General features: G+C 38.7%; 2 protein-coding genes and 1 long non-coding RNA gene across 3 annotated transcripts in view; 1 reads left to right on the top strand and 2 right to left on the bottom strand.

The window, feature by feature from the left end:
• The window catches only part of LOC130470459 (uncharacterized), a 4,174-nt gene extending 2,948 nt beyond the window's left edge, over positions 1 to 1,226 (bottom strand). Inside the window, exons 1-2 of the long non-coding RNA XR_008930847.1 lie at positions 539 to 1,226; positions 1 to 52 (exon numbers count right to left, since the gene is read on the bottom strand). The exon at positions 1 to 52 is cut by the window's left edge and continues 155 nt beyond it. This is a non-coding gene — a long non-coding RNA (uncharacterized lncRNA). The remainder of the gene's footprint in view (positions 53 to 538) is intronic.
• An 853-nt stretch (positions 1,227 to 2,079) lies between these two features.
• Positions 2,080 to 3,033, top strand: LOC130469950 (uncharacterized). The gene is made up of 3 exons (XM_056839490.1): positions 2,080 to 2,180; positions 2,322 to 2,614; positions 2,699 to 3,033. Exons 1-3 carry the CDS (start codon positions 2,080 to 2,082, stop codon positions 3,031 to 3,033), a joined length of 729 nt encoding a protein of 242 aa, XP_056695468.1.
• A 29,542-nt stretch (positions 3,034 to 32,575) lies between these two features.
• On the bottom strand, positions 32,576 to 37,836 carry LOC110788426 (uncharacterized). Its single transcript, XM_021993065.2, has 10 exons — positions 37,243 to 37,836; positions 36,994 to 37,131; positions 36,031 to 36,219; positions 34,345 to 34,482; positions 34,101 to 34,222; positions 33,890 to 34,022; positions 33,682 to 33,811; positions 33,500 to 33,579; positions 33,282 to 33,416; positions 32,576 to 33,117 (listed from the first exon to the last, which is right to left on the bottom strand). The coding sequence occupies exons 1-10, from the start codon at positions 37,729 to 37,731 to the stop codon at positions 32,887 to 32,889; spliced, it is 1,785 nt and encodes a 594-aa protein (XP_021848757.2). The 5' UTR covers positions 37,732 to 37,836; the 3' UTR covers positions 32,576 to 32,886.
• Positions 37,837 to 72,089: the final 34,253 nt, after the last annotated feature.

Raw genomic sequence — 72,089 nt, 5'->3', positions numbered from 1 at the left:
CAGTACGGTTTTTTACTGGTATATGCGCCCTTCAAAAGGGTGGAGGAAGTCTCTGTGACTCCACCAAATGAACCAAGTAAGAAAACACCTCAAAATAAGCATATTAATTTCATCAGAATAATATATAGTTTGTCACATTTGGCTAATGAAAAGGCCTAAAACATGAAACATGAAATTACTTAAATTGGATTGCTTTAGATTCAAAAAAGGACTGACATTCAAGAATGGAGGGAGTAGTTTTTCACATTTGCCTAATGAAAGAGCCTAAAACATGATTTGAGGTACTAACCAAGATGAAACCACCAGAAACATTCGATTTTACATCACTTTTACGGTAGTCGGATGTTCAACATTTATCTTTGAGTGAATTTTTCTAGCATGAACAGAATTATATTCCCTTAATCAGGGATTATTACAATATTTTTCTCATCAAGAAAATCAAATTAATTGATATATCTCTGTTTAAATTACATACGAAGATCAAGATTCAAGAATTTGCAAAATTTCATCATTTAAAACAAAAGAAATCATAACCCACCCGAGATAAACGTATGTATTTTCTCCTAATCTTGTCAGCCAACAATTTCTTTGGCTTTCTCTGCAAAAATGAAAAATGAACAAACCCTAATTTTGAAAACGAAAATAAAAAGGGACAGGGGAGAAAGTTACTTGCCGCAGCGAGGATTGACGGAGAACAGGGTTCGCGAACCGGCCGAGCAAAGAAGCTTAGTTTTCCGAGCAGGGAATCACTTCGCCGGTTGTTTTTTCGAGCAGGGAATACCTTTTGCGGGGGTTTTTCGAGCAGGGAACCACCGGTGAGAGGTGAGGAAATTAAATAGACTCTTGCTAGAGTACCACCGGCGACGGGCGAGACCACGCGGCGACGACCACTGGTGAGAACCACCGGCGAGACGCAGGGTAAGCCGAGAGAAGAAGAAGGGAGTAATGAGAGTGGGATATTCGCTGCGAAATTGGTCATGAGGTTTGAGGTAGAAATGTTTGGTCTGAGTTAAAGTTGCAGCGAAAAAAATTACAAATATGTTATTGCAGGGGGCTTTTACCATGTACGCTGCAAAATAAAAGGTCTATTGCAGGGGGCTTTTACTATGTACGCTGCAAAAATCTCTTTTGCAGGGGGCAATTAATTTGTACGCTGCAACAACCCTTTAAAGGGTTTGACCCGCGTTGACCGACTGGTTGTTGAAGCGTATTAATACTTGTACGCTGCAACAAGGGGGTTGCAACAGGGGTTTTTTCTACTAGTGAGTATAATGATGGAGAGGAGAGACGGCCTTGCGAAAGGAGTCAGCGTCACATAGAAGAAGCCAATCGAGTCGCAAATGCCGGAAACACACCACGTCGGGTGCAGGAGGTTGAGGTAATCGTAAAAGAAGAACCAACCCTGGAAGTATCTCCACCGGGTGGCCACCTAAGCCCCAGCGTCCGAGATGCCGTGCTGGACTAGAATTTGGAATTGCCAGACCCAGTGGGTTCGCTGCGCGAGATTCTAGCAGGATTTCAACAGCAAATGAATCAAACCTTTCGACAACAGATGAGTACCACATTGCAGGACGAAATTCGAAAAAACATGTTGATCTACAGCACTGAAAGGACGGCCCCGCAGAGGCCCCTCAGTCTAGGCGTCAATCGGATAAACAGAATGCCTCTTAGATCCAATGTGTGGAGGGCCGGAAAAAGCTCCCGTCCTCAAGCCAGCCGTGGAATCAGTCCTGTGGCCGAGCGCTCAGAGATCGACCGCGGCTTCCAAATCTTTTTGCCTCGAATGGATCACTCACACGACCGCTGTCTAGGGGAAACCCACCGGCCGTCTTGCGACCCTCCTCGAGACGTCAAGAGCACTATGAAGCTGAATCTGAACTGTCAGACATTGGGTCCACCCCAGTGATGGAAGACCCTCCATTTTACCCCTCAGCTCGAGGACAGACCCAGATGACGCCTAACAGAGTAAGCCTGCGCCCCCGCATGTTTTCCAGCCGTCGTGAACCTACTTACCACATCCAACAAGGGCTTAATAGTCTAACGCCGAGGCCCATGAGTACTCCTTTTTCCGAGGACATAATGAACTCCCCGAAAGAACCCAAGGTCAAGATTCCTACCATTGAAGCCTATGACGGTACTACTGACCCAGATATGCACCTAGTTGCTTACCGTCACCACATGTATGTTCAAGGAACAAATGAAGCCACTTGGTGCAAATACTTCCCTGCCACCCTTAAAGGGGTGGCGTCCAAATGGTTTGAGCGACTACCCCCAGGATCAATTGCCTCCTTGAACAAACTGCAAACCCTGTTCTTGACTAGGTTCATGGCACACAAGGACGAAAGGAAAACGAGCATGCATTTAGGACGCATTCAACAGGGGAAAGATGAATCATTAAGAAGTTATGTGAAACGTTTCAACCTAGAGGCCAGGCAGATCCCAGACCTACCCGACGGCGTCTCTTTTGATAACTTTATCAGGGGACTAAAGAAAGGGTCCTTCAAGTTTGATTTAGTCAAGAAGAGTGTGCGGACTATGGCCGAAGTTCTAGATGAGGCTAAAGCATTCATTAACGCAACGGAAATATGCAGCGCGTCCAAGGATGGAAAGACAGGTGAAGCAACAGACTCCTCAGGAAAGAAGGATAAGATAGACTGAAAGGCTCCACGGGTAAATGGCACTTGGGCTCTGTCAAAAGAGCATGATAACTCTCCTGGGCACAAGAAAGAGCGTCCACAAGAAAGAGAATATTTCGAGTATAACACAGATCTCCTCACAATCCTAAAAGACGTTGGGACCCGGTTTGATCTTGAACGGCCTTTTCCTATGAAGTCACCTGATGAGAGTCGAGACCCTAAGCTGTATTGCCAGTTCCACGAGGATATAGGGCATGACACCAAGAACTGTAGAAGCTTAAAGAGAGCCCTAGACGGCCTCGCCTCTAAAGGACACCTCAAAATTACTTATAGAGAAATGCTCACGGCTCGGGAAAGAGCCAATACAAGAAGAACAAGTCACCTGTCTCACCTATAGAGGGAAACCACAGCGAAGGAGGATTTGTGGCCGTCATTTCTGGGGGGCCAGCTGCTGGAGGACCCACTATGAGGGGACAGAAAGACTACGCCCGCCGCCTAGGACAAGTGATGCTGTCAGGAAAGTCACATGTAGACCCGTTCCCTCGGATTGAGATATGTGAGTCGGATGGAGGACGAGTAGCCACCCCACATGATGATCCTCTAGTGGTCGAAATCAAAATCTCCAATATGAGAGTCAAGCGTATCCTGATAGATACAGGGAGTTCGTCCGACATAATGAGCATGGAGTGTCTCAGCCGTCTAGCTCACGATCTAAAGACCATTGAAAGCATACACTACCCCATCATCGGTTTTGGAGGAAGCATAATACATCCCGTGGGCGTCATCAACTTGCCGGTTCGGATTGGGGATCGAAAAGATGGACGAAAGATGGGAATAAACTTCTTAATTGCCAAGGACTTAACAGCATACAATGTCATCTTGGGAAGTCCCACCTTGAACAAGATTAAATCAGTAGTTGTCACCCATCTCATGCTCCTGAAGTTTGTATGTGATGGTGGGGCAATAGGAACTATACATGGAGACCAACAGCAAGCAAGAGACTGCTACCTCACAACCTGTAGACACCTACTTTTGTCCCCATTCCCAAAACGGAAGGTTCGATGATGAGAACATAAATCTCCACTTGGCAACGCAGCTCCTATAAAATAACGAATCTCAATCACCCTTTCATTTCAGCCAAAACTGCTATTTATAGAAACCTGCTAAGAATAGTAACTGCCGTAAAAGGTAGTTGTTAAAAGTGGCAAAGTCATAAAAGATAGAAACCTGTCAAAATTAGGTGTTTCACTCCAACATAAATCCTAAAAGAGATAGAATTTGCATTCCTGGTATAATTCGAAAATAAGAGTTACGTATTAATTAAATTCCTAACGAGCCCAGAGTTCGTAACGGGACCAGACGCATTCCGTCATAAGTTAATACGCACTAAAAGACTCGGATAAATCTCAAAAGCTCCGTGTTCTAAGAGTCCAAATCTGACAAAGAACTCGGCCCAGATCCCATTTTCAACGGCTGGATCTGGGCGCCGAAATCTTCAGCGCCCAGCCCTGGGCGCTGAAAGTGCCTGGGGCCGTTTTATCTCCGGATTCTTTTTGGATTCGTATCTTAAAATCTATCTTTCCACACCCCCTTTTCCTATAAATACAGCCTAAAACCGACGTGAAACACACAATTCCATAACCTGAGTATTGAATCTAGCCTTAAGCCTAAGCCTCACGCTGCGAAATTGATCCGGCGTTCTATCGCAATCGACCCAAAAGTCGACCAGAACGCGTCCTGCCCCTTGTAGCTTGATGAATTAAGCCTAAATACTGAAACATTGCTTAGCAACCCGAGATTCGTTAAATGAAAGGAGAAATAGCAAAGCCAAGTGGTTAGTTTTCTGAGAACCACAACGCACCTCTCAAGGGTGCGTTGTAATGTGTCCCTCATATGATTTAATCGCTTTCATCACCCTTTTATAAAATTGTCAAACTATTAATTTGATTGATCTATCACGCCTAATAAGATAATACCTTGGACAATTGAATTATCATGCTAGGTACCTTAAATCAATCTAAATAAGATAATCACGATCGATTTAGTGTTATGTGTTGCATATTGCTAAAATCAATTCAGAATAGTTTAATAGTTTAACGCATGTCCCTTCAATTATTTATGCTGAGCTAGTAAGGATAACCTGCATCTGGAGTATTATCAATGAGCACTCCTCTCGGTAGTTACAGTCCCCCGAACTCTCAATCTCTGCCCTGCGGGTGTACATTGAGCGATCCCCACACCAGGGATCACAAGGGAACCTATTGCCGTCGTGGTCGAACATAATTGCACTCCCTTTATGTCACGATAACCGGGTTTTGTCAGTTTTTCTCATTGTCGTTAAAAACTGAATGGCGACTCCTATATTACTAGTTGATTGGGTGTAAACTCACAGGAAATCCAATTACACTTGATCTGACAACGTCACGCCCACGAGGGACGAGGTCACGCATTAGCCTCGTGCTTTTTCGACCACCTCACAGTGGCGACTCCACTGGGGATGTTAATGAAATACTCGTGCTCGTAGGTAATCAAAATAGCCGAAGGGTGAAACGATCCTACCCCGCGTTTATTTACCTATCAAGTTGGGACGACCTGAAAATCAGCATATTAATGTGAACGGACAGAACCGCATAACGAATCTTGGCTCCCTTGGCATGTTTCATCTCGGGAGTTGGGAATAAGGATACCCATCGCCCCCCGGGGGATGCATACGCTTCAAATGTTGTCCACTCGGCACTTTCGCTAGTAGTACACCTATCCCAAACCCAATCGCTCGCCCACTAGGTCCCTCTCATTGGTGCATGCCCCCTTGGCTTACATCGTGATTGGCCTCTTGGGACGAAATTCACTTGTGAATGCACTTCCCCGACCGGGGCATGTGTTGGATCGACGATAGAAGAGGTACCAAGCCGGCGCAAATATTACCCATAGAAGCCTATCATAAACTACGTGACATATTATTTTCCTTCATGTTGTAATGTTAGTTGTGTGTAGCGAATTATGTGATTGTGTGTGACAAATAATACTAGGAAACCAACGACCCTAAAAGTTGCCCAAACATTCATAAACACCAATTGGCCAAAGAGTTATACCAAAATACGTGTTCCGCAACCCCGGGCGATCGCCACGAAAATAAGCGACGCCCAGGACAGCCTGTAACGGATCCCACAACGCTGCGCAACGAGTAAATGACGTTATTAGGCAAGCACGCAAAATTAAGTCGTATGTACGAAAAAAAAAGGATAGACGAACAGAATACGAGTACCAGTCAGGGACGCATTTTCAGCGCCCCTGGCTGGGCGCCTATCATTTTCTACGCCCCTGCTGGGCGCTGAAGTTGCTGCCTGGCCCTTTGGTCAGGCGCAGCAGCCTCGGTACCCGCGCATAAAGTATACGTAGCAAAAAAAAATTCGTAACAAATTTGCTACGAGGACGTATGAAAAAAGGCACTCGATTCTGAGAACGACTTATAAACTAAACAACTCATTGTGTCGTCACTAGGCCTCCTATGACGACTATGTTCGGCACTAAACCGAGCACGCTGATTAAATGACCTTGAATGTCACATGGGCAAAGTATTGTTCAAATAAAGTTTTCAAGGAAAAATAATGTTCGAATAAAAAATAAATAAATCCGAGTCTAGACTAGGCTATGCTAAAGTACAATCTAAATCCTAAGTCTTAGTTGTCTTATACATAGAATCGGTCCTAATGCTTGGTGTCGTTCTGCAAGTTAAAAGGTTAAACAATATTAAGTCTCCCTTCCTAACATTTAAAAGAAATCAATAAGCACCCATATGTAATTGTCATCCCTTGCTAAGAATCAACGGCCTCAATACTCTCTCTCACCAATAAAAAGAATATATTATGTAATTCAAGTATTTGCAAAATGGAAACAGTCACATTCTGAAAATCATTCCTCCATAGTCGCACAACCCCCAAAGTGAGCCTAAGGTGTCAATACCATTGGCAAAAAAAAAAATTAATTAATGGCCTCAAGGCTTATGATCACATTGGGTCACGACTATCATAGTCCTCTCGAGCCACTCGCTCCTTGAAGTACTCCTAAGTACGGACTAAAAAAATTTCCATGAATGCAACATGACGAACCATGAAAATACCCGAATCGGCATGCTATAAGGCTACAATTGGAGTAAAGCAATACACGCTAAGAGGGAAGCCGCACTAATGATTCTAGTCTTGCAAAAATGAAAATTCGAACTCCCCAACTAACTACCTTGCCAACATTAAGCAAAATGGCGCATGACAAATGAACACCCAAGGGTTAAAATCTAAAGTGTCAACCAACGAAAGTTATGGTCCAATTAGCCTAAGTCTGAAAGTCGCTTGGTCAAGTATTATAGGCTTACGCCACGTCATTATTTTGAGTCTAGGCCACCTCCTTGTATTCATACACGGGTTATAATCAGAAAAATTAATGAAAGTTCGAGTCTAAATCACAACTTCCAATTAAATCCCGGAATCTGGAATCTGAAAAGAAGCAAAAAGATTATTTTCGATGTAATTCTTTTGTTAAATTTCAATAAAGTAAAAACAACATTTTGAATCTACGCTATTTGCACATTTTGAGAAACGACTAATGTAAGACAATTTAAAGGTCCACCCTAGGCCTACTAAAATTAAAGGTCCACTATAGGCCTACCAAACGAGGCTCACTCAGTCTCGCCTCGTGACTCAAAGACCACAACCATCTACCTTTTAGCCCAAATAAAAAGGGGGAGAAATCCCAAGCAAAAAAAGAAAAAAGAGAAAGAGAAAAGGGAGAGCGAAAAGAGCGAGTCATGAAATACTTAGCCCGTACCTCCCAAAGTGCGAAATTTACCCAAGTAAACGAAGGAAAAGAATTGAGTCAACCAATCCAAATCATACCACAAAAACTACTTAAAGTTCTACGATCTTCTACCCTTTCCAATCTTCATGCTTGACTAATACCTATACAAATTATCCTATCTCATTCAACCCATCTTTCAAGCCGTCTTGAGTCACGAATAAAAAAAAGGACAAATGAAAAGTACATTCTACGCTTAACGTAAAAATAAAAAAATAAAAAAAAATAAAAAGAAAAAAAAAAGAAAAAGAAACTTTGCAAAGCGCCTTTAAAGTTCGTCTAAAAAGAAAAAGAAGCATTTAGCGTACAAAAAAGATTCGCAAATATTTGGCACAAAACGAAAAGGAGCAGCGCAAAAAGGCAGCCCAGAACACGTTTTCAACGCCCAGGCCTGGGCGCCAAAAATAATAACGCCCAGCCCTGGGCGCAGTTCTTGCTTATCACTTTTCAACTCCCAATTCCTAAAAGTGTTCGTATATTTTCCTATATACATGCGGAAGAATAACGAACACTTGGGGGTAGAAGACCATATAAAATACGCAAAATACGCGCGCTCCAAAATTTTCGTACACTTATTTCACCCTATTTCAAACATTACGATTCCACTCGAACGTACTTGTTTAAAATCGGCATTCTAAGAAACCATTTTCTGGCTAAGAACTACGCAAGACCTGATTCCAAATTAGATCTACTTAAGGCGGATACGTAGGCAATCCATGAATCGGTCCAACCAACTTGCAAAAATAAAGCCTATGGAATAACAAGAATAAAAAAGAGAGTCCCTTATTGAAATTTAATTACTTGCAATCCAAATCGAAAGAAAAATTTAAGTCAAAGGAAGAATCCAAGTCATCAAGATGCCAAAATGAGCACACATCGAAAAATAATAAGGGCACGTACCCTTGCCAGAAGGAGCACTCACACTCCTAGGCACTTAGCCAATACTCAAAAGATCGCTTTGCCTCAATTGAATGGGGGCTAGCGCGAGCGTCCATGACCTCTAAAGTACTCGACTTGACCCTCCCTAAAGCAAAGTAACTCACTTAAAGACCTTCTTTCACCACTAGACACAGTCATAATCGCCAACAAGTAGTAAAGGCAGTAAGCTTGCAATAAAGAAGATTGTTCTACGGCATCGCCCCATCGTTCCTCCGAACTCAGGGCACCCGTTCATGGTAATTCAAATGCTTGCGAATCCCCTTTGAAAAAATCAGACATTGTCAATAGGACTTGGCACTTAACCAAGGCTCACCCTACTCAGACATATGACACGGGAATCTAAAATCGAAATCTGAAAGCATCATTAATGAGAAGACATAATAGCAACTGGGGGCAAAAATTGAAATGAAAGAGCTAGGGAAAGAACTAAGTATACCTTGACCTTTTGTGCAGACATACACCAAGTAAATCTAAGTCAATTTGAAAGAGGTTTATATTCCCGCAATTCTGGAAAAGATGGCCCTAAAAGCCTAAAGCATGTGCCACATGGGCACAAGTAATATCTTGACGCCTGCACCCTGGCTTCCAGCAAATCCTTAGACAGCATTCCAAAAATCGTAACAATATTTTGATTCACTCATGTAATCCTGTACGAACCCTTCTATAAGTCAACTTACTTAGGACACCTCGGATTGTACACAGTAGGACTCGGATTTCAAATAATTTTCAAAGACTTCTTCGAACATAATAAAGTGGCATTGGTTTAAGCTAAGTATGCATTTATCTCGATGTTGCAAGTGAGTCAAAGAGATTTCTAAATATGATTATGGGTAAAGAAAGGCACCTAGCTTTTGGTCAAGGCACACTTCAACATGTGACTACCTTGACCATGGAAATGTCGCACAAAACGACATTTACAAGAGAAGTAGCAAATCACTACTCAAACGTACCTCGCACTAAACGAGTCTGGTTCAAACTATTCATGATCCATGTCACCATGAAAGCAAAAAAACGTATGCCAAGCATTATAGCACCAAGCCAATCCCGTAGCTACAATTGGGGGCTTGAGAAAAACACTCTAAAAATGCTCGAAATGACGATTTTATCGCAAATTCTCGACGCTAATGCTATACACACGTCATAGGGGCACAAACCTAAGGTTTGATCGTGTAAAACGAACCTTAGAATGGCTACAACCCCTTGCAAATTCTAAGCGCTACTTAGAATATATAAAGTCACCCCACTAACAAGGGTAACTGAAAATCGCGAGTCACCAAAACTCCGATCAAACTACTGCACATAACGCTCGCCCTACAAGCGCCCGTTACACAGTCTACGTCCTTCCAAAGCAAAAGCGAAAGAAAAATCAAGGATAAAAAAAGAAAAAAAAGAAAGAAACATCTATGAATCCTCGCATCGAACAAAATAATAAGCCGTGCACACCCACGCAGAAGGTGCTACACTTGTTCGAGCACCTGAACGAGGCGTGATGAAGTACTCCAATGCAAAAAATAAAATATGATATCCCAACACCTGGAAGAATGTTCTAAGACACGCTGTTAGGCCACACAAGCCTACGTCGCACCATAAGTTCAACCATCCCACGGTACAAGTCTAAAAAAAAAGAATAAGGCATATTGCACTAATGCGGGCACGACCAAGATTGTGAGGCAAAGACTACTTATCGCCCAAATTCAAAATGCAAGCCACACGACTTCTACATTAAGGATTAAAGGTAGAAAAATATTACCTACCGCGGAAGGGATAGCTCGCACCTACACGAGCAGGACCCCAAGGCATCTTTCTCGAAAGAACCTACAAAAATCGTACGCCAAAAGGAAGCATCCCAACATACATACTTGGGGGCTCCAAGCTACGAAACGACCGTAGCAAAATAAATATATATATACGCGATCAAAGTCTTACGCCTCAAGGTATGTACCTCGGGCCATATAGACTCGCCCAACTATTGCAATAAATGTACGCCTTAAGAGCGACAGTTCCTATAATCAATCGCCCCAAAGCGACAAACACCGTAGTCCACCAACTGGCTACAGCTTCTCGAGAAATCATCACGATCACTCAACTCATTGTGATCTCTAATAAAATTCTACGTTCCAAAAATAAAGAAAAACAAAAGAGAAGAGAATACGTAGAATTTCCAAGTGAAATAAACGAACGAACAAGAGGCCAACTGTGTCATCAAAAGACCAGCCTAAACAATATTTTCAACGCCCCACTTGGGCGTGAATTATTTCTAACGCACAGGCCTGGGCGCCGAAAATGAGCCCAGGCCCAAAAGAAGCCCTGACTTCTATAGGGTCCTGCCGTATCCATTCGACTCGAAAATTGCCGATTTCTTTACTGAAAGTCGCACCTCACAGCACACCACTACAAAGATCGCTCGCACTTACGAGCCCGATCCCAAACACGATCAAGGACATTACAAAACGCGTATCCCCAAGGAACCTCTTTGACAAGAAATGACCGTCAAGCACGAGTGCTTGGGGGCTCGAAAGAAAATATATATTTGAAAAGAGAGTATGCAAAGTTAAAACAATATTCCCAGACTACGCTGTATGAAGTCCCGTGTTTGGATAATCTCAAAAAGATAAAACCGGATTACAACCTCAAGACAAAGGTCGCCGTTGATACTTATACATAGTCCCCTAAACAAGGACCCAAGTAGTGGCAAAATTGAGCCGTAAAGACTAGCTAAAAACCATGAAAGATGATGACCACGAGACAATGGTCCGTCTAAGCACGTTGTCAACCCACATTCAGGTTGCAACTAAATCCTAGCATCCCTCGAAAGAATTCTCTCTTACAAGAATGAATAAAAAGAAATTCTCAAAAGAAATCACAAGAACAAATGACATAGGGACTTTCCCACCTCAATCGGGCAATATCGCGGCACGTACCACGCGAGTCCCAAATCGAAAAGACGAATTCAGGTTCGCTCACCTCTAGCGGGCGGGGCGTCCACCCTTAGCGGACAGGGCTTGCCCACCTTCAGCGGGCGGGGTCTGCGTCACTAACCGCGCAGGTCCTCAGTTTTCGAAAATGAAAAGAAAATAAATTCTTCAAAAACAAAAACAGGCTCGCCATCTTCAGCCGGCGGGGTCTACGTCACAAACCGCGTAGGTCCTTATTTTCAAAACATCAAAACAGATTCGTCCACTTCTATCGGACGAAGCGTCCACCCTCAGCGGACAGGCTCGCCCGCCTTCAGCGGGCGGGGTCTGCGCCACTAACCATGCAGGTCCTTAGTCGCTGCAGCGATAACTTTTCCTGGTTTCCCTTTTCCAAAAATCAAAGGATGGTTTCCCTTTTCCAAAAATCAAAGGATGGTTTCCCTTTTCCAAAAATCAAAGGATGGTTTCCCTTTTCCAAAAATCAAAGGATGGTTTCTCTTTTCCAAAAATCAAAGGATGGTTTCTCTTTTCCAAAAATCAAAGGATCGATTTTCCGTTTTTCCAAAAAAGAGCGATGTGCTGGATTTTCCTTCGTTTTACGTCCTATAAAAACAAGGGGGTTTTCTCGTTTAGCTAACCATAAAAAAGAGAATCTTTAAAAACGTTTTACCTCGTGATTGGGCTTGGCCAGGCCTAGTTACAGTTTATAGCTTTGATTTCGAAAACATCTTTAGATACTTCCAATGACAAAGTGAGGAAGTTTCTATACTATCAGTTAACAAATTCCAATGACGCGTGAGGAATGTGTTAACACTTCAAGTGATGACCCTTAAGTCAAATGTTCTCACTCGGGGGCTCGTGAGACCCTCGCAAAACAGGTCACATACACCATGTCTTGTATGACGCACTCCGTCTAGTACTTTGACCATCGTCTCATCTCGAGACTCAGTCAAAGTGGGGGCTAACTGTAGACACCTACTTTTGTCCCCATTCCCGAAAGGGAAGGTTCAATGATGAGAACATAAATCTCCACTTGGCAACGCATCTCCTATAAAATAGCGAATCTCAATCACCCTTTCATTTTAGCCAAAACTACTATTTATAGAAACCTGCTAAGAATAGTAACTGCCGCAAAAGGTAGTTGTTAAAAGTGGCAAAGTCATAAAAGATAGAAACCTGTCAAAATTAGGTGTTGCACTCCAACATAAATCCTAAAAGAGATAGAATTTTCATTCCTGGTATAATTCGAAAATAAGAGTTACGTATTAATTAAATTCCTAACGAACCTAGAGTTCGTAACGGGCCCAGACGCATTCCGTCATAAGTTAATACGCACTAAAATACTCGGATAAATCTCAAAATCTCCGTGTTCTAAGAGTCCAAATCTGACAAAGAACTCGGCCCAGATCCCATTTTCAACGCCTGGATCTGGGCGCCGAAATCTTCGGTGCCCAGCCCTGGGCGCTGAAAGTGCCTGGGGCCGTTTTATCTCCGGATTCTTTTTGGATTCGTATCTTAAAATCTATCTTTCCACACGCCCTTTTCCTATAAATACAGCCTAAAACCGACGTGAAACACACAATTCCATAACCTGAGTATTGATTCTAGCCTTAAGCCTAAGCCTCACGCTGCGAAATTGATCCGGCGTTCTGTCGCAATCGACCCAAAAGTCGAACAGAACGCATCCTGCCCCTTGTAGCTTGATGAATTAAGCCTAAATACTGGAACATTGCTTAGAAACCCGAGATTCGTTAAATAAAAGGAGAAATAGCAAAGCCAAGTGGTTAGTTTTCTGAGAACCACAACGCTCCTCTGAAGGGTGCGTTGTAATGTGTCCCCCATATGATTTAATCGCTTTCATCACCCTTTTATAAAATTGTCAAACTATTAATTTGATTGATCTATCACGCCTAATAAGATAAATACCTTGGAAAATTGAATTATCATGCTAGGTACCTTAAATCAATCTAAATAAGATAATCACGATCGATTTAGTGTTATGTGTTGCATATTGCTAAAATCAATTCAGAATAGTTTAATAGTTTAACGCATGTCCCTTCAATTATTTATGCTGAGCTAGTAAGGATAACCTGCCTCTGGAGTATTATCGATGAGCACTCCTCTCGGTAGTTACAGTCCCCCGAACTCTCAATCTCTGCCCTGCGGGTGTACGTTGAGCGATCCCCACACCAGGGATCACAAGGGAACCTATGGCCGTCGTGGTCGAACATAATTGCACTCCCTTTATGTCACGATAACCGGGTTTTGTCAGTTTTTCTCATTGTCGTTAAAAACTGAATGGCGATTCCTATATTACTAGTCGATTGGGTGTAAACTCACAGGAAATCCAATTACACTTGATCTGACAACGTCACGCCCACGAGGGACGAGGTCACGCATTAGCCTCGTGCTTTTTCGACCCCCTCACAGGGACACGTGTCCATAAATGGGGGTTTTGATTAGATCCTGATGGACCCTTTAGACTTGGGCTTTGTTCATGGGTAACTCGTGCTTTTGCCAAGGGAAGGGTCCTCCAGGGTTTAAGTGACAAAGGTTTGGGCCTATACATGAGCCCTGGGACCATATGAAGTTTGGGGGTAGGCTTGAGTTAGATCATTCTCGTCTTAGGGCCCATTGCGGATTTACTCCAAGCCCACATCAATAATGATCCCAACATATACAAAACACAAATCATAACTAATCATTGAGTTAAGTTGTTTTTCCTAGAAACGGATAGCTTTTTGCGGGGAGGTGCAGCGCTTGTGGAAGCTTGGCTCCATGAAGATATTGTTTCTTTTGTTGGTTTGGTTTGATTCCTTTATTGAGGAAATTTCCTATTTGCAATGCTATTAGGGCCTACCCTTGCTAAACCCTATCAAAAATGAAAGCAAGTAATCGGTTAAGGTGTAAAACAAAACAACAATGCACACAAAATATGATAGAATTGCACTAACCTTTCTCGCATTCCTCTCTTCCTTTTTCTTCCTCTGCGTATAAACCCATGGTGTTTGTAGTGGAGGTCTTCCAGAAAATTTTGTGGGAGCTACCCCCTTCGTAGTTGTTGGTTGGATCCCACAAGTTTTGGCATAATGCCCAAAGCCAGCACTTTGCATTGATTCTTCCTTTTTGGTTTCTTGGGTTGATGATCACCTCCGTGTGAAGTACCCTCTCCCTTTTCAAGCTTCCTCTTTGTGGATTTTGGTCTTCCGGGTTGTACTTTGTAGGCTGGCGGTTGTGTCCATCTCAAATTCATCTTTTCCCAGTGTTTAGGTCCAGGCATAGGCTTAATATGAGCTTCATAAGCTAACTGATAGGTGGAGGTGAAGTAATAAGGGTGAACAAACAACTCGGGGTAAACTCTTTTGTCTAAAATACATGCAAAGGCATGGACACAAGGTATTCCAGTTAGCTCCCATTGATAACAGCTACAAGTCTTTTCATCCAAGTCTACACCGGCCTGATCATCCTTCAACTTCACTTCATAAGTGTCCCCTCTTGATGCAACTACTTTACAAGACCTAGCCGTTTTTTTCCAATCCATCAAACATTGTGCTCACATAAGGGACTAGCTTCCCTTGCATTTTCTTGTCAGATTCCCATTTATCTTGGTTTCTTTTCATCATGGTATCTTCTCATCAACTCCATTTGGGTAATAATTAGGTTTATCCCTATCTTTTCTAATAACAGCGTTGAAAGTCTCACACACATTGTTCAACAACATGTTGAACTTGCAATTAGGGGTAAAAGCATGTCTAGACCAATGTTTCGGGGGGATATTGTCAAGGCAATAGTATGCATCTTCTGATAAGAATTTGATGCACTCCATTTCTACCTCAAAGTCAAACTGTTCATACAACATATATACTAAGTTAGACACGAAGACAAGAACAAAAACAAGGGTATTTGAAAGCAGTGGTTGATGTTACTAAAAATAAACTCTAGTTGGATATAAATACAGCAGAAAAACAGAAAAAAAGGAAGAAAAACGGAAGAAAAACTATAGAATGAAAACAAAAGAAAGTCAAAAGCAGTAGAATCAAACAAAAAAAACAGTAGAATAAAAGCAAAAGAAAAACAGAAGAAAACAGGAAAAATAACCAAAGTAGTAGCTCTAGCTGCACTCCAAAATAACTCCATGATAGTTAACCCACAATATTGAAGCTTAAAGTTAGCCCAAAATATGCCTCACACAATATCTTGCCACGGCCTTTGGGACCACTTCTTTGAAACCTTCCAACAAACCCTAAGACATTCACACAAAAATTACATATTCATCAATAAATTTGTAACATAAACGCACACATAACAGCAACAAAAAAAAGTCAAAAAAATACCTTATGAGTTCCTAATTCCATCATTAGCGTGTCCAAGAACCAAACCCAAGTCTCCTTGTTCTCAATCTCAATTGTGGCCCATGCACATGGAAACAAGTTGTTATTTCCGTCCTTGCCAACGGCCACAAGGATTTGACCCGGGTGTACCCCTTTAAGGTGGCATCCGTCCACACCTATGAGAGGCCTACAACCTCTTATAAAGCCATCTCTGAGAGGACCAAGGACGACGAACATCCTCATAAATAATGGTGGTTCTAGTTGTTCAACACCATCAACTAAAACGATACATGGACTACCAGGGATGTATTTCCAAATGGCCTTATCATAATCCCACACCTTAGCCTATTTCTCGGTTGCACTCTCATAAATCGTGAGCTTTGACTGTCCTCTAGCTAGCCATGCTAGAGTGTAGCTAATATGAGTCCCGATATCTTTCAAAACCTTCTCCTGAAAGTCAAAGATTTTCATTCCAAGATGGCTTCTCCAATCCTCCAAATACCTTTCAGATAGGTATTCTGCCGTCACCATTAAATTAATCTTGGACCTCATACAACGATGTTGTAGAATAAGAGACTTAATCTATCATGTTGGTTGATTCCATAACCTCTTAGCATGAACCTTAAATTTGCACTTCATATATCCTTCATCACAAGTACACTTAGGCATTTTACTTCTCTTATGATCCCACACACCCTCTATTCTTGCAGAAAGTTGTTATCCTATCACCGTCATTTTGTAAAAAATAAGACTCGTACCTATTCTATATTGCATGATTTCTTAGAGCCTTCCTAACAACACTAACAAATGTCAATTTCATAAACTCTACTAACTTCACGGGCTTTGTAAAATCGGCACCTAAATTAAACCATGGACACTTGTCCTTGTCTTCCTCAGATCCATCCAAACTCTTAAGCTCATCAAAATCTCCTTCGATTTCTTCTTGAATCTATGCTTCCTTGCAGCCTAGGTCTTCATCAAGTTTCTGATTTTATTTTTCTGGTTTTTGTTACCCTCGTCATCAATAACAAGGCTATTTTTCACCTCATTCAGAATGTCTTGCTTTGACTGCATAAAACGTTGTTCTTCATCTTCATAATAACCCTCTTCTTTACCTACTTCCCAATCTATTTCAAGATTGCTAAACTTCGTACTTGAGGAACCAAAACCACTTTCCTCATCCCTAAATAACACCTTTTTTGCTTTACATTTCCCTTCTCCCTCACTCACCTCACTCACCTCACTCACCTCCTTCACCTTTTCTTTTCCCTTCCCCTTTAAACTTCCTTTTCTATCAACTGATTTCACCCGATGAGTTTTCAGTGGTGTATCAAAGTTGTCATTCTACCTAGGGCTCCTTCTGTATGGTGGACTAATGGATTGAATCAACCTAGGGCTTGTTCTATGTTCTGGGGGGCTATTTACGCTTTTTGGGTAGGGGTTTTCTGTTTTGTTTGGGTATGTGATGGTAGTACTTTTAATGGTTAAGGGTCGGTCTCACTAGTGCAGTGCATTTCAAGATGTCCCTCTGACAAGTAGTAAAAGTCTTCCCCTTACCAAAGGTTAAACTTCCTAGCTAGGCAGAGACACATTATACTTCACAAACCCGTGAATAATTGCTTCCTTAAGATATTGAACACACATTTCTGAAATTTTAGCTTTCTTTTTCTAATAATACAACCCACCATCATACAGAATTAACTTCCTATTCTTGAATATTTTATTTTTAGGTTTAAATCCACCCCCTAACCTAACCAGAATATCATAACCATGTTCTTCACCCTCCATCTTGTTGAAAAACGTAAATAAAGCAAGAAAAGGTTCAAAGTAAAAGCACTCAAATAAATCATTCAATAACTAGACCTATGTCAGACGGTGTAAAACATCTCCAGTTTAACAATAACCATGAATAATCAAAAATAAATTAAGAGATTAATTAATTAATTAATTAATTGTTGATTATCCCAATCATTGCTAACCTAATTTATTATTAAGTGTACAATCACAGACATGTTCCCCCAATTATCAGATCATAGGGTTTAAAGGTTCTCCATAAAACTGACAAAAATTAACATCAACACAACAACTATTTTTTAACAATTATGGACCAAAAAGATGCAAAAGTTCATTAAAATACCTTATATAGGGCTTGTTTGGCCAAGCTTCTTGAGAACGAATTTTGTTTCGTAGAAGTAGTTTTTGAGAAGCTAATTCTGTAGAAATACTTGTGAGAAATAAAAATGTTTTGCCATCAAAATTCAGGAATACATTTGAGAAATAGAAACAAGTTTACATGATATGTTTGGCCCATTATTTAACACTTCCATCTTTTTGTTTTCGGTTTATGCAATTGTTTAAACCCATAACTAATAACTTGTCAGCAACGTTGTTAACATCATTTTCAATTCTACACTCATCTACACCACGTAAGGATTCACCAACACGAGCCAAACAACAACACCAATAGTCCCACACCTTTTCTGTAACACCCCGACAATTCTCCCTTTTCTAGAATAACCCTTTTATAAATATGAATATAGAGGATTATCAAAGTATTATCGCCCGTGTGGAAACGTAATGGCTTATTCATAATTTTGCAGCGAAAAATATAAAACTAACTCTGAATTTATAAATAGTCAACTACGGGATGAACTCCAAAACCAACCAATGAAAATAAAGTCAATGTAACTAATTCAACAAGTTTAAAGTCCAATTAAACAAACCAAAGTCAACTTAACAAATCAAAACTAAACCTCCTTAATCCCGAACCCAATGATGCATCATCTTCAAACCTGTAGATGGACAATGATTTTTTATCCTTAAAGACTGCTCACCAAAATGGGTCATTACAGGATCAATAAGGCATAGCCATGATCAACACACACAAACAAAGCACGTAATCAGCAATGCTGAGTACTACTTACTAAATCAGTGAATAAATATTCCTAACATAATGCTAATAAAACATAAGTATGGACAACCAAAATATATGAACTTGAAGACCACGTTTGACTAAACTAGACTAGACTTTTATAACATTAATATTATTTTAATTGAAATAGTCAATGGACCGAGTTGTCTAACCAGAAGTATTCACTAAGGAAGACGAGGTACGGGCGCGACTCCGTAACCTCAGTGACCTGCGATATCGAGGAACTTTTGAAGAAAACAGAACACGGTGATCAATCCGGTCCCAGAAAAAGCCATGGGCTACCACCATGAACCCCAACTCCTGATTGTTCGTCACTTCAGACGTGCACAGTCTAAAGCTATTGCTATTCAGTTTCACTTTACATGATTTACCAATTAATACTTTGTTATGACTCGTCAATCACATAAATCATATAGTCCACAAATATTCACAACTGTTTTTATCTTGGAATTAAGTAAGCGATCACAAAGTTATCAATCAAGAACTAATTCCAATTAATTCAACCTTTCCTTTAACAATGGTTAACCACCTTTATATAGGTGTAAAGTATCAACTTACTAAACCAGGTCCTCGGCCCTCATAAAGTAGTGAAATGCTAAAAGAGAACAATGATCAATCGATCAAAAATAATATATATCAAATAATATAAAGTTCCCAACTGACATTCTCGCACCAATCATCCATGCTAACATGTTATAATTCTAATAATAAAGTTCTATGCTCAACGCATTCATTCAACGACATTGAACATGAAATTTCAACATAAACCAGTTCATAATTACAGTCAACATAGTTTCCACACTAGCACACATCCACAAACACACTGGTATATACATACCTTATGTAAACGAATTAATAGGCTACTTTAACTATTTCAAAAGTCGCCTACAGAGAATTCTCCTCCAAAAGTGAGGGAGAAGAGGGATGGCTTGTGGCGGACAACACACGACAGCGGGCCAGGCGGTGGCAGAGCTGGGTGACATGGCTGGTGCCCGCAGGTGGTCGCGGAGGTGGCTGCGCTTGCAGGGCAGGGAGCAAGATACAACGAAGAGGAAGAACAAAGGGTGCTGCTGTGCGTGGAGGAGATAGACGGCGGCGTGGAAGCAGCAGGGCATCGTGGTGGTTGCGCGACTAGTGGTGGTGGCGACATGCGTAGGAGGATCGGTGGCACATGCAAGGTGGTCCGGCGGTGGTTGGCGCAGTGGCTGAAGAAGGTGGAGGTTTGAGGGTTTGCAGATTCACGTGGAGGAGCATTTAAGAATGGTTTGAGAGTTTTTGTGTTTCACGTGAAAAGCAAGGGGAGGGTTGAGATTTCACGTGAAGTTGAAACATGGGTATGGAATTATGGGTTTATTTATTTTGGGCTTTGCCAATTTGGGCTAGGATTAGAATTGAGTTTTAATGTTTGAATCCAAAACTGATTAGGATTGTTTTCCGAATTCAAGCGTGTTTTCGTAATTCAAATTATTTTCAAAATAAAATTCTATTTTTGATTACATAAATCGTTAAAATATTTAGAATGTAATTAAATAAAATAAATACACGTTAATTATTTATTACTAAAATTCGTAAATTCAATTTAAATATAAATAACTATACGTCAAAATATATTAATAAAATTTATAAATTTACGGGAGATTACAATCTACCCCTCTTAAAAGAAGTTTCGTCCCGAAACTTGACACGAAAGTTCACACATTTTCAAAAGTTTGCAACTTATTCTTACTGGAGAAGTGCTTGTGCCACTCATGTGCACTCTTTTGTCAACTTAAAGTTGCTTGTGTTACTCATGAACACATTTTCCTTATGAGGACAATCTATTTACTTGCATCAACATGTATAATTTTCTAAAATAAGCATAAAAATGCGTAAAAATGCCATAAAAATAGGTAAAAGCGCGAAATTCTATCGCTTTCTTCCCTTCTTAAAGAAAACGAGTTACGCCCTCGTAACTCATCTCATGGAATAACTGTGGATATTTTTCCTTCAACGAATTATGTCCCCAATACTATATTTTCGCTAAAATCATTTTAGCAAGTGGGGCTTCTACACTTTCTTTTATACAATGCCTCAAACGTGTCATCTTAATGCTCGCATGATGACTATTGTTGCACGCAAATTCAATCACATCTAGATGGTCTTCCCAACTACCCTTAAAGTCAATAGCACATGCTCTCAATATATCTACCATTGCTTGGTTAGTCCTCTCAGTACGACTATTAGTTGCAGGGTGGAAAGCAGTACTCATTTTCAATGTTGTCCCCAACATTCAATTGGACCTTTTTGCCAAAATTTCAGACTATTATGGCCGGTAAGGATCTTACATGTTGCCTCATAAAGGTAATTTCTCCAAATCTTCAAAGCGAATACAATAGCAGCTAGCTCTAGGTCATGGGTAGGGTAATTAGTCTCATAAGGTTTCAACTGACACGACATAGGTGCGGAGGTCAGTCGCCCTTTTAAAATTTGGAAAGCTTCCTCACATTTCTCACTCTACTCGAATTTTGACTCCTTTTTCATCAAGATTGGTCATTGGTCTTTCTATTTTCGAGAAATCCCAAACAAACCTCCTATAATAGCCAGTTAGACCTAGGAAACTTTCGGATATCAGACACATTCTTTGGCGTAGTCCACTCACTCACAGCATGGATCTTAGCAGGATCTACATAGACTCCTTTCTTCGATACATGGTGACCAAAAATGTTACCTTCTCCAAACGAAACTGACACTTTGAGGACTTTGCACACAATTGATTCTTCCTAAGCGTCTCCAATATATCCCTCATGTGTTCATTATGCTCTTTTCATTCTTTGAATAAATCGGGATATCATCAATAAATACAACAACGAACTTATTTAAGAATTCATGGAAAATCCCATTCATCAAATCCATAACTATGGCAGGTGCATTGATTAACCCAAAACGCATTACTTTAAACTCATAATGACCATAACGAGTCCTAAATGCAGTCTTAGGTATGTCTTTCTCAGCTACCCTCAACTAGTGATACCCCGAACGCAAATAGATCTCCAAGAATTGAACACGCCTTTCCCACTCAATTGATCAAATAGGCCATCTATCCTAGGCAACATATACTTGTTCTTGATAGTTACATTGTTTAGCTCCCAAAAATCGATGTACAATCTCATAATCCCATCTCTCTTCTTAATAAACAACACCGGAGCTCCCCACGGTGCTGCACTAGGCCTAATATACCCCTTATCGAACAACTCTTACAACTGAGTCTTCAATTCACTTATTTCAGGAGGTGTCATTCTATAAGGTGCCTTAGATATAGGTGTCGTTCCAGGATTTAACTCTATAGTGAACTCAAGGGTTCTAGCAGGTGGCATACCCGAAATCTCACTCGGAAATACATCCATGAATTCATTCACAGTTGGGACATCCTCAATCTGCACCCCAACTTCTTTGTTTACATCTTGCACACTACAGAAAAATAATTCACACCCCATCTTCATTAATTTCCTCACTTGCATTGCAGAGATCACCCCAAAGTTCTTGGACTTCTCAAAATTAAACGCCTATATGATATCAATTTCCCAGTAGGGTTCCTTAGACTTAGTTTCTGAATTTCACAGTCTATCTTGGCCTTGTACAAACTTAGCCAATCCATCCCCAGAATTACATCTAGGTCCCCCAAACTAAATTCTACCAGATTAGAAGGAAAAATGCAGTCTTTTATTTTCAAAGGCAAGTTCTTATATAATTTGGTACACCTTATGGTTACACCAGTAGGCATACTAACAGGTAAATCAATCACCACAAAATCTACTAACCTTAAACTTTTAACAATGGAGGATGAAACAAAAGAATAAGTTGCCCCGAATCAAACAATGTTTTAACTAGTACAGAGTTAATAGAGAAAGTACCCGAAACTACGTCTGCAGAATGTCCAGCCTCATTTCTACTCATCACGAACAGTTTGCTCGGAGCTTTGTTGTGATTGTTGTTTTCATTGGCATACTTATTAGGGTTTCCCTGGTTATTTTGTGCCCCTACATGCTTCGAACCTTGGTTCTCTGAATGGTAAAACCCTGATTTCCCCTGGTTACAACTCCCACTACCATTCTGCTCCCTCTTCTGCTTAATAGTAGTTGCAAGTCACCAAGTCTCCCTTACAGTCCTTCCCAGGGTGGTTATTGGTGCACCTCTTGCAGTGGGTACGCTCTCTCTAGGAATGGCAATGGATCGGAATATGGTCAGATGTAGTAAACTCCAAATCCGATCCATTTACAATTCGAACTCCAAAATTACATCTATATATCTGACTCCGAATGCTAAACTCCGAATCCAACTCCGATCCATTTACCTTTACAGAAGGTCCGAATCATCCTAACTTAGCTTTGTGGGTCAACATCAAATCAAATATTTATTACTAAGCCCAAATAAAAGTTAGCTTCATGTCCAAAGTATTAAACTTTGTAAAGCCCAAAATAGTCATATTTGGTGCACATATCTTGCCTCCATACTAGATATTTCTTTTTATAACCAATTCTAGTTGCATCTTATTTGTCTAGTCGATGTGGGATAATGAATATCTTCCTCAAAAACAAATTCCCCTTCCTTTCTTTCGTCTACCCCTTCCCTTCTTTCCTAAGGTTTCTCCGACTGCCTCTGTAGCACCACCAAGGGATTACCAGAAGATATTGGGGAACTTAGACAAGATCAATGATTCAAAAACATCACTAACTTTCCCACCTATACGAGTTATAACCTGAAACACATTTGAGGGACTCACCTCAAAATCACGTTGGTAAGCTCATCAATGAACAAATTATCTCCCTCAATAATGTCAACCTCCTTCAAGACCATGATACCTCTAGGACTTGCAACAAAGAAGTAAACACAGAAGCATATATCGAGTGAGTCATCTAAGAGATTCACACACAGTATTGTACACCCTGTGATAGGCCAAGATTCTTTAGCAAGTGTCAAGGCTCTATCTAATCTCAGTTTTTCTTTACTCAGCAAAGAACTCGATAAATTCTCCATTCAAAGGAGCTTATAATTAGGTCCAAAAGCACGTATTGTTCTTACCATTTCCCTAAATTGAGCAAAATTCATAGCATTTACATTTACATTTACCCCATCTACGTAAAAGAACCTTGCCACAACATCATCTACATATTCAGTTTGATGGTTTCTCGTAGAAGAAGTTCCTTTCTTCTTCTTCATAAGCTTGTAATTAGCTACGCGGTCCAAAATCTGCAATTCTATCAAGGACCATTTATATTGTAGGCCTGATGTTGGTTAATTAGGAGAGAGAATTCACTTAAATGTTTATGGAGAAGAAGGGGAGGGGATGTACTTATACTTTTTGGTTTTCTTATCCTTCAAAGTTAATGAAGCACATTTCAATTAACAATCCAAATGCCCTAAATATGAGTTTAATTTATATGCATCTCAATTTTTCATTCGGTTGTAATCAATCAATGTGGGACTCTAAGCTAGTCTCACATAGTAAAAATTATTGCATTGAATTTTTCCTTTTTTTAACTTACTAAGTTTGATTCAAATTGAATCTAATTAAGTAGTTTGATTTTTGGTGCACCATTTGGTAAAAAATATAATCGTAATGTGATAATAGAAAAATAATTTTTATTTTACTAATTTACGTGTTTTAAGCCCGTGCGATGTACTATTTCGTGTTAATATCTCGTGTATATAAACTTGAATTTTATATTAGTATACTTATAAGATAAGTACGACTATGTTTTGTTCGACTTATTTTGACTAATATCAGACAAAATAAGTTAAAATAAGTTCAGATAAGATAATATAAGAAAATATAAGCTTTTCATACATTTTCACACACAAATAAGTATAGATAATATAAAGGTGCATTATATTCACCTGGTTTCACTTATTTTTTCTGATTGTATCTTATCTGAACTTAACTAAACTTATTAGAACTTATAAAAGCTTATATTAGTTATAAGTTGTAATTGGTAAGCCTCATTTTATTCTTGACCTTATCTTATCTGAACTATTTTTCCTAAAATAAGTGAAAATAAGACAAACATAACAAATTCAGACAAAATACGTCGAATAGACGGAGCCTACGTAATACACCATACTATGTATCATGTAGTACCAAACAGATGATAAATATTTTTATAGAGTGCTGAGAAGATTGTTATTGTAATGATTATTTTTTATTTACAATAGCTAGGCACATTGAGTTTTGAGTACATATATATTTAATAAATATTGCTCAACATAATGGCAATGGCACATTGAATAGTTACATCTTGTTTGATCACCGAACTACCAACAAATAAAAATAATCATAATTAGTAAAATGCAACAAATTGTACTAACAACAACAATAAAAAGTTATAAAATGATGAAATATATATGTAAGAACAAAATGAAAAACCCTTATATGATCACAAAACTCGAGTCAAATCCATAATACATGAACGGGTGATATGATGTCCTTTTGAAAAAAAAGAAAAACGAAGTATAAATGAATTAGTCAAATAACATCAATACGTAGTACTCCGTATATTATAGTACGGAGTATATCTTATCAATAACTCCTTTATTATTTTGTGATCGGACGACTCACGTAGCGCATATTAAATCATCTATAGAAACATATACTGTAATATTTATTTATTTTAACTATTCGTTCTGATTTATTAGTTTTACTTACATGACACCAGTATTTTTTTATTGTAAAGTCAGTTGGAAATCTCTTTTTTTATTGGTCGTATTAATATACCCGCTTTACTTAAATATAATAGATTAAATTGAGAACTTCCCTTTTTTTTTAAAAAAGCTACTTCGTATGTATGAAAAATAATACAGATTGAAATAATTTCGGGTCGGATTTGGACTCGGATTCGGACTCGGGTCGGACTCGGATTTGGGTCGGACTCTCTGCAGACTCCATATCCGATCCATATCCATTAGGATTCGGATGTTTTTAATCGGATTCGGATTCAAACTTTTTTTTCTTGGATGCGGATCGGTTTTTCCTTCGGATCGGATCGGACTCGGTTTGGATTCGGATGTGATTCCCAGTCCTACCTCTCTCAAATTGGTTCCTATTGTTATAGCTATTTCTTCCTTTGGATTCGGATGTGATTCCCAGTCCTACCTCTCTCAAATTGGTTCCTATTGTTATAGCTATTTCCCTGGTTGTTTCTCCCCTACAAATTCCCATTTCCATTCCCATTTACATTCTTATTCCTTTTGAAGTTCTTTTGACTTCCCCCGGCATTTAACTCTTTCCTTTTCTCCTCAACAACAATATTTTTCTTGTCCCTGCTGGACTGCAAGCCATAAATATGGGCAGCCCTCCCATACACAATATCTAAAGATGTAAAGGTTTCCCCACCTAATCCCAGCTGGATCTCATCGGTCAACCTTTGCTCAAACCTTTGAGCCTTTAGCTCCTCTGTGGCTACAACCTCAGGTGCAAACCTCGGCAGTGCTATAAATTTGCTATAGTAATCAGCGATGGTCATACTCCCCTTCCTAAGGTTTATGAATTCATCTGCTTTTTGCTTTCTCATAAAAGGAGGGTAAAACTTCCCCCTCAATGCAACAACAAATGAGTTCCAATTAACCCCCTCAGCATCACTTAGCCTAGTTCCATTCTCTCTCTACCACAGATCGGCCTCATCTTTTAGGTAAAGGACAGTTTGACCTACTTTCATGTTTTCAGGATAGTTTACAGTCCCAAAGAGTTTTTCGAACTCCCTAATCCAGTTTTCTAGGAAAGTCGGATCTGCTTTCTCTTAAAGTATGTTGGCTTAACCTTAGAAAGTCTTTCAAACATGTTCCCTGCAAAATCGGGGCCCTCAGTTCTTTCCTGAGTCAGCGTTTCCGCCAAGAGGCGAATAACAGCAGGTAGATCATTATTGTTGGCCGTTCTAGAGCGCGGCCTGAAGTTAAGATATTCTACTTTAGGTTTGATACATAACATATATGTTATCCTCTACGAAGAAAATTTTTGATTTGACCATAGAGATCGCATCAACAAACAATTATTCAGGAAAGTACACAATCATTAGAGTAAGCATCACTCATCTAGGAAGAATATCAACATAATTCACATAAGGCATAACATTTTGAATCATATCGGTCATAAGGGTCTTAATTGCCCCTTATTTCCTTTATGCACTCAAATCACTTATTACTCTTGTGGCAATTCAATTGTTCCACAATTCACATTGAGTATGCAAACAATAAAATAATTAATCCCTTGCGTGCTACTTAGAGTTTGGAGTATTATGGAATTCTCAAAATGGAAAAGAATACTATAACTTTATTGCTAACTCTATAAAAGTTTATTACATCCTTGAAAAGAATAAAGAATAACTCAAAGTCCTATTGCTTTAACTTTAAACTTTTGTAGCTTTGCTACTTATTCTCCAAAACACAAAAAGGACTAACTAAGTATTACAACTTCAAATGCTTGCGGCATCTTGCCTATTTGTTCTTTGCTTGGAAACTTGTGGAGTGAAATCTAGATCTTCAATATTCGTTGAATTCTTCCTCCGGGTCTGATTCTTCTTCCATATCTTCATCTAGATGAGGCTCACTTGCCACCTAACCATCACCTTCAGGCTCCACATCTAAATCACTAGAGATCTCAATGGTAGGCTCATGGGCCTCTGGGTTAGGGTTTTCTGCCTCAACCCCTACATTCTCATCCTCCACGGCTACATCATTTCCCTCAAGATTATTATTCACACCAACTCCCATAGGTTCCTTTATAGCTGCATCCCAAGCATGACTCCCTATGTCTTTACCCTCCTTGAACCCACTTTCTGCTACCTCAATAATGGTGGTCATAATCTATGAGTCGTATCTCCACCTACCATCCCTAGTCCCATACTTAGCCAAATTTGGGGGTTCCATCCTCAAAATGCATGTCTTTAAACCTATCTTTGAGCTCTAGGTATGGCATTTTGTTAGGTAAGCAATGAACAATAGTGGATGCTATGATGTCCTCTCTCATTAAGATAGGTTGCTTTTGTATCCTAGCAAAATACTCACATCCAAATACAACTTTCTTCACAAAAAGACGTGGGGTCTCTTCGTCGATCTTCTCAAGGGATCCTATGTTGGTGTAATTGGAAAGAAACAACTTCCCAACCAAACCATAATCAAAATTCAATAAAACAATAAGTTTCGTGGAATCAAACAATTTCTTTTATGCACATTTAAATGCAACACTTAAACATTTAACACATGCACATAACAATTAACTTCTTATGCTAGAATTAACTAGCTACTAATGCACATATAGTTCTATCCTATATGTCATTTCCTATACTACCCATCTCTCGTAATAAATCAAAAATAAGTAAAGCATTGAAGCATTTGAATAATAAAACAAGGATGATTAGTAAGAAAGAAATTTTTATTAGACGAATAAATAATAAAGGGATCATTTTTTTTTAATACGGTACTGTAGCAGCAGGCCAGCATCGACCAAATTTATTTATTTATTTTTAATTAAAAAAAATGAAATTTTCGAATATATTGAATTTAAATTCGAAAAGAAAAACGCACTTAATTCACATAAACGAAAAAATTTCGAATCACATAATATAAGACTTTGGACTTAAAATAAATTCGGACCCTTTCTAAATAATAAAGAAAATATTTCAATCTATTTAATTAAATTATTTGGAGCTTAATTCGACGAAATTCGTTTTAAGTAAATAATTAGTTAATTAGGCGCCTAAAACTTAAAACGTAGACACGAAAAGTCAATAAAACTTATAGCTCAAAATTACCACTTTGTAACACCTTGACAATTCTCCCTTTTCTAGAATAACCCTTTTTATAAATATGCATATAGAGGATTATCAAAGTATTATCGCCCGTGTAAAAACGTAATGGCTTAGTCAGAATTTTGCAGCGGGAAACATAAAACTAACTTTGAATTTATAAATAGTCAACTACGGGATTAACTCCAAAATCAACCAACGGAAATAATATCAATGTAACTAATTCAACAAGTTTAAAGTCCAATTAAACAAACCAAAGTCAACTTAACAAATCAAAACTAAACTACAAGCTCTCCAATCCCGAACCCAATGATGCATCATCTTCAAACCTGTAGATGGACAATGATTATTGATCCTTAGAGACTACTTACCAAAATGGGTCATCACAAAATCAATAAGGCATAGCCATGATCAACACACACAAACAAAGCACGTAATCAGCAAAGCTGAGTACTACATACTAAATCAGTGAATAAAATATTCCTAACATAATGCTAATAAATCATAAGTATGGACAACCAAAACATATGAACTTGAAGACCACGTTTGACTAGACTAGACTAGACTTTTATAATATTAATATTATTTTAATTGAAATAGTCAATGGACCGAGTTGTCTAACAAGAAGTCTTCTCTAAGGAAGACGAGCTACGGGCGCGACTCCGTAACCTCAGTGACTTGCGATATCATGGAACTTTTGAAGAAAATAGGACACGGTGATCAATCCGATCCCAGAAAAAGCCATGGGCTACCACCATGAACCCCAACTCCTGATTGTTCGTCACTTCAGACGTGCACAGTCTAAAGCTATTGCTATTCAGTTTCACTTTACATGATTTACCAATTAATACTTTGTTATGACTCGTCAATCGCATAAATCATAAAATCAACAAGTATTCACAATTGTTTTTATCTTGGAATTAAGTAAGCGATCACAAAGTTATCAATCAAGAACTCATTCCAATAAACTCAACCTTTCCTTTAACAATGGTTAACCACCTTTATATAGGTGTAAAGTATCAACTTACTAAACAAGGTCCTCGGCCCTCATAAAGTAGTGAAATGCTAAAAGGGAACAATGATCAATCGATCTAAACCAACATATAAATTAATATAAAGTTCCAAACTGACATGCTTGCACCAATCATCCATGCTAACATGTTATAATTCTTATAATAAAGTTCTATAATCAACTCATTCATTCAACGACATTGAACATGAAATTTCAACATAAACGAGTTCATAATTACAGTCAACATAGTTTCCACAATAGCACACATCCATAAACACACGGGTATGTACATACCTTTTGTAAACAAATTGATAGGCCACTTTAACGATTTCAAAAGTCACCTACAGAAAATTCTCCTCCAAAAGTGAGGGAGAAGAGGGTTGGCCGGCGGCGGACAACACACGACAACAGGCCTGGCGGTGGCAGAGCTGGGCGACGCGGCTGGTGGCCGCAGGTGGTCGTGGCGGTGGTTGCGCTTGCAGAGCAGGGAGCAAGAAACAACGAAGTGGAAGAACGAAGGGTGTTGTTGTGCTTGGAGGAGATGGACGGCAAAGCGACAGCAGCAGGGCGTCGCGGTGGTTGCGCGACTGGTGGTGGTGGCTACGTGCGTAGGAGGACCGGTGGCGCAGGAAAGGTGGTCAGGCGGTGGTTGGCGCAGTGGCTGGAGAAGGAGGAGGTTTGAGGGTTTGCAGATTCACGTGAAGGAGCCTTGAAGAAAGGTTTGAGAGTTTTTGTGTTTCACGTGAAAATCAAGGGGAGGGTTGAGATTTCACGTGAATTTGACACATGGGTATGGAATTATGGGTTTATTTATTTTGGGCTTAATTTGCCAATTTGGGCTAGGATTAGAATTGAGTTTTAATGTTTGAATCCAAAACCGATTAGGATTGTTTTCCAAATTCAAACGTGTTTTCTTAATTCAAATTATTTTCAAAATAAAATTCTAAAATTATTTTTGATTGCATAAATCGTTAAAATATTTAGAATGTAATTAAATAAATCCGTTAATTATATATTTATTACTAAAATTCGTAAATTTTATTTAAATATAAATAACTATATGTTAAAATATATTAATAAAATTTATAAATTTGTGGGGGATTACATTTCCAGTCTTTCTCTCTCTTCACAAATTACAACCACCCACCACTACGGCACCACAACTGTCAACCAGAATTCAATTTTCTTTTCAATCGTTCTCCTCTAAACTTCCCCCTCCACCCAAACATCCATAGCCCACCTTCAAAGAACTCAAATCAGCCAATACCACAACCACCTCAGACAACACTAGCAAAAGTGGACACCATATATAGCGATAATAGCATGCAAATCGAAAATAATTGTCTTCAAACTTTTTTGTTACAATTTATTGATGCCCATCACCATCAATGTCGCCACCGTCGTCAAATCATTAAAGTCGGTGTTCAACAGAAAACAATTTTGGTCGGAGCTTGAAAGGTTTCAGATCCAGTTAGAGGAGGCAGCTTTAAGGAAGGAGAGAGACTGTCAAAGTGAAAGATGAATTGATGAATCTCTAATTTTATAAGGATATGCGGTCATTAATATTTCTTAGGAGGGTATTTTAGTCCTGAAATTACTTCATTTAATAGGCTCAAAGAGCTCCACGATAAGCTGGATCAAGAAGCTCCGAATTGGAGCTTCTATTTCCAACGCTTAATTTATCTTCAACTGGCTTCTTGAGAAGTAGAAGTTACTTTTCTAAAACACCCTGTTTGGCCTAACTTTTCGCTTCTAGCGCCTAGAAACACCTAGAAGCTTGTTCAGGAGCTTGGCTGCCTCCACACCTTGTTGGTCCACCGGCTTCAATGATTTTGAAGTTGAATTCTACAAATAGAAAAACTAATTTTGGGTGAGAATTGAGTGAGAAGCATGAGCAGACGGCGGGGAGCAAGGGAAGGGAAGAAAACAATCGTGGAAGATATATAGATTAATGTTTGCTGAATACTCCCTCCGTCCCAAAATTATAGTCCTGTTTGACTAAAAACAAGGATTTTAAGAAAAGTTGAATGTAGTGTGTGGGAATTGAAATATAGTATATTGATGATGAAAAAGTAGAATGTATTACATGCAAAAGGAATAAAGTACATGGTGAAGAGAAAATAGTACATGTTAAAAGGAACAAAGTACAGTTTATTTTTGTTTTGTGGTCCCAAATGAGGGTAACCTAGGAAATTTTTTGTGTTCAAATAAAGAAACAAGACTCTAATTAGGGGACGCCCGATTTGGAAAACAATACTATAATTTTGGGACGTAGGGAGTATATGCAAGTGCGGACCCCACCACCATTTTTCCCAACTAAAACCGTTAATTGGTATTAAACTCTAAATTTTGTATTTTTTTTTAAGTGTGTAAATATAATTTAAGGTAAACTGTTAGGCCTGATACTTCAAAATTTCTCTAGATCTGCAAAACCCCGTATCACATATGCCATTTGAAGGAGCGATTTCCTTCAATATTGTTTTATGATTCTTAAATTCCCAAAGTACGCTACTTTTTCACTTATTTCCCACTCTACCGTCCACGTCAGCAAGAAAGCCGATCTAATTTTTTTATGAAATCTACAATAAACCGCTATCTGAAATAGCGGTTTAAAGAGGTAAATCGCTATCTGAAATAGCGGCTTAAAAAACCACGTGGTTTTATAAAGTTTTGTTTTAAAAGAAACCGCTATCTCATATAGCGGTTTATGCCATTGGACCGCCATCTGAGATAACGGTTTGCATTAAAACAAAACCGCCATCTCAGATGGCGGTTCAACGCTGAACCGGGAAAAAAAAAACTTTTCTTTCTCCCTTGCTGACGTGGACGGTATGGTGGAAATTAAGTTAAAAAGTAAAGTATTTTGGGAATGATTGGATCTTTATGCAATATTAAAGGAAATCGCTCCATTTGAAGATCTTTTGTTTCTCGTTACAAATAAGAATCTCCATGAAAAATGCGGTGTGCGCCATCGCTTTTCTCTTCACTTCTGAGAAAAGAAACAACTTTCCAGAAGCTGCTCTAAGCCATGTTTATTCTCTTTTCCTTTCTTGAATCCCCCTTGTAGGATTGACGCCTAAACGTTGATGTAATCCGCTTGTAAAGCTGGTTTAACCACCTAAGCCGTTAATTTTGAGCAGAACTGCTGGTTACCAAACAAGGAACTTGGTAACTCAAAAATAAACTCCATAAATAAACACCCTGTAAATTAAATTAAAGATCATAGTCCACAAATACAGCATACAGGCATGTGTGTCAAGTATTATACTAACATGAATTAACAGAAAATCAAATCGGTCAAAAATGTCAAGGACCGAATTAAACTATCAAGTACAGCCGTGAGCCTTGTGGCGATCCTCTCATCCTAACTCCATGTATCCGACGATCTATTTAGATGGTTATTGCGGGAGGTAAACTTGCTGATGCTGCTTCCTCTCATGTATATTATGAACCAAGTGAACAGCAGAAGTGGCACCACACGGCCACTAAGCGTTCTTATTTTAGAAAGATTGAAAGGAGCTGAGCATCACAGATACCCTCTTCCAATCAAACGACTCCACATTAGAAGACATCACAGCAGCACCGACAGCCGTTGCAACAGCAACCAAAAACAAGGCTTTCACACAGCCATGACTACGTGATAATCTTCCCAAAATCACTTTACAGTGCTTGTTAGCATCCTTGAGGAGAGCTGCTTGTCCTGAACTCTCACCAGCTAATGCCTTTTCATTCTATGAGAAAAGCAGAAGAATACAAAATTAAATAATAGCTCAAAGTCTAACATAATCATATAAGCTGATTTCAAACCCTTTCTCTCTTTCAATTTTATCTGTCAATCTACAGCTCCAAGTAAAGATGAAAAGTAAAAAGGCCGGGTGAAGATGAAGGAAGCTACCTTTTGCTGGAAACTCTTCACAGTCTGCTTCACAGTCTCAATAGATGACTGATTGACATGCTGTTCCCTTCTCTGTACAGAAAGCTTTTTCAGAATGGAGACACTTGCCTCCAGATTATCCAGGTACACTTTGTCCTGCAAGTAAACCATAGAAGACGAATATCAAACAACCCTGTCGATAAACTGAATGCTCAAGAGTAATGGGATCATCATTTTACCCATTGCTTATAAATGTCACTGTTTTGAGCCAAGCACCAAACTGTGATATCAGTGGCTTCTTTAGCCAGCTCAGGCTTGCCTGCAAAATTAGTACACATAACAAATTCATAAATATCTCTACATCTTAGAAATGCATGTTTATATAAGAAAGCAAGGGACGACTGTAGCAGGAAAGCATTACCTTCTCCAGCTGCTAAAATTGCAAACCCAAATATCTGCAGCGTAACTTGTTTCATTGCTTTGCTTCCAGGAGCGCCAGCAAGAGCAACTTCTTTCAGGACTGGGTAGACAGCCTCAAATCTTTCAGTTGCCTGCAAAGAATCCCCATCCGGCTATTAGGTACATCTACATAAAAGGACATTATGATGATGCTTATGAATCTTACACACCTTTACTCTGGCAGATGACACAGGGAATGTAACCCGCATCAAAATCTCTAACTCAGCTGGAGGGATTAGACGTTCTCCTTTCCTAACAGCTCCATTAACCAGGATAGAACGAGCCTTTGGGGCTACCAAAATTCTGCAATTAACAAAATTTATTTACTAAACAGCAAGCACAACAGATGTGACATAGAAAAGACGTGCAATTATTACAAACCTTTCAATCAACTGCAAAATCAGATCCCTACAAAGTGGATTGCTAGTGGATTTGCTGTTGAGCAATGGCAAGAGGTTATGAGCCCAAGCATATAAGCCAACAGCCAAATCTCCTTGACAGGCCTATACAGAACAGTTAACTTCGTTAGGGAGAAGATGAGGCAGTCAGAGGAGACGAGCATATTAAAAATTTAAACTCAATATCCTTCAAAAATTGTGGCATTTCTCCAAGAGTCAAAGACTACCTGAGATATCATCCATATGATGACGGTAAGCTTCTCTTGTCCTTGATACTTAGGGTTCTCCCTTAATGTAAGCAGCAAACTAACAAGAACATCAGCTTTTCGCCTTAAGACCATTGCCAAAACCACAAATAAAGCAACCTGCCACAGATAGCAACATTCTTACGACAGCACAATCACAACATATATCTTATAACTGAAAAAACTGTTATAGAATACTTTGAGAGTGAAGAGAGTTATACGGCCAATTGTTCACTATATAAAAGATCTATATGTCAGGCAGTGAAGAACGTTGTAGCATTTTTGGCCCTGTTCTGTTCACCTTAAAAAAATTATTTTTAGCCCTGTACACTTGGAATAAAAAGCAGTTTTAACATGAAAAATTCAGTAAAATCAGTTTTCATCTAATACCCAAAAAACAAAGATCACTAAAGAACAACTTCAATACAGTAAAAAGAAGGTAAAGAGAACAGGAACTCAGTGTTCTCCTCGCATCCTATGCTGTATCTTAGGCTCAAGCTAATCAGCCCCATTCCCACCCCCCTCCTCGGCCCAGAGGTAATTTATGAATTTTACCTTAAAAAACTTATATGCCGAGCTTTTACAACCTTTAGAGATAGTCAAACACCAGAATAGTGACAACTGAACCATCGATTCCGCTACTGTACCGAGAACAAGGCTTGGCTGGGTTAGAAGTGACAGCAGGTAGACACAATCTCTCTTTGTTCAGAAGATCACTCATACTCAGACGAGTCACTCAGTTTTCCTCATCCACAACCATTAGGCAAAGACTCAGACAAGGATATATGTTATGGTGAGGAATGAAGATGAAGTAAAATACTAAGTAACAAGGCAATTGATAGAAAGAATTTATGTCTAGTAAAAGAAGGCTGTTATAATTTATCAGAGATTCTGCCACTTATTATAAAGCCAGATACTCGAAGTAAAATTCAGTTGCAATGTGACAATATGCGGAGGCAACCATAAAATCTCCACGAGGACTTCATTGCAAGTATCAACTACGTTTATTTACCTTAGCACTCCTAGTAAATACTAAATAGATCAATCAACTGGGAAAGAGAAGAGGCAATGCATATCACGGTTAGACGCCCAACTGAAATGAACTAAAAGCTTTGTTCAAGAATTGCTTTCGTTGAAAAAAAAAAGTAAGAAAAATTCATCCAGTTACCATTAAGCACATCAGAATCTGTCCAAGAGTGATTGGGGATATCACCAATTTCATCTTAGGTTCATGGATGAAGAGGAGTGGCCACAAGAGAGTGAGAGTGTGACAGACTGACAGCTATCTTCAACAACGCAATACGTAATCTTAACTAAGGGCCCATTCATGTTTCCAGTTTTCTGTTTCGTTGTTTTACATTCAATATCAACATGGTTATTAAGTATGATTGATTCTAAATTTGTTGTTAAACCATAATCATATGACTTCAAAAATTATAGGTCGGTACCCAACGCACAAGGCTTCCCCTATTAAACGTAGGCTTGGGAAAGGTCCAAATGTATGCAGCCTTGGCCTTTTTTTCATAAAGAGGTTTTCAAAGATCAAACCCTTGACGTCGTGGATAGCAAGTAGACACTTGACTTATCGCGCCACGACACGGCCTTCTTGACCTTAAAATTCTGATAGGATATAGACTTAAAGATGAGCACATTCAAGGACATAATTACCTGAGATTTGGATTGTGCCTGTTGAGTTGCCTTTTTAGCATTCTTCACGTTAGGGACTTGATGGTTTAAATCCGCAAGAATACTATCCAGTAGCAAAATTACAAAGGAACTAAGGGCGGGCACTGAACGTTGACTGATCCAGTCAATCGATGTCTTATAAACGGCATCAGGGATGTGGGAGATAGGGATCTGTTCAGAGAAACAAGTAAGACCTCATTAGACGACAGGTTTAACCTAATAAAATAGCTACATAGTTAAGAAAAATTGCAAGTCGAGAAAAAAACTATCCTGTGAGGCTGATAGTGAAATATACAAAGTGAAAAGACAACAAAATAGAAGCCTTATCGAACTCTATGTCTCTATATAACCAAAGTTAATTGATACAAAAAATCGACACCCAGATGTTTTCTGACAAAGAAAAAAAGAAGGGAGTGGAGTTGGACAAGATCACAGCTTAGTTACTCAAAGACATCCAAACAGTTCAATATTATGTCGAAAAAGTTATATTCTTCTCAAGTGTTTAAAAACATAGATACTCTCGTAATATGATACGAGGTTGTGAAGCCCCACAAATTTACAGTAAAATTCTAAACCATAAAAGGACAACTATTCTCAGTGTAGGAAGATAAGGAAGTCTCTCAATACCAGCAGTTGTGGTCCGCAGCAAATAAAAAAAACGATCACCAATTCAAAATACTAACATTAACCCACGTGTTTTCATGAGCATAAAACTCGAATTCAATATCACGTAGCCTCTACCAGCTCAAGCATTAGTATCATCGTATATGTACATGTACCATAGACTTATACTAATTCTAAACCGAACAGCATGTATTCAAGCAACAGATCATTTCCAATTACAAAAGCTCTAAATAACAGAATTAAAATAATATTGAAATTTAGAATTGCACTAAAAATCGCAAGAGTTGCCACAACATAGATCAGGAGACTTAAAAATCTCACCTCGGATAGTTTCGCTACTGGAGATTCCCTGAATAACTTAACCCACGGAAACTGGGCAGAACTCACCCCTGAAAAAGCCCGTGCGAAATAATCCGCGAATCGCATCAATTGTATATCCTCATGAGATTCATAAGAACCCTAACACACAAAAGAACACTAATATCAGCAGATCACAATTAAAATTCAATTCAATTCAAATCAAATACAATTCCACAATTAAACAATCAAATCGAAGTTTGATCCACTCACCGACAAATCAATGAGAAATGCAGACAAATCACCGGCATCCAACTTCGACGCAGCCTCCGAAACCGACACCTTAGGTCTCTTATCAGCCTTCTTCTTCTTTTTCTTCTCCTTGTTATCACCCTTCTCAACGATATTACCATTTTCTCTCTCCTTATCGGATTCACTGTCATCGGAATCATCGCGCTTCTTCGATCTAGGCTTCCGAGCAACATCATCGTCATCATCGAAAGCAGCAGATTTCCTCTGCGCCTCCACAATTCGACGGTGGCGATCCTCCGACTGCTGCTCGATTGCTCGGAAAACGTTTCCATCCTTATCAACAGAAGAACCGACGGAGGCGGCGACCGCGGTGGCGGGCTTCTGCTTGTTGTCCTGCTGCTGATTCTTTCTTTTCTTGGAATAAGTAACCTTCTGCCAGCCGTGGTTGGCGGTAGGCACGGCCGTGGCGGTGGCTTCCTCGAAGCCGTAATGGATGTTTGAATCTTCCATTGGCGTTGCTGTTGTTGGTTAGAGTTTAGAGAGAGAAAGAAAAGACAGAAGGTGAGTAAAGTTAGGAAGAAAGAGAGAGAAATTAAGAGGAGGAATTTATAGAGGAGAAGGTAGCCCAAGTTTGACTTAGTTTTGGTTATAAAGTGGATTGACAATGGGTCGTGCAAGCTAACACGGGAGAAGATGGGGCCAATGAAATTGCAAGATTCCTTAGGTGTTGCTTTGGGTGTGGTGGGAGTGACGTGCAATTGTGAGTGACTCACTTTGTGTGTGTATACGTTTATCCTTTTTTAACTATATACTCCGTAGAGATTTTCATGTGGTAAGTTTTTTTTGGAAGGAACTCTCAAGGGGAGATTAATTAGATAAATCGGCTAAAACGCCATTCAAAACACAAGTCGGGAACTCATCGTTCCATGTTCTACTCCCAAACTCCAAAGGTTGGAGATGAGCTAAGCTATAGGCAATTTTGTTACCACTATGTTTGACAAAGGACCAACGAATAACCTCAAAAAACGAGCAAAAATGAAAAATATCTTCTAGCAAAAGAGAAAACTACTTGAGGCTTTTGGTCCATCTCGTAACGCATGAATTAGTACCTGACAATCACTTTCCATTATCACTCGTCGGAGCCCCAGTTCTCTAGCCATTTGCAGCCCGTACACCATTGCCTTTGCTTCAGCGATTAGGGGCTCCCACTGTTCTCGACATTGATGCGTTGCACAAGCAAGCACCCCACCTTCACCATCCCTAGCTATAACCCCTAGACTCGATGTAACACCCCCAAATTTCTCTCTTTTTAAAACCAACATTTATTTGAATAAAACCAACATGGAGAGAAACTTAGGAGTATTACCGCCACGTGATTACGTTAAAAGCTAATTAACTCAACTAATGCAGCGGAATAACTCAAATACTTTTCTTTATTGAATAATAATAGTCGAAATAATAATAGTGTATATTCAATAAACCCTTGAAATTTAAATACTAAAATCTGAACTCACAAATGAAACCAACTTAGAAAAATAAATCCTAACTAGTGAACTCTCCATTAATCCCGTATGCAAGCATGTCACATCATCACATCAAGTTCCTGAAAACTGCTCACCAAAAGGTGAACAGGGCCAAGCCAAAACAAATAGAAAATACGGGTTAGCAAAAGCTAAGTACGAATATATGCAAGACATATAAAACATGTATATATAGTTGAACATACTTTCACAAACCATTTAATTCAAACTTGCTTAATTGAAATCATAGAAGATTCATTTTCCATAAATAGTAACTTTTCATAAATAGTAACTTTCCATAAATAGTAACTTTCCATAAATAGTAACTTTTCAAAAGTATAAACATTTCAAGAATTAAGATTTCCAAAATAGAAACTTTCCAAAAGTAGAAACATTCCATGAAAAGAAATATTCCAAATATATAAACTTTCCAAATATAACAATATTCCAAAAGTAGAAACTTTCCAAAAATAGATTCCAATTAGAATATGAAAATCAAACACCTCTTCTTATCTTCCCTTCCTTCCTAAATGTGCACACCCCCAAGTTAGTATTCCATCACAAATCTATACATTGGGGTACTAACCAAAATAATAGTCAACAAGTGACCCTCGACTTACACAACAAGTGATGCGTATGAACATAAAAGTTCCTTGAAATCCATTCCACCTTGAGACTTTATAAAAGTACAATAATGTCATGAAAGACCATCCAGTTCCAACCATATGATAAACCAACCAACAATCCTCATTTTATTTAATCAAATTTATTTTTAAAGAAAACAATGTATTTTGAAATAAAGATTTATAACTCATCAAAACCAAACAAACTATTTCAAACACCACTTGAACAAATCCATCATCATATTAAAATCAAGAAAAATATTTAACCTTTCAAAAATTCTCAAACAATTTTCACAAATCAAGAAACAATTCAAAATCAATAATTCACAATTTTCAATTTGAAAACAATTAATAATTTGAAGTTAATAATCAAAACATACATAGATTTCATTCATATAATAATCTAGCCACACATACGTACCTTGATTAAATAATACCTCACACAAAGATAAATTTGATCCTGCTACGGATCACTCACGAGTTCCTAACAATTAATAAATAAAACCCTAATTAATTCCTGATTGAACAATTAAATTAATAAAAATAAATCTAATGCCCTTAAATTTAATTCATGAGTTATGCATGCATAATAACAGTAGTACAGATCAAAAATTTGAACTATGGTTTTAAAAATACACTTTTAAAAATTACGACATTAATTTAGAAGAGTTTAAATAGTAAAAACTGACCGTAAAAGAGAAGGCTTTGAAAACAATTGGGGTGTGGAAGTCACGACACCAAGAGGTAGACGTCGGCAGCAAGGAGTGCACGACGGGGGTGTCGTGGTGGTTGTATAAGGATGATGAATGAAGTAGGGGGTATTTATAGGTATTGGATTAGGGTTAGGGTTAGAATGGAACCCTAAGGGTTATGGCCGTGGTTGGTGTTCAAGCTATGATAGGATTCTGAATCTAGTCATGATTTTGGTGATATTCGGTTTAGAGTAAAATTGTTTTAAATAGAAATACAAAAGATAAAATCACGAAATTTTAAACACAGGCTTGAATAATTAATTAAGATTTATTCTGAAATTTTCAGAATTCATCTCAAAGAATTCGGATTTTTAGGGAATTTTGAATTCGTAAAACTCTTTAAATCCAATTTTAAATAGAATTATCTTATTTTTCCAAAATAAATCCGAAATATTTTATCATAAATATCTTATTATATAAAACCGATTTTATAAAATACTAAACATAATTTTCGGATTTATAAAATGATTTTAAGTTGATTAGAAATCTTTTACTCCGAAATTGATTCCTAATAGAATTAGGAATTAATAAAATCCAAAAATAATAATTTAAATTCAGTTTTGAAAATAATATTCCCTCTAAGACATTTGAATATTTTCCCTCCAAAATATTTGAATATTTTTCCCTCCAAAATAATTTAATATCAAATATATATAAAAAAAAATGCATAAAATGATTAATAAAATGTCCAAAAATATGGGGTATTACACCTGAGCCCACCTCTCCCAATACTCCAGCATCCACATTCAGTTTCGCCCACCCCTCCTCCAGTGGAGACCACGTTCCTGGACTGCTGATGGCCATGCCACCATTTCTTGTTTTTGCCCCTATAAGTTCACACCACACCTCGCCACTAGTTTTCGCAGCATAAACCACAGTACCACCTGGGTCGAAATCCTCCCTTGCAATGATAACCTTGTTGCGCGCCCCCCAAACATCCCAACACAGCGTAAGAAACTTACCCATCTCCTCTTCGCCGAGCGCAGTAAAGCTAGCTTCCCACCAATCCACGATAGAGCAGTACCGTTGGGAGGCTAAGTGACTCAACGAGCTACGACGCCAAACCTCCGTGCTAGAGAGCAGTCACGAAGAGCGTGTAACACCGTTTCTTCCTCGACTCCACAGACCACACACCTACCACCAAACTCTTTCACCCTTCTACTAATACCACACCTTGTCGGGAGAGCTTCCAAGCATGCTCGCCACGCGGGACTTTCACCCTGGGTAACACTTTCGTTTGCCAGACCTTCCGCCACAGCAGTGTGGGGTTAGAGGTTGCTACTTCATCACTCGCCCACTCATCGCCAAACAAAGCTCTATATGCCGACCGGATCGAGTATTGGCCATTCCTTTCAAGATCCCAACATAAGACATCCTCCGGCATCCTCATACTCAATGGAATGCTTAATATTCTGTCGCGCTCAAAGGGGAGTAAAAGTTGATCCAAAAGGTCCACATTCCATGCACACGTGGTAGGATTGATCAACTCCCCCACCTTCAGATCCGCCGACGCCCCTCCTCTAGGTGAGAGGACCCTTGGGGACTGAGTTCCCGGAAGCCAAGGGTCAGCCCATACCTTGATTCTCTCTCCATTTCCCACCCTCCATCACACACCACGCTGAACCACCCACCTTGCTTCCCAAATGCCTCTCCAAGTGTAGCTTGGAAGGTTACCCAACTCCGCCTCCAGAAAAGAGCCATGAGGGTAATATTTTGCCTTCAAAATCTGGCCGAGAAGGCTGTCCCGGTAATGAATAAGCCTCCACGCTTGTTTTCCTAGAAGTGCCTAGTTGAAGAGTTTGAAATCTCGGAATCCTAGACCCCCTTCATTTTTCCGGTCTACACAACTTCCTCCATGCAACCCAATGAATCTTCCTTTCCCCTTGCTTTTGCCCCCACCAAAATTGCGCTACAAGAGACCGGAGCTCATCACAGAAAGAAGACGGGAACTTAAACACACTCATTGCGTAGGTAGGGAGATATTGGGCCACTGCCTTTATCATAACCTCCCTTCCCGCCTTAGAAAGCACCATCCCCTTCCATCCTTGTAGCTTTTTCCACAGTTTATCCTTTATACCTTTTGTAATTCCGTTTTTTGACCTTCCCACGGTCGTTGGAAGTCCAAGGTAACGGTCATGCACCTCCACCACTCGTACCCCTAGGGCCGCTACCAGCTCCTCTCGACGGCCCGCACCCACACCTCGACTGAAAGATATCGTAGTTTTGTCGAAGTTCACCTTTTGCCCACTAGATAATTCGTATAGGGTCAGTACCTCCTGAATTGAGTTAGCATCCTCCATAGCGGCCTTCGAAAAGATAGTACAATCATCCGCAAAAAGAAGATGGTTAACAGTGGGAGCACTTGGGGCGATCTTAATCCCGTGGATAAGGTTACTCTCCTCCGCTCGTGTGATTAAATGTGAAAAAATCTCCGCACACAATATAAACAGGTACGGAGAGAGGGGGTCCCCTTGGAGAATACCTCTCTCCAGTCGAAACTCCAACGGCGGGCGTCCATTAACTAAGACCGAGAAGGTGACCGACCTCACACAATCCATAACCCTATTCCTCCAAGCCATATCGAAACCAAATTTCTCCAATACCGCGTCCAGGAAACCCCATTCAATCCTATCATAAGCCTTGGACATATCCAGCTTTAGAGCCATGCAACCATCAACCCTTTTTAAAATTTTCATATAGTGGAATAATTCGAAGGCTACCAGAATATTGTCCGTAATCAAACGCCTCGGGGTGAAAGCACTTTGATTAACAGAGATAATTTTATCCAAGAATACCTTTAGCCTATTTGCCAGAACTTTGGATACCAATTTATTTACTACATTACATAACGAAATTGGTCTAAAATCCACCATACAATCCGCATTAATCTTCTTTGGGATGAGAGCGATAAAAGTTTTGTTAAGAGACTCCGGAATCGCACCACCCCTCAAAATTCCCAGCACCGTACTCGTCACAGAATCACCCACAATGTGCGAATAAGACTGAAAGAATAAAGGGCACATACCATCCGGCCCAGGCATTTTGATCGGATGCATCTGACCCAGGGCATGTTTAACCTCGTCTGCCGTATACTCCACCCGCAAAGAGGCACTCATATCATCCGAGACCCTAGCCTGGAACTCACTCAAAGCCTCGAAAATATGGGGCGGGTTCGAGGTAGCAAACATGCTGCGAAAATACCCCACCGCAATCGAGCTCACAGCCTCGTCCCCCGAGTGAAGAACCTCGTTGTCGTCTTTCAGGCCCCTAATCATGTTCCTCTTCTTCCTACCCGACGCTTTTTGGTGAAAGAACTTGGAGTTGTGATCCCCTTCCTTTAGCCATAATACCCTCGACCTTTGTTTCCAATACACCTCCTCGTGTTGCACAAGACCCGCAATATCCTTCACTAAGCTCTTGCGTTGTGCCAGTTGCGTCGAGGTAAGGCCCCCGCGGTTAAGCTTCCGTAGTTTCTTCCGTTTATTTTTTAGTTCACGAAAGATAGCACCAAATTTTTCCTCACTCCACGACTTTAGGTGACCTGCACACATTGCAAACTTCGACTCCAAATTGTGCCCCCCAGCCACGCACTCTCCACGACATCCTCACAAGCATCGTCTGTGGTCCACATTTCTTCGAACCGAAACGGTTTATCCTCCAAAGACACTCGGAACTCCTTGCTCCATAAGGTCAGTTTAATAGGAGCATGGTCCGACCATTCCCTATCCAAATGCCACAAATGACCTTCGGGGAACAACTCAACCCAACTCTCTGACATTAAGACCCTGTCAAGTCTGCATTGTGTATTATCTACACCCTCTCTACCATTATCATAAGTAAACTCGTACCCTGAGAAAGGTACGTTCCTCAAACCACACATATCCACCGCCTCCCTAAAGTTTGTCACCTGCCATTCCGCTCTATCATTGCCTCCATACTTCTCCGAACCCACCAAAATCTCATTGAAATCACCAATACAGACCCATGGGTGTGGAGTCTGTACAGCTAAATCAGAAAGAAGTTTCCACGATAAGTGCCTGTTAGCCACCTCTGGCCATCCATAGAACCTTGTCATTCTCCATTCAACCTCCCCCATACCCCCCGGCTAGAACATCTATATGATGGACATACATAGTGCGAAGTACCACGTCCACATCTCTCCGCCATAGCAAAGCTACTCCACCAGAACGACCCATCGAGTCCAACGCAAGCCCTTCAAAGTCCCCTAGTCTTTTTTGAACTCGCTTGAACTCTATACTACTCAGCTTCGTCTCACATAAGAAGATCATCGACGGGGCCTCCCTCCGGATCAAGTCCCGGAGGCCATCAACTGCAGAAGGATTGCCCAGCCCCCTACAGTTGATACTCAATATACTCATTGAGCTAGGCGGGACTGCTCACTCGCAGCCACCGCCACCCGCAATCCAGAATTATCCATATTCGGAACTAATTTCTTAGAGGGCCCCTCCACATCAACCATCTCACAGTTACCCTCCCTTACCTGAAGGAAATAATGCCCTTGGTCCAAGTATGCATTCTATGTTAAGTCTAATAAATGCGGTTCAGTATTAATTAACAAGTTAATAATTCAGTGAGATCAAGTGAGCTGAATGCCTAGCTAGAGGCCGCTTCAGTTCAAGTGGAATTAATGATATTAATCCACAGCTTACTCTTGACTGAACCCGTAGGGTCACACAAATAGTACGTAAACGGATCAAGTATTTAATGGCATTAAATACTCCATCTATGAATATTCGGAACCGACGGATCTTGGTTTCAGTGGGAGCTAAGATCGTCACAGGCAAGAAATGAATACTCCGGAAACGATGATATTGCCGGAAACGGAAATATGGATCGTATCGGAAATATGAATATTATCCAAGTCGTAGATGTTGCCGGAAACGGAAACATGGTACGTATCGGAAAATATTATTGGAAATGGAAATATTACCAGAATCGGAAATATTGCCGGAAACGGAAATATTGTCAGAATCGGAAATATTGCCGGAATCGGAAAATAATTCCGGAAACGGAAATATTAAATATTTGTTCGAAACGGAAATTAATTCCGGAATCGGAAATATTAAATATTGTTCGTATCGGAAATAGATTCCGGAAATGGAAATTTAATCGGAAGCGTATCGTACGAATTAGCATCGGACGAGGCCTGCCGGACGAAGGCCCAGCACGAAGCCAGGCCATCGCCCAGCAAGCACGCACGCCACAAGCCCAGCGCGCGCCAAGGCCACGGATGCGTGGGCCTTGCTGCGTGGGCTGCAGCTCGCACGCATGGGCAGTCCTTGTGGCTGCCGTGTGTGTGTGAGTTTGTGCTCATGCGTGATTCCTGAATCTGCAAGAGTCAGTGTATGATTAAATGTCTATTCCTAATTGGATAAATTAATTAAATAGAATTCATGTAGGATTCTAATTCCAATTAATTCGCATCCTACTAGGATTACGATTCCTTTTCCATAACTCTATAAATAAAGGCCTAGGGGTCATAATTTATACACAAGTTTCAAAGTATTCAAAAGTGAGTTTTTTTTTTGAGAAAATTAAAACACATCTTGCTCATAAAAGTGCCGAATTTTCTAGTACCTTAAGGGCGATTCTAGTTGGTCAATCTTAAGGCGGATCCGGACGTGCTGTGGACTATCTACGGAGGGACGACACTTGGAGTCCTAAAAGACTTGTTCTTGTTCGGTTCGGGCGCAGCTAGGGAAGGCACGCAACAAAGAGTATGCATCTAATTATGCTATATGATTATGTGTAAATAATATGTTTCCTGGGTTAATGGTTGTTTCCGCATGATCTATGTAAATGTCATATGTATCATAACCTAACAGTGGTATCACGAGCCCCTTATTATTTTCATAATCTAAATTGCATGAACATGGTTAAATATTACAAATTTGCAAGAATTAAAAGGGGTGATTAATTTTCGTAATTGTTAATTAATTGCAAATTGCGTTTATTTAATTATATGTACGCAGTTTTTCGGCAGTTTCTTCATTACTCATCCGAATTGAGTGATTTTTGTGTCAATTCCGCATGTAAAAGGCATTCTAAAATTTTGACAAAAATAGTATTTTTGTGCCGAACCCAGAATTCTCAAATTCGAAGCCTAACTATGACTTTTCGAAGGTTTTAGTTTTTCGAATGCAAAATTTCGTAAATTTAAGATGTTAAATTAAATATTTGCGATTCCTGTTGATAAATCTTGAATTTTGATTGACCTACTGCATATGTTTAACAAGTTTGAATGCCTAGTCTTGTTAATTATGCAATCTAATTTGTAATTATGATTAATTTGTTGAAAATTAGAATAATTTAGAATTAATTTGATTTTCATAATTAATTGTAATTTAATTAGAAACCTATGATTAAAAACCACCATAAAAATTGTAAATTTACGATAAATTTTAAATTTTTATGACCTAGACTTGAATCCATAACAATCGGAAATCAATTGGATAATAAATTTTCGATTTTTCGCCCTAAAATTATGAAATTAATAATATTTATTAATTTGTCATTAATTTTAAATATAAATTTTAAATTTTATGCGATTCGTTCAAATAACTTGCACGCAAGAAGCAATGGACGCTTCGTGTTACCCTTAAGGGGTGTTGTATAATGCGGGCATGCGACGACGAGCAAGGGAGCTCGTCGCCCGTGCGGCACGAATGCAATGAGCAAGGGCGTAGTGCACGAGCACAAGGCAGCAGCCCTGCCTTGTGTCGTGTGCCACGAGCAATGAACGTATGGGCATGGGCGAGGGGCGAGCCAAGGCAGTCGCGTGTGGGCAGCAAGCGAGCTGCGCCACAACGCGCGCTGCCTCGCACAAGTGCGCGCAGCCTCGCGCGCAGCGAGCGCAAGCTCGCGTGCCACGAGCGCTGCGCACAGCATCACTCGCGCGCACAGCGCGCGATGTCGCCCGCCCAGCGAGCGATGTCGCGCACCAGCGAGCGATGGCTCGCGCGCGCGCAGCGAGCGATCTCGCGCCCTAGCGAGCGATGGCTCGCGCGCGCAGCGAGCGAGCTTGCGCGCCCAGCGAGCGATCTCGCGCGCCAGCGAGCGATGTCGCGCGCGCGCGCTGCGAGCGATAGCTCGCGTGCGATGGGCGCTATGCGAAGGCTTGCGTTGGGACAGCAGCAGCTATGCTACGAGCGCATGGGCTGCGCGCACATGGCCAGCAATGGCTGTGTGCGTACGGCCCATGGGCGTGCAACGCGTAGGGTGTTTGCGTTACGATTAGATCGTTTTGAATGTTTAATTTGAAAATTTCAGTTCACGTAATTTTAATTAATTTTAAAATTAATAATTTGAATTAATTTCTTGGATTTTAATTTTGAATATTATAATTATAATAAATGGAATTTATTCTAATTATTTTACTAAAATTAAAATCATGAATTAATTTAAATGCGACTGAAATTAAATTAAATTTTTGGATTCAATTATAAATTTATATGAGCTTTAAATTTTAATTAAATTTGTATGTTTCCGGTTGGACTAGAAATACAATTTTATGTTTAAAATTAGTAAAGCATATGAATTTATTGGTTTGAGTGGGAGCGTTTTTAGTCATAAACTCTTGATTAGGTCTACAAATCCTTAAGGTTAAAACAACTCGATTAGAATTAATAAGGACTGAATAATTGGTAGATTATTGGTGACCTTGATTAATTGCTGCAAATGTTTACGTGATGCATAATGTGTTTTACTAACCAGCTATGTGGGCCATTCATGATAATGAATGGGTGAATGGTATATATTGTATATGTACTGTTTTGCAGGTTATGAAGTGACTAGTATGGCCCAAATAGGATAGAAAATATGGTCTGCGTACCATTAATTTGAATGTAATTGGTCTAAAGTACCAAAGTTGTTTTTTAATTCAAATATGGTCTGCGTACCATCAAATAGTTGTAATTAGTTATAACTTATCCTATTTGAAGAAAATGGTGCCTCCCACGGAGATTTTCAAGACGGACTTTGAAGTCAAAGCTTCAAGATGAAGTCGGGCCATACTAGATCACAAATATCTTATGCATGTTTTAAGTTATTTATTGCTTTAAATATGTCTTAAAATGCATGAGATCAAAAGCTTGATTATGTTGCATGATTAAGGATTTTAGTTCACTTAAAATCTAACCAACATAGTAAGAGCCTTAAGTTCCAAACTTAAAAATTGAGTTAAAAGGTGCCATGCCAAAATATACACTTGCTTGGATATCCTTTACATCAATCTAGTAATAGTTTTCGCTCAGCGAGGTGTTACTTATTGGTCCTAAAGGGGCAAGGTACACAAATAATTGTGAGTACATGTTAGTTTTGGTGAAACTCAACGATATAAGTAAGGAGTCCTTTTATGTCGTGGCAAATTCGATAGGTTTACCTAATAAGTTCTTAGACGTACCTATCAACCAAGAATAGTTTCTAGACTATTAGCAAAAGGCTTTTGCTTACCTAAGATGTTCTAGGATTAAGTCGACAAACTGTGCTTAGTTCTTCAATGATTTTAGGGTCTTGGAATCATTTTATTCACACCTGCCGGAACACATAATTCGAATAAAATGCTAATAACTTGTTTGAATTGCATGGTTGCTTTAATTTCAAGTTATTATTCATGATAAATGTTTAGACTTTGCATGCTTCAATGTATGTTTTAATTATTGTTTATAATTAAATATCTTGCACTGCAATAAATCCTTTTAGAAAGGTAACAGTAAATTTCCTCGATTGGTAGTGAATCCAAGAACGATTCACGGAAATGAGAGAAAGTGAGCAATTTAAAATGTACGTTTCTTATATCGACTTTTATGGTTGTTTTCGAGTATCAAAGTCGAATGGAAAACCGATTGGTGCTTGTGAATTCAAAATACAACGTAGTTTTGAGATCATAAAGCATTGAGCTTAAACGCTCAGCTTTACCAATGGTTAACAACCTAATATCTTTGTCCATTTAATTCTCGAATGAGTCTAGTCCCTAGACATTCGAATAGATCGATGCTTAGAGAACTTTAGAAGCTTCTTGTAAGATCATCTAGTTGAAACAGAATATTCAACATAAATTAAAATGGAAAAGAACCTTGTTGGTGACATTGGACATATCTAACAAAGTATAAAAGTCAACACTAAAGAATTCAATTCTTAAGACTATAAGAAAGGGTACAAGAAATAGGAAAACAAAGGAACATATGAAAGGAATTTACGATTCCGTTTCTACCTATAAGTTTATGTTTAAAGAGGAGTGACCTAGCAATCAAACTTCCTTGGTATCATATACCGCTTGAGGTTCTTACTTCGGTAATAACTCAAACAATGGAAGCTAGGATACACTAATGACCTACAAGTGGGAAATGAAGCATGGCAATGCTACATTAGTTGTAGGGTCATCTAGTTTGTTTTAAGTCCTTTCAAAGGCTGGAACTTAATGGCTATTTTGTTCCATAATCAGCATACCTAAATTTCTGCTTCAAACACAGAAAGACTCACATTCAAAGAAAAACAAAAACAATGTTTGTTTGTTTATTTGAATGAAATGGTCAATTACAGGTTGAGTCAATATGCTTGATTAAAACAAACAACTCTTTAAAGAACTTTACTAGGTTCAAATCAACCCCTTGATTTGAGTTCCACAAATCTTTGGCATTGTTGCTTAGACCATATCAACAAGTTAACATTCATAAGCTCTATTTTGATGGACTTCTGAAAGTTGATTGATTTCTAGATCATTTTAAGACTACTAGTCTTACTTGTTGAAAGTAACAAAAGATATGAACTATTGTTAGAACGCCTAGACAATGGAGTTCAAAGCTAAAGAAAGATTTTATGGCTTTATTATTTCACATGGATTTGAGTGAATATAGGTTTATTTACTCAAATGTGATATAAGTTGAATCTGTTTGGCTAGTTCAAAGATTCAGAAGTATAAAATCCACTCGGCAAGAAATCATAAAGATCTAGGATAGATCATGTTGATGATTACTTGAGACCAAATATGATCATCAATGATTGTGTGTTGTAATTTCACAATCTAGCTCCATAAGATATGGCATATCTACGTCGGAATGATCGAAGTCAATTAGTACTTGATTCGATCAATGATGAATCATAAAGACTTTTCCTATAATTTCTAAAACAAAATGCTCAACTACCACCAAACTAAACCAAATTCGTCAAAGCTATTGAAAAGTAATTTCAGAATATCTTTTCATAATATATCTAAAGAGTTCCTAAACTCAGTGGGAGCTTAGTGTTTGTTATTCAACAAACTAAGGCCCAAGCATAGATATATGTTTCATTGTGATTTATTCCAATAAGACACAAGGGTATTGTTTCTACCACAAATTTTTGAGAACATAATGTTTGTTTGCTCGAAATAATGTCCTTTTGGAGATTCGTTTCCAAAATGACAAGTGGGAGAAAATAGACCTCGAAAGTTTTCGAGGCGAACAACAAACATAAACGGACATTCCGGAGGCTTTTCGAAGTGCTTCAGAAAATCCGAACTTATTCTGAAAGGACTTTAGAAGTAGCTTTTAAAGAATAGACATCTCTTAGAAGACTTTACAAGTGCTTCAAGGAGAATAGAATATTCAAAGGACTCTCAAAGTGCCTGTTGATATTCTATTGTTTGATGTTCTATACCCAAGTAGGCATAGAGTTCAAGTCACTGGAACTATGAGATTCTTCTATTAGATAGTAAGGAAACATAGAGTTCTGGTCAATGAAACTATGAGATTCTTCTATTCGATAGTGAAGAAACCTACAACTTGCAGTCAAACTATTATCATGTAGATTAATGAGTTTATGACTTGTAAGAAAGCTATGACGAAACCTAGATTCCCTAAAATGGTTAGAGGCCATATATAGACTCAAATGTTTTAAATGGTTAGAGGCCATAAAACATACTCAATGTTTTGATGACAAAATTGAAATTTTGTTGATTTGCAAGAATAGTTTCACACCTATTGGTTGCAAGTTTGTTTTATGGATAAAAACCATCAAACATGGAATTGTGTTCACACACATAGCTAGATTAGTTGCTAAAGGTTACAAGCAAATTCATGGCATGGATTGTGTTGAAACCTCATGCAAAATCGTAATGCTTAAGTCTATAATTCAAGCAATGATTGCATATTGGTACATATGGCAATTGGATGACAAAACGTATTCCTCAATCAAATGTTGGAATAAACTATGTACATGGTATGTCATAGGATTTGTGGATCCAAATAAATGCTTGAAAAGGAAAGCTAGCTTATGAAATCTAAGTACAGATTTAAGCAAGCAATTGGGAATTAGAAATGTATTTTAGTGAAGCTAATAAGTATTTTAGTTTCATAAAATATACATGATTCTTATAGATATATAAGAAGTTTAGTGGGAGTACATAAAACTTAATTGGTCCTATGTGTATCACACACATATCTCTCTATTGTGAAATAACATTCAAATGCTAATGACTTAGATTTGAAATTATTCATCAATGATGGACCATGGCGAAACTTAGTACATACTGGGTATTAAGATCCATTTATAAAGATCTTATGATATTGTTTTGGATTAAGTAATGGCATTTACTAAATCAAACACGAAAGACTCCATTGGAGACATTCGACCCATATGAATAAATCTAAGTAAAGGATGTTTGAACTATGCATAAGCATTTACTAAGTTAAACATCAAAGAGTCTAAATGAGATTCTTAAACCTATATTATATGTCAAAGAATTTAGTTGAATTTAGTATCTACTGAAACTAGATAAGCTAAAGTTACATGAATAGAATTCAATTGGGAATTATTCTGCAAAAGAATTTATCATGTATGATATAATATGAGGATCGCCAAAAACGTATCGTATGGCTTTAGGCATAACGAACATATACCAATCTCTATTGATCTAAGTGAAGATCAACTAGATTGAGATCAAAAATACTTATGGTACTTGAAAAGGTACATAGGAATAGTTCTTGATTCAAGGAAATAAAGATATGCTAAATATTGATGCTACACGCATAAACACTGGCAAAGGATCAAGCAAGACCCTTTGGAGTTAACCATTGATAAAGACGAGCTATAGAGCATCGTGTTTTGAAAATGGCAACATGGGTTGGAGACCATGAGTTGTTGCGTGGGAAATTAAAATATTAATTTCTATGTTCTAAGATATAGTTGGAGAGTCTTCCACATATCTATGAACTGCTTGGATAGGTAAATCCAAACAAAGCATCACTAGCAACCTATGCAGTTGAAGTAAAAGTAATTATTGCCTAAGAAGCAATAAAACAGGGTTGTTTAAAGTTCTTCACTGAACTTGGGTAGATCACCTATCTGCTGGCTTGATGGTTCTTCATTGAAAAATGCGTGGAACCACTCTTGAAGCAAGAAAAACGTCTGCTAACTTGATGGTCCTTCATTGCAAAATGAGTAAAACCACCATCGAAGTAAGAAAGACTGGATCACATAATAAACAAACTCAAAAAGATCTTATCATCATATCTCGAAGAACATTCGATGAAAAGGATATTAAGATTGGCAAAGCATGATAACTAAACCTATGCAACAAGTGAGAAGCAACACTCACGTTGTAGCACTGGAAATCAAGCATAGCTTTGAATTCCATGAAATGTTTTAAAGATGGGTTAGAGGCCCATGGTTATAAAACAATGGGGTTAAACATTTATCATATATGAAATGTATTTTCATATTCCATTTAATCTTGGTTTAGTATTAAATGATGAGTCCCTTCAATTTGACGATATATTCAAGATAGACTGTCAGGACCAGTCCTGTGACTAAGAAATGTCTATCAAGTGAACTTGAATGTCAAAGGTTGAAAATGGTCCCTAATCGGAGTTTTCTATAAAATTGGACGCATAGAAAACGTTAGACGATTAGAGTGCAAGATGACTAGTAGTTCTGTTTCTTGAACTATGTGGACATGGCAATGTCATAATCATTTGCATAGATACTTACTTTGGGAAGACTAGTATCGGACAAGACCTATGAAACTTTACTGTAAGAGATGAAAGTCTGTCATAAGTAAATTTCATTAAATTATTAGACACTAAATCCTCAATACCTGAGTGATTTGAGATTACTTGTTTGAGAACTGGTTGCTTTGACGTTGACCAACCGTCGCACCGTAAAAGGAGGCTATAAAGGCAACGCTCAGGTAATCACCTATCAAACGAAGTCTAATCTCAAGATCGCAAGATTGGGATTGTCCTCCCATAAATCGGGATGAGATGCTTAAAAGTTGTACAAGGCCACTCGGAGAGCTAGAAACTGTGAAATGCATGGCCGTGCTCGGATGAATCATAGGCTATGATTATCTGTTTATTTGATCAGTTGAACTCTGAAACCGAGGAACACCTCTGGACATAATAAGGATGACAACTCTTACCTTATGTTCAAGAGCAAGCATCGAGCGACAAAGGAATTAGGAAATGCACACTTGTCCCTAAGGACAAGTGGGAGACTGAAGGAAATAATGCCCTTGGTCCAAGTATGCATTCTATGTTAAGTCTAATAAATGCGGTTCAGTATTAATTAACAAGTTAATAATTCAGTGAGATCAAGTGAGCTGAATGCCTAGCTAGAGGCCGCTTCAGTTCAAGTGGAATTAATGATATTAATCCACAGCTTACTCTTGACTGAACCCGTAGGGTCACACAAATAGTACGTAAACGGATCAAGTATTTAATGGCATTAAATACTCCATCTATGAATATTCGGAACCGACGGATCTTGGTTTCAGTGGGAGCTAAGATCGTCACAGGCAAGAAATGAATACTCCGGAAACGATGATATTGCCGGAAACGGAAATATGGATCGTATCGGAAATATGAATATTATCCAAGTCGTAGATGTTGCCGGAAACGGAAACATGGTACGTATCGGAAAATATTATTGGAAATGGAAATATTACCAGAATCGGAAATATTGCCGGAAACGGAAATATTGTCAGAATCGGAAATATTGCCGGAATCGGAAAATAATTCCGGAAACGGAAATATTAAATATTTGTTCGAAACGGAAATTAATTCCGGAATCGGAAATATTAAATATTGTTCGTATCGGAAATAGATTCCGGAAATGGAAATTTAATCGGAAGCGTATCGTACGAATTAGCATCGGACGAGGCCTGCCGGACGAAGGCCCAGCACGAAGCCAGGCCATCGCCCAGCAAGCACGCACGCCACAAGCCCAGCGCGCGCCAAGGCCACGGATGCGTGGGCCTTGCTGCGTGGGCTGCAGCTCGCACGCATGGGCAGTCCTTGTGGCTGCCGTGTGTGTGTGAGTTTGTGCTCATGCGTGATTCCTGAATCTGCAAGAGTCAGTGTATGATTAAATGTCTATTCCTAATTGGATAAATTAATTAAATAGAATTCATGTAGGATTCTAATTCCAATTAATTCGCATCCTACTAGGATTACGATTCCTTTTCCATAACTCTATAAATAAAGGCCTAGGGGTCATAATTTATACACAAGTTTCAAAGTATTCAAAAGTGAGTTTTTTTTTTGAGAAAATTAAAACACATCTTGCTCATAAAAGTGCCGAATTTTCTAGTACCTTAAGGGCGATTCTAGTTGGTCAATCTTAAGGCGGATCCGGACGTGCTGTGGACTATCTACGGAGGGACGACACTTGGAGTCCTAAAAGACTTGTTCTTGTTCGGTTCGGGCGCAGCTAGGGAAGGCACGCAACAAAGAGTATGCATCTAATTATGCTATATGATTATGTGTAAATAATATGTTTCCTGGGTTAATGGTTGTTTCCGCATGATCTATGTAAATGTCATATGTATCATAACCTAACATTACCCTCTTACTTCGAACCTCCATCTCCCCAACATTTCCTTCCACCTCCCTAACCACCTTCTCCCTTTGCACTCTCTTCCACCCCTTGTTCCCACCTGGTCTCTTACTACCCCGACCCAATAGAGAAGCTCAACGAGGATTCACTCACCTTCTCCTGATCATCAACCTCCTAGCCAAGCTCAACATCATTCCTCTCCATTAACTCTTGACGGGAAGGAACGATCTCTCTCTAGTCCTGCTTCTCGACTCGACCACTAGAACTTGGGGAAGTGCCAGGGGTCTCTTTGGGAGGAGATGACACCCCTATAGTCTTCGCTGCCTCCAATTCGCTTGCAATGAGCTCCCAGACAGGGCTACGAGGTTAGTCATGGTTGCGCCTGACCTCGTTTTCGAAGACTCTATCTTTTTTGTCACAAACAGCGAGCGCTTGCACGATGATAGTGAGGCTATCTCCTCTATCTCCTTCCCCCTGCTCTTCCGAGGCGAAGCACGGAGGAACATCCCCCAATCCAAGCCCTTCTTCTTATCTTCTTCCGACACCATAGTACAATCCCGTTCCGAGTGACCCATCACTCCACACGCAAAGCAAAAGAAAGGTAGGCGTTTGTATGAGAACTCTACGGTTACCTCCCTCCCCTTTTTATCCACCGAAGCCTTCACTCGTCGTAAAGGTTTGGTAACGTCCAGCTTTATCTTGACTCGCCGAAATCTGTCAAGCCCCCACACATCCTCTTCGAACTCCAGGATATCCCCCATACCCATCGTTAGAGCCCTAACATGGGCAACCGATCAACAATTAAAGGGTAGTTTCTTGACTCTGACCCAAAAAGGCAAGTGATTTAACTCAACTTCCTCAGGCTGCTCATCCCCCTCAATCTCCTTCATCACAATCAGGGAATTTTTGAAACACCATGGACGACCTAGCATCACTTTATCCTTATCCCTCCAATGAAAGAACTGGAACGCATAAAGGTTTGGCCCCAAAACCCTAATCACCATTCCTTTCATTGGCGCCCAAACTTTCATCATGGTTCGTTTGAACGCCTCAACATTGTAAGGCCTCTCCGTTAGTAATTTCCCAACCAGCAGGAGTTCTAGGTTATCGTTTGAATCCTTTGTAGCCACGATACCTAAATCCACAATCTCCTTCTCCTCCTCCACTAAGCGTAGTTTAGCGCATTGCAAGGTTAATTCATCCGCCATCACAGCCACCGTTGACACCGGAATAGAGAAACTGTAGGGAGACCGGCAGAAAACCGGCCGGGTTTCTATAGGGTAACGAGGGTAGTCCTTTCTTTCAAGAGAGAGAAAACCTTTCTTTCATGGGAGAGTTCAAACTTCTATTTTTTTTGTTAAACTAGTTGAACCGTCGCGTGCTACGCACGCACCAGTCAACTTGGTATTTTAAGTAAATTTGTCTTAATTGTGAAGTAATAAGACATTTTTATAAGCTAAATTATTAGAGCATAATCCCTATATCTTAAGACTTGAATTGTGCTTGTTAGGTTATGAAAAATATAAACAATATATTTCATGCAGAAAAACCATAAAGCCAGGAATCCAAATTAATTGCCACATAGTCAATTAGCATAATTAGGATACATACAATGTGATGCGTGTCTTCCCTAGCTGCTCCCGAACTGAACAAGAACAAGTTTAGGACTCCAAATGTCGCCCCGCCATAGATAGTCCACAGCACGTTCGGATCCGCCTTATATTCAACCAACTAGGATATTCTTTAAGGTATTATGTTTATTCGGAAAGCTTAATTATTAACTTAGGCAAATTATTAAATTCTTACTTGAACTTAATCTATGTGAATATTTATTGAATTGCTTTATAAATTGTGATTATGAACTACGTATTTATTGAAGGAAATAATGCCCTTGGTCCAAGTATGCATTCGATGTTAAGTCTAATAAATGCGGTTCAGTATTAATTAACAAGTTAATAATTCAGTGAGATCAAGTGAGCTGAATGCCTAGCTAGAGGCCGCTTCAGTTCAAGTGGAATTAATGATATTAATCCACAGCTTACTCTTGACTGAACCCGTAGGGTCACACAAATAGTACGTAAACGGATCAAGTATTTAATGGCATTAAATACTCCATCTATGGATATTCGGAATCGACGGATCTTGGTTTCAGTGGGAGCTGAGATCGTCACAGGCAAGAAATGAATACTCCGGAAACGATGATATTGCCGGAAACGGAAATATGGATCGTATCGGAAATATAAATATTATCCAAGTCGTAGATGTTGCCGGAAACGGAAACATGGTACGTATCGGAAAATATTATCGGAAATGGAAATATTGCCGGAATCGGAAATATTGCCGGAAACGGAAATATTGTCAGAATCGGAAATATTATCGGAATCGGAAAATAATTCCGGAAACGGAAATATTAAATATTTGTTCGAAACGAAAATTGATTCCGGAATCGGAAATATTAAATATTGTTCGTATCGGAAATGAATTCCGGAATCGGGAATTTAATCAGAAGCGTATCGTACGAATTAGCATCGGACGAGGCCCGCTAGACGAAGGCCCAGCACGAAGCCAGGCCATCGCCCAGCGAGCCAACACGCACCATCGCATGCCAAGCCTCGACCAGGCCCAGCGCAAGGCCAGGCCCAGCCAAGGCCTGGGGCGCGCGCGCGAGAGCACATCAGTGGGCCGAGCGCTGTGCGCCTAGCGTGGGCCGCAAGGCTTGCGCGGGTGTACGGTGCTCATGCAATGCTTGTGCGGGAATCCTAAAGCAATCGGGATTCGAAATATGATTAAATCCTAAAACTATTAGATAATGATTATTTAATTAGAGTCCTAGTAGGATTATAATTAAATAAATTAGTATCCTAATAGGATTCCAAAACCTTTTCCATAACTCTATAAATAGGTGCCTAGGGTCACATATTTACATAGATTATTCAAGTATTCAAAGTGAGTTTTTGAGAGAAAAATTCAGTCACATACCTTGCCTAAAAGTGCCGAAATTATTAGTACCTTAAGGGCGATTCTAGTTGGTCAATCTTAAGGCGGATCCGGACGTGCTGTGGACTATCTACGGAGGGACGACACTTGGAGTCCTAAAGACTTGTTCTTGTTCGGTTCGGGCGCAGCTAGGGAAGGCACGCAACAAAGAGTATGCATCTAAACTATGCTATATGATTATGTGTAAATAATATGTATTCCTGGCTAAATGGTTTTTCCGCATGATTTATGAATTGTCATATGTATCATAACCTAACAGTGGTATCACGAGCCTCTTATTATTTTCATAATCTAAATTGCATGAACATGGTTAAATATTATAAATTTGCAAGAATTAAAAGGGGTAATTAATTTTCGTAATTGTTAATTAATTGCAAATTGCGTTTATTTAATTATACGTACGCAGTTTTTCGACAGTTTCTTCGTTACTCATCCAAATCGAGTGATTTTTGTGTCAATTCCGCATGTAAAAGGCATTCTAAAATTTTGAAGCCTAACTATGACTTTTCGAAGGTTTTAGTTTTTCGAATGCAAAATTTCGTAAATTTAAGATGTTAAATTAAATATTTGCGATTCTTGTTGATAAATCTTGAATTTTTGATTGACCTACTGTATATGTTTAACAAGTTTGAATGCCTAGCCTTGTTAATTATGCAATCTAATTTGTAATTATGATTAATTTGTTGAAAATTAGAATAATTTAGAATTAATCTGATTTTCATAATTAATTATAATTTAATTAGATACCTATGATTAAAAACCACCATAAAAATTGTAAATTTATGATAAATTTTAAATTTTTATGACCTAAACTTGAATCCATGTTAATCGGAAATCAATTGAATAATAAATTTTCGATTTTTTCGCCCTAAAATTATGAAATTAATATTAATTTATTAATTTGTCATTTAATTTTAAATATAAATTTTTTAAATTTTATGCGATTCGTTCATATAACTTGCACGCACAAAGCAATGGACGCTACGTGTTACCCTTAAGGGGTGTTGTATAGTGCGGGCATGTGACGACGAGCAAGGGAGCTCGTCGCCCATGCGGCACGAATGCAATGAGCAAGGGCATGGTGCACGAGCACAAGGCAGCAACCCTGCCTTGTGTCATGGGCTATGAGCAATGGACGAATGGGCATGGGCGAAGGCAAGGCACGGCAGTCGCGTGTGGGCAGCAAGCGAGCTGCGCCACAACGCGCACTGCCTCGCGCAAGCGCGCGTAGCCTCGCGCGCAGCCAGCGCAAGCTCGCGTGCCACGAGTGATGCGCCCAGCGTCGATGCCGCGCGCAGCGAGCGCTGGCTCGCACCAAGCGAGCGCTAGCGAGCGCGCACAGCATGCGCTGGCGAGTGCACGAAGCGAGCGCTGGCCCGCGTGCAGCGAGCGCTAGCGAGCGAACGCAGCGAGCGATGGCTCGCGTGCATCGAGCGTTGGCGCGCGCGCAGCGAGCACCAGCTCGCGCGATGGCTTGCGAAGGGTAGAAGCAGCAGCTATGCGACGCAGCGCATGGGCTGCGCGCACATGGCCAGCGATGGCTGTGTGCGTGTGGCCCATGGGCGTGTGACGCGTGAGGTGTTTGCGTTGCGATTAGATCGTTTTGAAATTTTAATTTGAAATTTTCAGTTTACGTAATTTTAATTAATTTTAAAATTAATAATTTAAATTATTTTCTTGGATTTTAATTTTGAATATTGTAATTATAATAAATTTTATTTATTCAAATTATTTTACTAAAATTAAAATTATGAATTAATTTAAATACGACTGAAATTAAATTAAACTTTTTGGATTCAATTATAAATTTATATGAGCTTTAAATTTTAATTAAATTTGTATGTTTCCGGTTAGACTAGAAATACATTTTTATGTTTAAAATTAGTAAAGCATATGAATTTATTGGTTTAAGTGGGAGCGCTTTTAGTCATAAACTCTTGATTAGGTCTACAAATCCTTAAGGTTAAAACAACTTGATTAGAATTAATAAGGACTAAATAATTGGTAGATTATTGGTGCCCTTGATTAATTGCTGCAAATGTTTACGTGATGCATAATGTGTTTTACTAACCAGCTATGTGGGCCATTCATGATAATGAATGGGTGAATGGTATATATTGTATATGTACTGTTTTGCAGGTTATGAAGTGACTAGTATGGCCCAAATAGGATAGAAAATATGGTCTGCGTACCATTAATTTGAATGTAATTGGTCTAAAGTACCAAAGTCGTTTTTCAATTCAAATATGGTCTGCGTACCATCAAATAGTTGTAATTAGTTTTAATTATAGCTTATTCTATTTGAAGAAAATGGTGCCTCCCACGGAGATTTTCAAGACGGACTTTGAAGTTAAAGCTTCAAGATGAAGTCGGGCCATACTAGATCACATTTATCTTATGCATGTTTTAAGTTATTTATTGCTTTTAAATATGTCTTAAAATGCATGAGATCAAAAGCTTGATTATGTTGCATGATTAAGGATTTTAGTTCACTTAAAATCTAACCAACATAGTAAGAGCCTTAAGTTCCAAACTTAAAAATTGAGTTAAAAGGTGCCATGCCAAAATATACACTTGCTTGGATATCCTTTACTGATCTAGTAATAGTTTTCGCTCAGCGAGGTGTTACTTATTGGTCCTAAAGGGGCAAGGTACACAAATAATTGTGAGTACATGTTAGTTTTGGTGAAACTCAACGATATAAGTAAGGAGTCCTTTTATGTCGTGGCAAAATCGATAGGTTTACCTAATAAGTTCTTAGACGTACCTATCAACCAAGAATAGTTTCTAGACTATTAGCAAAAGGCTTTTGCTTACCTAAGATGTTTTAGGATTAAGTCGACAAACTGTGCTTAGTTCTTCAATGATTTTAGGATCTTGGAATCATTTTATTCACACCTGCCGGAACACATAACTTGAATAAAATGCTTAATAAACATTGAATTATGCATGTATGCTAGAATTTAAGTTTATTAAGAGAAACTGTGAATGGTTATTTATTTGTTTATTCTTTTCAATTGTAGTTTTTAATATGGCAAACAACAATTCATTCAACATTCGATCAATTCTCGAAAAGGAGAAGTTGAACGGGAAAAACTTCCTTGACTGGCAAAGGAACTTGCAAATAGTTCTTATGCAGGAAGAAAAGGAGTATGTCCTAGAAGAGGCGATGCCCGAAGCCGCAGGCGACGGGGTCACTCAGGCAGCCCTCAATCGTTGGATTGATGCCAACAAGGATGTGAAATGTCTAATGCTCGCCACCATGAGTGCGGATCTGCAGAAAACGTTCATCAACTCAGATGCTTTCACAATCATCAGTGAGTTGAAGAACATGTTCCAAGATCTGGCTCGAGTCGAAAGATTCGAGACTCATAGGCAAATTCTTGAGACCAAGCTTAAGAAAGGCGAGCCCGTAAGTCCACATGTTCTCAAAATGATTGGACTCATTGAGAATATGAGTCGGCTGGATCAGCAATTTTCTCAGGAAATGGCTATAGACACCATCCTCCATTCTCTTCATAGCGGGTATGATCAGTTCAAACTGAACTACAGTATGAATAGTCTGGACAAAACGCTCACTGAGCTTCACGGTATGCTGAAGACCGGTGAAAAGACGCTCAAAAGTGATAAGCAGGATGTGCTTATGGTGCGTGGGGGCAAGTTCAAGAAATCTGGAAAGAAGAGGAATGCTAAGAAAGGTGGCAACAAGGCCAGCCCAACTAAGCAAACTGGCGCCAAATCTGTAAAGAGGAAGGTCAGTCAACCCACTTCTGAATCCGAATGCTTCTACTGCAAGAAGAAGGGGCATTGGAAGAGAGATTGCTTGAAGCTAAAGGAAGATCAGAAGAACGGAACAGTCGTTCCATCTTCAGGTATTTTCGTTATAGACTGTATACTTGCTAATTCAACTTCTTGGGTATTAGATACAGGTTGTGGCTCACACTTATGTTCCAATCCACAGGGACTAAGAAGAAGTAGAAAGTTAAGCAAGGGTGAAGTCGACCTACGAGTGGGAAATGGAGCACGGATTGCTGCATTAGCTGTAGGAACTTACTATTTGTCGTTGCCCTCCGGGCTAGTTTTGGAACTGGAAGAATGTTTCCATGTTCCAAGTCTTACTAAAAACATCATTTCAGTTTCTTGCTTAGATGCTAAGGGATTTTCCTTTTTAATAAAAGACAATAGTTGTTCGTTTTATTTTAAAGAGATGTTTTATGGATCTGCTAGATTAGTCAATGGACTTTATTTATTAGATCACGACAAACAAGTATATAACATAAATACCAAAAAGGCCAAAAAGGATGATTCAGATCTCACCTATCTGTGGCATTGTCGATTAGGCCATATAAACTTGAAACGCTTAGAAAGACTTCAAAAGGAAGGAATTCTAGAACCATTTGACTTAGAGGATTATGGTAAATGCGAATCATGTTTACTTGGCAAAATGACAAAGCAACCTTTCTCTAAACTTGGAGAAAGAGCAAATGAACTATTGGGTTTAATCCATACAGATGTATGTGGACCAATGAGTACAAATGCTAGAGGTGGTTTCAGCTACTTTATCACTTTCACTGATGACTTCAGTAGATATGGTTATGTCTACCTAATGAAGCATAAGTCTTAATCCTTTGACAAATTCAAGGAATTACAGAGTGAAGTAGAGAATCAATTAGGCAAGAAGATTAAGGCACTGCGGTCTGATAGAGGCGGTGAATATCTGAGCTATGAATTTGATGACCATCTGAAAGAATGTGGAATTCAATCAGAATTGACTCCTCCAGGAACACCACAATGGAACGGTGTGTCGGAACGGAGGAACAGAACCTTGCTAGACATGGTCAGGTCAATGATGGGTCAGGCCAAACTTCCATTAGAATTTTGGGGACATGCACTAAATACAGCTGCACTCACTATAAATAGAGCTCCGTCTAAAGCTGTCGAAAAGACTCCTTACGAATTATGGTTTGGAAAGCCTCCAAATGTGTCTTTTCTTAAGATTTGGGGATGTGAAGTATACGTCAAACGATTAATTTCAGACAAACTTCATCCAAAATCTGAAAAATATATCCTTGTGGGCTATCCAAAGGAAACAAAGGGGTATTACTTCTACACTACATCTGAGAACAAGGTGTTTGTTGCTCGAGATGGTGTCTTTTTGGAGAAAGATCACATTTCCAAAATGACAAGTGGGAGAAAAGTAGACCTCGAAGAAATTCGAGTCGAACAACAAACTCTAGAGAATGCTCAAGATGACATTCAGGATGAAACTCAGAGATCTTTAGAAGAATCTGGTGAGAATCATGGTCAATCTAGAAATGTTACCCCGCGTAGATCGCAAAGATATAGATCTCAACCGGAAAGGTACTTAGGTATTTTGACGAACGAGAGCTATGACGTTCTATTACTTGAAAGTGATGAACCTGCGACTTACAAACAAGCTATGACGAGCCCTAGCTCCAAGCAATGGCAAGAAGCCATGCAATCTGAATTAGACTCCATGTCTAAAAACCAAGTATGGGATTTGGTCGATTTGCCAGATGGCTACCAAGCCATTGGAAGCAAATGGGTTTTCAAACTGAAAAAGGACAAGGATGGGAAACTTGAAGTTTTCAAAGCTAGATTGGTTGCAAAAGGTTACAGGCAAGTCCACGGTGTGGATTACGATGAAACCTTTTCACCAGTTGCAATGCTAAAGTCTATTCGGATAATGTTAGCAATCGCTGCATATTACGATTACGAAATATGGCAGATGGATGTCAAAATTGCTTTCTTAAACGGCGTTTTAACAGAAACTGTGTTTATGACACAGCCTGAAGGTTTTGAGGATCCAAAGAATGCTAAAAAGGTATGCAAGCTAAAGAAGTCAATCTACGGATTGAAGCAGGCATCCAGGAGCTGGAATATACGTTTTGATGAAGCAGTCAGTGACTTTGGTTTCATCAAGAACGCAGACGAATCTTGTGTATACAAGAAGGTCAGTGGGAGCAAAATTGCTTTCCTAGTATTATATGTCGACGACATATTACTTATCGGAAATGATATTCCTATGTTGAACTCTGTCAAGATTTGGCTTGGGAAATGTTTTTCGATGAAAGATCTAGGAGAAGCACAGTACATATTGGGCATCAAGATTTACAGAGATAGATCTAAAAAGATGATTGGACTTAGTCAAAGCACTTATATCAATAAGGTGCTTGATAGGTTCAAGATGGCGGACTCCAAGCGAGGCTACCTACCCATGTCTCATGGAATGACTCTAAGCAAGAATCAGTGCCCAAAAACACTTGATGAGCGTAGACGAATGAATGGGATTCCATATGCATCATTGATTGGTTCAATAATGTATGCTATGATATGTACACGCCCAGATGTTGCGTACGCACTCAGTGCTACGAGCAGATACCAGTCAGACCCAGGAGAGGCGCATTGGACTGCTGCCAAGAATATTCTGAAGTACCTGAAAAGGCACAAAGATGACTTCCTGGTCTATGGTGGAGATGATGAATTAATTGTTAAAGGCTATACGGACGCAAGTTTCCAAACCGACAAAGATGATTTCAGATCACAGTCTGGGTTTGTCTTCTGCCTCAACGGAGGAGCAGTAAGCTGGAAAAGTGCTAAGCAAAGCACCATTGCGGATTCTACAACTGAAGCGGAGTACATTGCTGCACATGAAGCAGCAAAGGAAGCTATATGGCTAAGGAAGTTCATAGGTGAACTTGGTGTAGTCCCCTCCATTAAAGGACCAATAGCCCTGTATTGTGATAATAACGGAGCTATTGCACAGGCAAAGGAGCCTAGACACCACCAGAGAGTCAAGCATGTACTTCGTAGATTTCACCTTCTACGAGAGTTCGTTGAAAGAAAAGAAGTCGAGATAAGCAAAATTGGAACTGATGACAACATATCAGATCCATTGACTAAACCTCTGCCGCAGGCGAAGCACAACTCGCACACTGCAGCTATGGGAATCAAGCATATTGGAGAATGGCTTTGATGTCTCTGTTTAATGTTTTAAAGTTTTAGAGTTTAAATCTTTGTAAAACATTATTGGTTAATCATTCACAATAAATGAAGAGAATTCATTTTTCCATTTAATTTGTGGTTTATTAAATGATGAGTCCCTTCAATTTGACGATATATTCAAGATAGACTGTCAGGACCAGTCCTGTGACTAAGAAATGTCTATCAAGTGAACTTGAATGTCAAAGGTTGAAAATGGTCCCTAGTCGGAGTTTTCTATAAAATTGGACGCATAGAAAATGTTAGACGACTAGAATGCAAGATGACTAGTAGTTCTGTTTCTTGAACTATGTGGACATGGCAATGTCATAATCATTTGCATAGATACTTACTTTGTGAAGACTAGTATCGGACAAGACCTATGAAACTTTACTCTAAGAGATGAAAATCTGTCATAAGTAAATTTCATTAAAATTATTAGACACTAAATCCTCAATACCTGAGTGATTTGAGATTACTTGTTTGAGAACTGGTTGCGTTGACGTTGACCAACCGTCGCACCGTAAAAGGAGGCTATAAAGGCAACGCTCAGGTAATCACCTATCAAACGAAGTCTAATCTCAAGATCGCAAGATTGGGATTGTCCTCCCATAAATCGGGATGAGATGCTTAAAAGTTGTACAAGGCCACTCGGAGAGCTAGAAACTGTGAAATGCATGGCCGTGCTCGGATGAATCATAGGCTATGATTATCTGTTTATTTGATCAGTTGAACTCTGAAACCGAGAAACACCTCTGGACATAATAAGGATGACAACTCTTATGTTCAAGAGCAAGCATCGAGCGACAAAGGAATTAGGAAATGCACACTTGTCCCTAAGGACAAGTGGGAGACTGAAGGAAATAATGCCCTTGGTCCAAGTATGCATTCGATGTTAAGTCTAATAAATGCGGTTCAGTATTAATTAACAAGTTAATAATTCAGTGAGATCAAGTGAGCTGAATGCCTAGCTAGAGGCCGCTTCAGTTCAAGTGGAATTAATGATATTAATCCACAGCTTACTCTTGACTGAACCCGTAGGGTCACACAAATAGTACGTAAACGGATCAAGTATTTAATGGCATTAAATACTCCATCTATGGATATTCGGAATCGATGGATCTTGGTTTCAGTGGGAGCTGAGATCGTCACAGGCAAGAAATGAATACTCCGGAAACGATGATATTGCCGGAAACGGAAATATGGATCGTATCGGAAATATAAATATTATCCAAGTCGTAGATGTTGCCGGAAACGGAAACATGGTACGTATCGGAAAATATTATCGGAAATGGAAATATTGCCGGAATCGGAAATATTGCCGGAAACGGAAATATTGTCAGAATCGGAAATATTACCGGAATCGGAAAATAATTCCGGAAACGGAAATATTAAATATTTGTTCGAAACGGAAATGGATTCCGGAATCGGAAATATTAAATATTGTTCATATCGGAAATGAATTCCGGAATCGGGAATTTAATCAGAAGCGTATCGTACGAATTAGCATCGGACGAGGCCCGCTAGACGAAGGCCCAGCACGAAGCCAGGCCATCGCCCAGCGAGCCAACACGCACCATCGCATGCCAAGCCTCGACCAGGCCCAGCGCAAGGCCAGGCCCAGCCAAGGCCTGGGGCGCGCGCGCGAGAGCACAGCAGTGGGCCGAGCGCTGTGCGCCTAGCGTGGGCCGCAAGGCTTGCGCGGGTGTACGGTGCTCATGCAATGCTTGTGCGGGAATCCTAAAGCAATCGGGATTCGAAATATGATTAAATCCTAAAACTATTAGATAATGATTATTTAATTAGAGTCCTAGTAGGATTATAATTAAATAAATTAGTATCCTAATAGGATTCCAAAACCTTTTCCATAACTCTATAAATAGGTGCCTAGGGTCACATATTTACATAGATTATTCAAGTATTCAAAGTGAGTTTTTGAGAGAAAAATTCAGTCACATACCTTGCCTAAAAGTGCCGAAATTATTAGTACCTTAAGGGCGATTCTAGTTGGTCAATCTTAAGGCGGATCCGGACGTGCTGTGGACTATCTACGGAGGGACGACACTTGGAGTCCTAAAGACTTGTTCTTGTTCGGTTCGGGCGCAGCTAGGGAAGGCATGCAACAAAGAGTATGCATCTAAACTATGCTATATGATTATGTGTAAATAATATGTATTCCTGGCTAAATGGTTTTTCCGCATGATTTATGAATTGTCATATGTATCATAACCTAACAGTGGTATCACGAGCCTCTTATTATTTTCATAATCTAAATTGCATGAACATGGTTAAATATTACAAATTTGCAAGAATTAAAAGGGGTGATTAATTTTCGTAATTGTTAATTAATTGCAAATTGCGTTTATTTAATTATACGTACGCAATTTTTCGGCAGTTTCTTCGTTACTCATCCAAATCGAGTGATTTTTGTGTCGATTCCGCATGTAAAAGGCATTCTAAAATTTTGACAAAAAGAGTATTTTTCTGCCGAACCCAGAATTCTCAAATTCGAAGCCTAACTATGACTTTTCGAAGGTTTTAGTTTTTCGAATGCGGAATTCTTTTCCGGTTCGAACAACATTTAATAGTTCTGATTCCGGAATTTATTTTCGATTCGAACAAATATTTAATATTTCCGATTCCGGAATTTATTTTCGATTCCGACAATATTTCCGATTCCGGTAATATTTCCGTTTCCGGCAATATTTCCGATAATATTTTCCGATACGTACCATGTTTCCTTTTCCGGCAACATCTACGACTTGGATAATATTTATATTTCCGTTATGATCTATATTTCCGTTTTCGGCAATATCATCATTTCCGGAGTATTCATATTTTGCCTTTTGACGATTTCAGCTCCCACTGGAACCGAGATCCGTCGTTTCCGAATATTCATAAATAGAGTATTTAATTCACTTAAATACTTGATCCGTTCACGTACTATTTGTGTGACCCTACGGGTCCAGTCAAGAGTAAGTTGTGGATTAATATTATTAATTCCACTTGAACTGAAGCGGCCTCTAGCTAGGCATTCAGCTCACTTGATCTCACTGAATTATTAACTTGCATAATTAATTAATACTGAACCGCATTTATTAGACTTAGCATTGAATGCATACTTGGACCAAGGGCATTATTTCCTTCAGTGCTGACATGCCATATGATTCACCTAGTCTTAAGCTTAGATTATTAAACAAAGTAATTTGTAGCATTGAAGTGAATAAGTCTTGACAACATCTTAAACTAAGTCTTGAAAAACTAAGACTACACTGGAGACTCCTTGTGTGAGTTGAATAAAATAATAAATGGTGCATAAATATACAAGTCTTACATAGGTTGGAAAGGGTGAAAAGATAAATTTGATTGAATCTTAAGGAGTCGATCTTAATAATAATTTAATTATTTAATAATAGTGAAATGCTGACGTGACATGTGAATAAATCTTAAGACAACCCCCTTAACATCAGCGTCAAGTCTTAAGACTTGAATTTTGCTGACATGGCATATGAATCACCTAGTCTTAAGATCAGACATATCAATTTGTAGCATTGAAGTGGGTTAGTCTTAACAAAGTCTTAAATCGAGTCTTGAAAAACTAAGACTCAACTTAAGACTTAATATGCGAGTTAAATAAAAATAAATAAATAATAAATTAACATGTTATATTATTTAAGATGCTTGAAATGAGTTTGACGGGTGAAGAGCAAAATTTGGATGAGTCTGAAGAAGTCTTAACAAAATTTAATTAATTAAATATTAGTGAAAAGCTGACATGACATATAAGAAAAGTCTTAAGAAAAGACCCCCTTGATGTTGCTCTTACTCCTATGAGTCCTATCATCCCAATTCAAAGTTACTTCCATTGTTTTTCATTTATTGCAATAATTTGGGGTCTACACAATTTCCACGTTATCCTTTGACCATCTATTATGATTTTTACACAAAAGATAAATAAAGTTGTGCATGGTGCTATTTGATTCGTTTAAATATATACTTTAAAATATAGATTATTGTATAATTTAATTTTAAAAATATATATCATTAAAGATACTAATGATCAAATTTTTGCATTGATAAACGTGAAAATTTGTTAAATAAAGAACAATGTAAATATTATCTAAATTTGAACTACAAAGTTCTTTTTGCCGAACTAATTTATTTTAAGTCGAACTTAAGTTATTCAAAATTATTTTAATTAAATTAATATTTCATTATTACTTCGACTTTAACTTTGTTAGTGTATAAACAAGAAAATTAGGTAATTATGACTTTGGTTTAATGTGATTCGTTATTAGAGATCACCTAGGAAAGCTTGTTTCTAGTCACTCCCATAATTTGAAAGTTATACCATGTTTCTTGTAGAATTAACTTCTACGCAACGGGTTATTGTTAGCAATCAAAAAATAATATCAGACATGTTTATATTAAGAGAGATAAGTTATTAAGTATTCAGGTTCTGCAATAATTTTCTCAATGCCCTTAGAAAACCCAACTGCTTATGGATGACGCGTCAAATAATTGCTTACCCATTTTGATAATTATAATTCGTGACATGTCTAACGAGAAGCTAATCCTCCACCATACTATATTGCTTCTATTGGTCACAACATTCTAATCCATCAAGATCTAGATCATTTAACTGATACCAAATTTCTTATTTTATTTCCTTGGATAAAACAGGATACAGTCTTGAGAGAATACTATCATAATTTCTGTTTAATTTGTTTTAAATGGAAATTAAATAGGTAATTAGTGGAAAACAAGTCCCCTTTTGAGATTTTGAGTAGCGAACCTAAGTTGTGTACTCGTATATACTTCGTAAGATTTTTATGATGCTAAGTGTGAAGTAAAAATCATAACAAAATATGATATCAATTTTAAATAAACCCATTATTGATTTGATGTACACAATTTGACCTTTATGCTAGTGAACGCAAAAGTTTGATCATAAATATATCTCACCGATATTCACAAATCATAAAAACTGATTCGATTCCAATAAGATCCCACATTATGTATTATTATGTATAAATTACCAACATTGATAAAAGTGGAGTATATGAAAAGTGGGTAAAAATCCGCGTATGGATTAAAAGAAAACCGACGAAGTATGAAATAACCCTTTTACTATTTATGTGGTCAAATTTTTTTTTAAATTTTTTTTATCATGTGTTTGTATGTATAAAGAAAAAATTTTCATGTCATAACTTGTTAGCTAGATTCATATGATAACTTATTTTTCTGAATACCAACTTTTAATGATTTTACTAATAAATAGTTCAAGATATTAATCGTCAATACAAAAACTTTTATAGTTATATATTGATGGTCATATACATATAAGACCAACTTTTTACCAAATAGTTATAATTACTCAATGTGACAAATTAGTTATATTCAAATGTTCTTAATACTCTCCAATCAAATAGTTATTCTTTATAAACAAATACGTAGTACGTATTAGTTATAGTTTCTAGTCAAATAGTTATTTTAAAAAAAAATGTTGATATCAACAGTCTTTATAGGAGACCTACTCAATGTTCAAAGCAATACATCAAAAATTGTGTTGACTGCATATGAATAGAAATCAGGAAAAAGAAGGGAGTAGGTTTTCAAAAAGCAAGCCTTGTATAAGACCGGCTTATACTCATAAGACTATAACTATTAGCAATAAGAGTGTAACTTTCTAATTATAAAATATAACTATTTGATCATAAAGTATAGTCGTGGTCTTATAAGTGTAACTTTCTAATTGTAAAGAAAAATTGAAGTCTTACATCCCTAAGGTGGTCTTAATTGATTCAAAGCTCATATTTTTAAAGTATGACTATTTATTTATCGACTTCTTGCATCTTATTTTTTGTGAAATATTTTTAGGAAAAACATACTTAAATATTCCCCCATCCCTTTTCGTTTGTCACCAATTTGTAATTTGATTCGTCGCTAAAAGATTGTCCCGATGCTGAACATGATCATGAAAATCATGTACGATATTACTTTTCGCATAAAATATATTTAGTCTCACCACTTTTGTCTATTCTTATTTACAAACAACCAAAACTTAACAAAGAAAAACTTACTTGGGGACAATGTTTTTAAGGATAGAGGGTCAAGTTATTTCACTAATGAAGTTTCCATATAAGAACTACATAGTATAATATGCTTTGCAAGGTTATGTTCGTGGTCTTAGGCTTGTTCTCTTCGGCTTAATTTTGCCGAACTTAAATTATTTTACCGAACATAAATTTAACTGAATTAAATTTATTTTTACTGAGTATTCTTAACAGAGGAGGAGCAGAAACTTCCTTTGGTTGAGAAGTTGGCGTGGAAGTCACTAATTAATGCTCTATTTTGTTCACCTTATTTTCACTTATTTATGGTCTAATAATATAAAATAAGATAAGATAATACTCCATCCGTTCCTTAATACTCGCACCAGGTTGACCGGCACAGAATTTTAGACAACTTAATTTCCTTAATAATGTATTAGGTAGTACTCCCTCCGTCTCTATTTGTTATTCCATGTTTGACTTGTTGAATAGTGTTTACGTGAATGCCTTAAAAATGCATCCCACCAAAGCTCCGGGACCGGATGGCATGCCGGCCCTCTTCTACAAGAAGTACTGGGGTGTGATCGGTGAAGAGGTAGTTTCATATGTGCTGAATATCCTTAATAATGATGGCCCCATTGACGATATTAATCAAACTCACATTGTTCTCATACCGAAAAAGAAAGTTTGCAAGTCGACAAAAGACTACCGTCCAATTAGTTTATGCAATGTCTTATATAAACTAGTTTCGAAGGTGATCTCTAATAGACTAAAAACTATCTTACCATATGTGATTAGTGATTCTCAAAGTGCCTTTGTCCCGGGACGCCTCATCACAGACAATGTTCTTGTGGCCCAAGAAATGTTTCACTATCTAAGGAAGAAAAAAACAGGAGCAAAAGGCTATATGGCTCTCAAACTCGACATGAGCAAAGCCTACGATCGGGTGGAGTGGACTTTTATTCAGGGCATGATGATCCGGTTGGGGTTCGATGTGAAGGAAATAATGCCCTTGGTCCAAGTATGCATTCAATGATAAGTCTAATAAATGCGGTTCAGTATTAATCAACAAGTTAATAATTCAGTGAG

The sequence above is a fragment of the Spinacia oleracea genome, chromosome 3, assembly GCF_020520425.1.
Source record: "Spinacia oleracea cultivar Varoflay chromosome 3, BTI_SOV_V1, whole genome shotgun sequence".
Lineage (NCBI taxonomy): Eukaryota > Viridiplantae > Streptophyta > Magnoliopsida > Caryophyllales > Amaranthaceae > Spinacia > Spinacia oleracea.
The sequence above is the reverse complement of the archived record's forward strand: the minus strand, read 5'-3'. Positions and strand labels throughout refer to the sequence as shown.

What these genes read in the sequence shown, in the direction of transcription:
- LOC130469950 (XM_056839490.1), top strand. Translation starts at nt 2,080, where the DNA reads ATGAACTCCCCGAAAGAACCCAAGGTCAAGATTCCTACCATTGAAGCC. An exon ending in GTTGCTTACCGTCACCACAT is followed by an intron (nt 2,181 to 2,321) that starts GTATGTTCAAGG and finishes GTTCTTGACTAG; the next exon opens with GTTCATGGCACACAAGGACG. An exon ending in GTCCAAGGATGGAAAGACAG is followed by an intron (nt 2,615 to 2,698) that starts GTGAAGCAACAG and finishes CTCTGTCAAAAG; the next exon opens with AGCATGATAACTCTCCTGGG.
- LOC110788426 (XM_021993065.2), bottom strand. Translation starts at nt 37,731, where the DNA reads ATGGAAGATTCAAACATCCATTACGGCTTCGAGGAAGCCACCGCCACG. An exon ending in CATTTCTCATTGATTTGTCG is followed by an intron (nt 37,132 to 37,242) that starts GTGAGTGGATCA and finishes TTTGTGTGTTAG; the next exon opens with GGTTCTTATGAATCTCATGA. An exon ending in TGTCATCTGCCAGAGTAAAG is followed by an intron (nt 33,812 to 33,889) that starts GTGTGTAAGATT and finishes GATTCTTTGCAG; the next exon opens with GCAACTGAAAGATTTGAGGC.